The following is a 72,089-nucleotide window of genomic DNA, read 5'->3' on the forward strand; positions in this document are numbered from 1 at the left end:
CTTGACGTGATGCAATGATAGATACCATTGCTCATGGGTGTAACCATCACATATTACGCGCATGAGACAATCTCCTTGGTCCGAGACTTCCCCGCTCCTCTCTCCTCTACCGATCTTATACCAAAAGAAAGAGGGTATATAAGTTCCTAAGCACCGAGGTGTGACACCTCTCCCTGTTCCGAGCTTCTCTTTCATGGAAGCTATCGTGGCATGATCTGTGCACTTTGGAACGTTCAGTTTATGACAAGATATAATTATCAGTCAAACAGCGGAGTTAAACATGAACACTCGTCTTCAAAATGGAGTTTGAACGAGACCGAGTGGGTAATCTTTTATCTGGCCAGTTCCGAATAGTACGTGATCATGATCACCTGACTTTGACTTGATGACGTCATCAGAGCCCCACGCGTCCACAGGTGTTTGGCAATGAGCATGCGTTTAGGCCCCGTATTTGGTACTCCCCCTCCAATAGTACAATGGTGTACCATTCACAGAATGATTCGATTCAAGTGACTGTAATTATCCTATCATAATGCATTACATCCATGGTTTATCCACCCGTTCTTTATCAAAACTCGGTCTTACCATGTTACGTCATTTCTATCTCGGGAAATGCAATGATTATTTAACTTCTTTAGAGGGAAATAGTTTTCGACTGTTTTTTGTTTTTGTTTTTGTTTTGTTTTTTTGTTTTGTTTTTTTGCTGCTGCAACCGGGCTAGAAGAGGGTTCCATTTGATACCAAGGATCCTGAATTTTGAGCATAAGAATGACATCAATCTATCTATAATAGATGCGGGCCTGATTTAGGGGTATATGTACTATAATGATAATTATCAATTATATATATATATGTATATATGAAAGCATGAGTTTATTCTACTCAATGGCGTCCTACGCCTTCTTCAGTAGTCTCGACAAAAAAGAAGAAGGCGTATAGGACGTCGAAAATTTGATTCGGATATACTCACGCTTCATTGGCTAAAAATTAATTACCAGTAGTGAGTTTGTTTCTTCATTTCTTTGTGGAGCCAATACGTGAAATCTCTCTCTCTCTCTCTCTCTCTCTCTCTCTCTCTATATATATATATATATATATATATATATATATATATATATATATATATTACAGAGAGAGAAAGAGAGTATATGAATTATGTTTATCCAAATGTCTTAAGAATGTGCGTTTGGAAGACAATTATTTGAACATGCATAAAACTAGATCGGAGCTAAATTAGCCACGAGGGAAAGAGTATATTAATCATCATCTATAACCAGGTGGAGGTGTTATATAGGTTCTGTCTCATCTTCCAGACACGCACACCCATGCCACGCAAAAATCTACCCAAACTTTTCCGAGTCTCTCCTCCCTTCTCTCCCTCTCTCCCGCCTCCTCCTTCTCTCTCCATTCCTCCCTCTATCTCTGTCTCTCTGCATTAGTATTTTTCATTGAATCAATCCCCCCCCCCCTCCTTCCGCCAGAGGCTGATCGAAGTTCATTGTTCCATATGGAAAGCAAACTATCTCATTTCCCTAAAGAACTCAAATTGAATGCTGGAAGTGTTTGTATACCTCCTTTGTCAGAATTCATCAAAAGAACGAAGGGTGGGCGACTGAAAAGCTCCCTAGCTAGAGCCGCGATCATTCATGCGCTGTATTTTCCGCTGAGTGTTCGGGGAAAAATACACACAAGAGAAAAAGTTTGCAGTGTGCTTGTCGGAAAAGTTGGGTACTTGGGAAGTAAATTTCAATCCTTTTGGGATAATAAGTGAACACGCGCGAGTGCGCATTTTTGAATAGTCATGATAAGCCAAGAGAGTGAACACGTTTCCACCAATGTCTAAGGAACTTCCACCATGTTCCGCAATTTCATGGAAAATTCTGATGAGATGTCAGTTTGGAGTTGGAACATTTGATATGATCGGCACGTGTTCTTTCGGTTCAGTTCTGTATGGGAATAGTCAAAGTCAACTCAAATCTCATCGCTACACCTTGCCGGTTTGCGGACATTCCTTTATAACACAGCCCACAGCTGACTCTTTATCGCATGCAGCAGGTAAGGCGAATCTACACGAATTCTCTAATTGATAGGGCTGATTATCGACGTCAAACGTTTATCGTATAGATGTATAGATACACCTGCGACTAGATGTATAACACATTAAATTTGATTGCTTGCGAGTTTGGTAACGTCAGTTGTACCGTATAGGCGCTCTTGCATGTAGTAGGCACAGTCATGTTCGGCTGGAACTCATGTTAGCACACGAGGACCGGGGTGACAACGTAACGTTTGCCTTGTGTGAAGAGGTACTTTTACAATCCAGTTTGCACTCCTTCTAAGAGTGCGTTACAATATGATACAGAAAGTACAAGATAATCATAAGTCAGTATAACTAAACATTATGTCGAGTTTTTTTATCTCTCTCTTTCTTCTGTTCACAAAATCGTGCCAAATGATTGGTTGTTCAATTTCTCTCACAATAGCGAGTCATTTTCTGCGAACTTGTTGCCAAGCAAACAGTGTTTGGTCCATGCGCGGAGGAAAGAAAACACAAAAAACCAAACTTGATGCCAAACATTGCCGAATAACAGACAAGTTCTACAGCACGTTAGAATGTTGGCCGTGTTGATAAGTGCATCGACCCTACCTGTCAGTCCTCTGGAGTCATTCATGATGCAGATAAGGGCAACACAGATTCCATTCTAAACTTGCAATTTTGAGAATGGCGCCATAACGGGACGGGAGCCACAAGGTCGTCTGCCTGGTCGGGATTAGCAAGGGGCCATAGTGTCTCCATGATATTTTGGGCGCCAACCAACTTTTGTACCTGGGGAAAGCGAGTAGACAGTCGTCTGCAGATTGGCGCGCTAGAAGTGTTATTGTTTTTGCATTTGAATTAAAATGCAAAAACTCGGTACTGACCAACTTAGCAGTACTCAGAGCGAATAATAGGAGTACTTACGTCATTTTTTTTTTTAATTGGAAGTACAAATGTTGGTTCAGGAATGCTCCAAAGTATTGTAACATGCAGCAATCCATTGGTTACAACAGATGACGGCGGTCAGCATCCGGATGAGGGATGAGATGAGAACTGCGCACGCGCGCTTCTAAAGATTCAGCGAATGAGAACAGCGCGTTATATCAAGCTTAACGAACGCAAGGAATAACGTTTAGATGTGATTTGTATGGTTTAGAGATTATGGAATTTAAAAGTAATAATTACACCATTATACTGGTGGTAAATACAATTTGCTGTTACTGCTATGATAAAGAGTGAGCGCTGAAGGTTTCATTCAGGAATGTGCTGGGTATTTTGAGTAAAGCGTTTCAGAAACGGTATACGGAGGAACAATCCCAATCATTGTCTGAAGCGTGAAGTTCATATCTAGGAAAGAACTAAACCCTATACACACTTGTGTATGGTGGGATTAGAGGAAAATCCGTTTAGTAAGCAAGTCAACACGGACTCGAAAAAGACACTCGCTCACAGAGACCAGAGAATTATAGAGTCACCTCATCTAATTAACATAATAATAGATGGTGAGGACCGAAATTGCTGCTTTGAGATAACATAAAAACCGGACTACATGTATGTCATAACGTTCTTATTATTGTTCAGAATGAATACATGCATACACGGTTCTGTATGTTTGACTTTCATTTTTCTGTCAAGGAAAGTCGAGTATTGAGTGGAGTTTGTTTCCCTTTAAACTCCGTTTGGCTGTCAAAAAACTCTCCAAAAGAATCGGCTGGCACTGCGCAACAGTGGACTAGTTTGACTTGTTCGGAGGCGCCAGTGTAAGGACATGCAGGCGGTGCTGTCATAGTACATGTCCAAAAAGGCATTCATGATGATTGGCAAATTTGCGAGTGAAAGAAAGATCGAGTATATTAGGTAGAGATTTGCAAGCCTGGCGAAGAAAAAAACAACAAGTCAAGAAGAGAAAAGTGAACGAGGCGACAATAGCTAGGAAAAGTTAGGAAAACAAACTTGTCAGGTTCCCGCGCGACCAGTTAAAATGCAAAACTTGATAGTCCAAAATATTGTTGAATGGACAATAAAGTTATCTTTAAGATGTTTGGTTGGCGTTACAAAACTTTTTGGATGGTTCACTAAATGTCAGTGGTTGCATATGTGACCATGTCAAAAAGTTTTGTCAGAAATGTCTATGTATTATTTCGTTCATATCAGCTTTCTTGGAAAAAATAATGAAAACGTTTCAGATGCCTGACCTTTACAGGAATATTATATAAAAGCACATTCTAACCACGCATTAAGCTTTAAAGGAGGTGATATGTTTGAAAAGAATGAAAGCACTTCAATTTCACGAACACTACCAGTGTAGACTTAACTACTCAATCGGGCTCATTGTTTGCTAAAAAACTCCTTCCAAAATGAATTAATTGGTTACTTTATTTTCTCAATATTTCGCAGAGTGTTTTTAATCTTGACACATGTAGGAACTTAGTACATCATCGGCCACTCATTATACGATCATTTCATCTACTATAAATATCTAATTAATGTTGGAGAGATGAAAGAACAAGTAATCACTGTGATCATTTTTGGAGGAAATGATACGTGATTTTGTTAGTTCTCCCATGCACTCACTCAAACACACGCACGTTGTACACATAGAACAACCGAGTTTCAGTCATACTTGAAATGAATGAAATTCATTTCTTTTAATTCACCTTGAATATCGAGAGTATCTGACATTGAATTGTCTGATTCACAGAAAAAGCCAACATTTCGAAACTTGTTTTACACAAGAATTCGCAATATTCTCCTACATCTCCATGACACAGAAGTGACAAGCTACGAGCTTTGTAGTACAAAGTTTGTAACTGATTCGGTAACATTATACTTGTACACAGAAAGTGCAGTTTGAACTTCACATTCCGTCATATCCGGTAATCCCATACGCCACAGTGAGCCTGAGGCTGTGATCTTACTGGATATCAATGACGCAACATTGCGCATGTGACACACTCGACGCAACGTATAGTGTATAGTTATCAAAGAGCCAGAGAAATATACATACTCACTGTAATGTATAAATATTTCTGTGCTCAGAGCTAGCAGGCCCAATTTGTGCGCTTTTACCTCTTTGGTTTAACCATGGAGCTCTGTAGCTCTTTGACTATAGATCTACTGACTAATAGACTTTCGACGAAATCGAACCACTCCACTTTGAAGTACGAGATCCGCCGCCACCTGATTATGCGCATCGTATACTGAGTAGGCCTATATTCAGATGTCTCGAAAATGACGATTGCGTAATAATGCATCGTCACTGAGAAAATAACGGTTATTGTTTCCCTTATTCCGGTCTTATATTCTAGGGCTGATTCGCCTTTTCAGACAGAAACGTCTTGTATAAACGCCATTGATGAGAAGCAGCATACTTCGAGCGTGCATAATTTCGTATCTTTTGACTGGAAGTTACCGATTCGCTCTCTGTCGTTCACACATGTGACCTTGTCTATAAGACATACATATCCGCTTCCGTGTAGGCCTATTTTGTCTCTTTTTACTGTGGAAAAATGTGCGGAAAATGTGGAAATACAATATCACAACTGCACATGTGCTTTGCCCCGGCTTTTTTGGCGGCGGTGATCGTATTAAAGGTCAAGGCAGCGAAGAATGTTTAAATGTTGGTTTTTTTTTTGTGATACTCTTGACATAGAGAAAGGCATGCATTGTGTAGTAGGCCTATGTTCAGCTTGAGCTCGGAGTTTTCGAACAACGACAGGACATGCATAGTAGGGCTAGATCAGGCGAGCAACCACGTTCTGATCATTAGAATGTCAGCCATCTGCCGATTGGAATCATTGGATATCGCTATTCTCCCGTTGATCCATGCCAAATTTACATCTATATCGTGTAGAGACTTTCTCACGAAGCGCACATTGTGGCCGATCTTCCCCGTCCGAAACTCTCTGGCCAATGTTCGAGAATGTAGATCAGCTTATAATAATGATACTTTGTATAGTTAGATGTGTGTATCGGACAGTATGCATTCAAGATGGTGTTTTCGCTTCCTGACGCACCCGTAACGCACTCCTCTAATAACCGATGCTGCTGCAGTGTGAAGATCAGCGAACACCTATAATGTTAACCATGGTCAGAGGAAATATTACATAGCGCTAGTACGAGCACATGAGATACCGTTACATTCAGGGTGCATGAAAATAAGCTTGCTCCATTCGCGAAACATGAGATATTGTTCTCAGATAATTTACAGGAACATATTGGTTAAAATAAATAACAGATCTTTAAAAAGATTGAACAGAAACTTATGACAGGTCGAATGTCACCTGGATATAAATTATGAAAGGGCTCCCGTCTGAACGTAACTATTAGTTACGTTCAGACGGGAGCCCTTAACCTCGAAGTTAGGAAACTTCGAGGTTAGAGCTTGTAGTTAGGGACCGTGAAGACGCACTCGTAGTTAGCAAACCTCGAGGTTTGCTCGATGTTTCGAGCCACGAGAAATCTTATGGTTAGCGCTCTAACCACGAGCCGCGGGGGGTCCCCACTCGTAGTTAAGCACCGTGTGGACACAAAAAACAACGAACTCGAAGTTAAGAGTGACCTCGCCGTAAACTCCAGCCCCCACAATTTCCCTCTGCTTCCGGGTCAACCTCCCAAACGTACACCACAAATACACTACACGTGAAAACCCTATGACGCACGACACAACAACATCATCTTTTCTTCCCATGCTCTTGATCTCTGAAACTGAAAGCGTCGAACTCGCTACTGTATTCTATATTCTTCGACGCTAAAAAAAAAAAAAAAAATGTTTTCGACGAATATCTTCATAAAGGCATAAAGTCATCAGTGCAGTGCTATCTCTGCAGTGTAAGCGAGTCCGACAGGGTTGGACTAAAGAATAAATAGACGCTTTGTTAGATGTGTGGGCTGAAACTTCCGGTTTTGTGGTTTTAACATCGAGTGGGACCCACTCGTAGTTACGGGGGGCAGAAGCTAAACCTCGAGGTTTCGTAACCTCGAGGTTAAGATTCGTCGTGTGGACACACGTCGTAGTTAGGGGCCAAGAGCTAAACCTCGAGGTTTCCTAACCTCGAGGTTAGGACCTGCCGTCTGAACGTAACTTATGTCTCACAATCAGAACTTCAAAGTACTTATCAAGTGACAGGGCCATCTTAATCGGGGATATCAACACTAACTTGCAGACTCAGAAATACCATGTCATATCAAGGAGGTATACTGATAGGCAAACTTAGTACCTCCTTGGTCATATCAACTTCAGTGAAGAATACAACTCCCTGTTTCATGAATACAACTCCCTGTGTCATGAATACAACTCCCTGTGTCATGAATACAACTCCCTGTTTCATGAATACAATCCCTGTGTCATGAATAAAAATCCATGTGTCATGAAAACAACTCCATGTGTCATGAATACAACTCCCTGTGTCATGAATACAACCTCCTGTGTCATGAATACAACCTCCTGTGTCATGAATACAACCTCCTGTGTCATGAATACAACTCCCTGTGTCATGAATACAACTCCCTGTGTCATGAATATGCATGTCTCAGTCAGACCTACGTTCAGTTTGCATATCTTCCTATAAGATGAGATAAAAGTTGACAGTTTACCCACGTAGCACGTGAAGGGAATGCTTTTGCAAAGATGACGTCACAATCGTGTGACATACAACGAGTTTTTCTACGTGTCATCAGATCCCCATGCAGATATCTCCCCAGTACACACTGTATTGGGTTGTGACAATCTCTCCTACCCCTATCTTACTACCTAGCGCATTTCATTATTTGCGTGTATGATATTGCGTATCTTTTTATTTCTTTTTTATTTCATGAAGTGCACATTAAAAAAAAAAGCTGCTGATAACTGCTTATCCAATAGTAGCGAGCCAAGAGCGTAGATTGGAGTCAGAAGGACCTTGCTTGGGCGTCCGACGTTATCAGAATCTTTGTCAGAGGCAAAAATGACAAACATCAAAGGTCTCTGACGAAGCTTCTGCTAGGATCAAATGCTCTACATGGCCCATGGAGGGTTCACCTCCCTGATTCTATTCATGAAGTTTTACATGTCAAAATTGCCAAGAATCAGTAAAGTACCAAATGTCATTTACTATCAGAGATCGCTTTTACTGTGTAAAATACCCGGTGTCACAACTGAATGACAAAGTGCATTTTATCGACGTAAATATGCACAGATTATTCAGGGGCGTCACCAGCTTTTTTTCAAGGGGGGTGCGTTTTGACCCTAATGTAACGAGATTTTTTTTTTTTTTTTTTTTTTTTGGACAGACATTTGGAATATGGGAAGCTCTCAATCCCAGACTTTTACAGTTGTTGAGGGAAACCAAGCGGGGAAAGGGCACCGGCGTAGCTAGGATTTCATCTTTTACAGTCCAAAAACTACCATTTGGAGCTATATTTTTTTCGCTTTGGAAATAAAGGGGGGAGGGCGCACCGGGCGCAGCTGCCTGCAATTACTGGCAGCAACATAAGGAGAAAGGCATAACAATTAAATGCGAGCGAGCGCAGAGAGCGAGGTTGAATATTTTGACATTTTACAGTAAAAAAAAAAACCCTGCCGTTTGTTGCTATATTTTTTTGCTTTGGAAATAAAGGGAGGGGGCGCACCGGGCGGAACTGCTGGCAATTACTGGCAGCAACATCTGGTGAATTGCATAACGATTAAATGCCAGCGAGCTTGAAAATTTTACATTTTACAGTCCAAAAGCTGCCGTTCTTAGCCATATTTTTTCGCTTTGGAAATCAAGGGAGGGGGTCGCACCGGGCGGAACTGCTGGCAATTACTGGCAGCAACATCAGGTGAATTGCATAACGATTAAATGCGAGCGATCGAAGAGAGCGAGCTTGAAAATTTTACATTTTAAAGTCCAAAAACTGCCGTTCTTAACCATATTTTCTCGCTTTGGAAATTAAGGGAGGGGGGTGCACCGGGCGGAACTGCTGGCAATTACTGGCAGCAACATCAGGTGAATTGCATAACGATTAAATGCCAGCGAGCTTGAAAATTTTACATTTTACAGTCCAAAAACTGCCGTTCTTAGCCATATTTTTTCGCTTTGGAAATTAAGGGGGGGGTGGAGCGCATGCCACCGGGCGCAACTGCATGCTGGCAATTACTGGCAGGAACATCAGGTGAATTGCATAACGATTCAATGCGAGCGAGCGAAGAGAGCGAGCTTGAAAATTTTGACATTTTACAGTAGAAAAACTGCCGTTTGTAGCTATATTTTTCGCTTTGGAAATTAAGGGGGGGGGGCGCACCGGGCGCAACTGGACGATTACTGGCAGTATACATCAGGGGAATTGCATAAAGATTAAATGCGACCGAGCTTGAAAATTTTGACATTTTACAGTCCCCAAACTGCCGTTTGATGCTATATCTTTTTTTGCTTTCGAAATTGAGGGGGCGCACCGGGCGCAACTGCTGGCAATCACTGGCAGCAATATTAGGAGAATTTAAATGCGAGCGAGCGGAGCGAGCGAGCTTGAAAATTGTGACATTTTACAGTAGAAAAACTGCCGTTAGTAGCTATATTTTTTCGCTTTGGAAATTAAGGGGGGGGGTGCGCCGGGCGCAACTGCAGACAATTACTGGCAGTAACATCAGGGGAATTGCATAAAGATTAAATGCGAGCGAGGGAAGAGGCAATTACTGGCACTGGCAGCAACATCAGGTGATTTGCATAACGATTCAATGCGAGCGAGCGAAGAGAGCGAGCGAAGACAGCGAGCTTGACAATTTTGACATTTTACAGTAGAAAACTGCCGTTTGTAGCTATATTTTTTCGCATTCGAAATTAAGGGGGGGGGGCGCACCGGGCGGAACTGCTGGCAATTACTGGCAGCAACATCAGGTGAATTGCATAACGATTAAATGCGAGCGAGCTTGAAAATTTTACATTTTACAGTCCAAAAACTGCCGTTCTTAGCCATATTTTTTCGCTTTGGAAATTAAGGGGGGGGGGTGGAGCGCATGCCACCGGGCGCAACTGCATGCTGGCACATGCTGGCAATTACTGGCAGCAACATCAGGTGAATTGCATAACGATTCAATGCGAGCGAGCGAAGAGAGCGAGCTTGAAAATTTAGACATTTTACAGTAGAAAAACTGCCGTTTGTAGCTATATTTTTTCGCTTTGGAAATTAAGGGAAGGGGCGCACCGGGCGGAACTGCTGGCAATTACTGGCAGCAACATCAGGTGAATTGCATAACGATTAAATGCGAGCGAGCTTGACAATTTTGACATTTTACAGTCCAAAAACTGCCGTTCTTAGCCATATTTTCTCGCTTTGGAAATTAAGGGGGGGGGGTGGAGCGCATGCCACCGGGCGCAACTGCTGGCAATTACTGGCACTGGCAGCAACATCAGGTGATTTGCATAACGATTCAATGCGAGCGAGCGAAGAGAGCGAGCGAAGAGAGCGAGCTTGAAAATTTTGCCATTTTACAGTAGAAAAACTGCCGTTTGTAGCTATATTTTTTCGCTTTCGAAATTAAGGGGGGCGCACCGGGCGCAACTGCAGACAATTACTGGCAGTAACATCAGGCGAATTGCATAAAGATTAAATGCGAGCGAGCGAAGAGAGCGAGCTTGAAAATTTAACATTTTACAGTCCAAAAACTGCCGTTCTTAGCCATAGTTTTTTCGCTTTGGAAATTAAGGGATGGGGCGCACCGGGCGGAACTGCTGGCAATTATTGGAAGCAATATCAGGTGAATTGCATAACGATTAAATGCGAGCGAGCTTTACAGATTTTACAGTCCCAAAACTGCCGTTCCTAGCCATATCTTTTCGCTTTGGAAATTAAGGAGGGGGGTGGAGCGCATGCCACCGGGCGCAACTGCTGTCAATTACTGGCAGCAACATCAGGTGAATTGCATAACGATTCAATGCGAGCGAGCGAAGAGAGCGAGCTTGAAAATTTTGACATTTTACACTAGAAAAACTGCTATTTGTAGCTATATTTTTTCGCTTTGGAAATTAAGGGGGGGGGGGGGTACCGGGCGCAACTGGACGATTACTGGCAGTATACATCAGGGGAATTGCATAAAGATTAAGTGCGACCGAGCTTGAAAATTTTGACATTTTACAGTCCCCAAACTGCCGTTTGATGCTATATCTTTTTTTTGCTTTCGAAATTGAGGGGGCGCACCGGGCGCAACTGCTGGCAATCACTGGCAGCAATATTAGGAGAATTTAAATGCGAGCGAGCGGAGCGAGCGAGCTTGAAAATTGTGACATTTTACAGTCCCCCAACTGTCGTTTGTAGCTATATTTGTCGCAGTAAGGGGGGGGGGGGGGCGCACCGGGTGGAACTGCCGGCAATTACTGGCAGCAACTTCAGGAGAATGACATTACGACTAAATGCCAGCGAGCGAGCTTGAAAATTTTGACATTTTACAGTCCAAAAACTGCCGTTTGTAGCTATACTTTTTCGCTTTGGAAATTAAGAGGGGGCGGGGGGGGGGGGGACGCCCGGTGCGCCCCTCCCCCTGGATCCGCCACTGGTAGTCAAGGGTGTCGGTTTATGTTCATGACTGGGGGAGGTATGACCAGCGAGGTGGCGTCGAAGTGACCAAGTATGGGAAGGATGTCCAAAATCTATTTATATAGTCAACACTGTATAGAATACACTTGCACTAGTAGATAATTATGTATAAAATCAGTGCTGCCAGAACCAGGGGTGCGAATTGCTTTTGCCCACGATTTTTTTTTTGTCCCCGATGCAAAATTTCAAAAAAATAAATAAATAGATAAAAAATACAGTGTAATAATCATTTAGTGTCCGGCGTTGAGGTCGCTCGCAGACTGAAGGTTTTTTTTTCTTTTTTTCTTTTTTTTTTTTTTAGGGTCTGAAGGGGGGTGCGTTCGCACCCAACGCACCCCCCCTGGTGACGCCCATGTTATTCAGTGTTTTAGTTCATAGTAGCCATGACAGAAATTGTGGGCGTACACACTTGGCATACATAATTAGTACCATGTTGGACTCGAACCAACCAATCTCTTGATTACTAGACAGGCGTCGCATCCAGAGTGACTACTTAGCTTCCGCCCGACAATTAGTGCTGGCTCTTATCCTCCATTTAGCAGCAGGTATATACTACGTATGAATTCTTGGATCGAAATCATGCATTTGTAATTAAAATAGCGGGAGGCAAGAATTCATGAATCTGAATGCTGGATGTACATTTAGCGCATAATGCTACTAATAGTGGAAATCAGTTCAGCGGCAGAAAATGATGGCACCCAACCCGCTATTCGATGTGGGGAATTCATGTCAATTTAATCCCAATCTCAATGGTCAGTAAACATGATTAGTTGGGATTTTGCTGAGAGTCCTTGCCAAAAGTTTGAATATTGCAACTGATTGACAAAGTGCCCTTCATCGACGTTAAATAAACACGGAAGATTCAGTGCTAGCCATTACAAAAAGTTTCCATATTGATGGCGTAGTTTCAGTTTATTTCCCCGCCAATAAATTCCTCGTTTCATTTTAATGCAGCTCAGTCGTCGCTGTTTTGGTTTCTGCATGGGTTTATCAGGCATCGCGTGTATGCATGTATGTGCGGGGTTTTTTTTCCTTCCTTATGTCTTTTCTTACTTTTTTGTGGGTCGAATTCTTTTAGCCCTGACACGTCTCAAGTATAATGATCACAAAGCGTGAAGCGTAATGCCTGGTGCCAAACAATGAACATTTTGTCAAGATCTATGGCCTTTATTGACTCAATCAAGGTGGGTGGAGGGTAGAGAAGTCAGAGATTTGAATTGAAGTAATTTTTGATCGATCTTAACACCAGTCATCCGTGACTACTACCCCATCGACTGTTACGCATATGATGTGCAGGCGAAATGATGCTATAGTATTTGAAGTGTATTATGCTGATCTGTCTGAGTGTTCTTGAGAAGAATCTATGAATAGAATATGACCGTGTTTTGTTTTGTTTGGTTTGTTTATTTGTTTTTTATTTCTCTTGCTGGAGACTTTTTAATTACCTTTGCTTCTCCTATCTTCTGTTATTCTCTTCGAGTTCTACTCTGATTTCTGTCTTCATTGTGTACATCCTCCTATCTTTCTATCTGTCTCTTGCAATAACAAAACCACTTATGTATGTAGGCTGCTTCTGATCAATTGAGTGATAAGCAGAATGAATGATGTAGTGGCACATGGGCGTAAGTCCGAGAGGAACATGGGAATATCTCCAACTCCGTGACGCCGTGAAATAAACGTCAATAGTGAAACATTCAAGTGCATGTATGTGTTCTGTTCAAGCCCTACACAAAGGCTTATCCATAGGGTCGGTTGGAGCAAGTATAGCTCCATGGTTTCGAGCATGTACTGTATATAGGTAGGGGAGGCTAAACTGTTTGAATGGACGGTTTTATCGAATAAGCGGTAATTTGACCAATTGAATTACCTATTATCTTGTTACAAACCGTAACGAGCGCTGGAGCCAGTATACCCAGTGCACCTTTGCCAATTTTGGCAGCGGGTCAAACTGGAGATTCAGGATTTGAGCTTTATGCTTTGCCATCTGTTGTACATAGTGGCGAATTGGCCAGAACAAATTATAATATGGGGCACTGTAAATTATATATGGAGTGTGATATTTGCCGAATAAGATGCAGACGTAGCTGATAGTCAGAAATGATAAACTGAAGGAAAAATAAAAAAAAAATGTACGAGAACTTTCTAAGTTTGTAGTTTAATCCGGGATACGGCAAATTCATCAAACTAATATTGATCAAAATGAGTGATGAGCGAAACACCGCAGGATCTTTTATTTCGCCAATCTACCTTTATTGTTTATACTTTTTATATTTATACCGCAAGTTACATACAAAATGACTTACAGCTAATTACAATCAGCTTCATTGGTTATCTGTCTTTACGTACAGTGACAATTCCATTTCTCGATTCCAGTCTCGCACACAAGCTGTGGTATGGATGGACGGAATCAATGGCTACAAACCTTTCATTCTTTCGATATTCATTTTACGTTGAAAGTGAGAGCGACAGATTATTGAAGGAAGTGGACTTTTGATGCCTTATTTCTTTTCGTAACAGTTTGTGTTGGTGTTGACCACGATAGCGTTTTCCTCTCTTCTGGTCCCGGTCTTTTACCATTGTCGAGAAATTGTTTGGAAGTGATGATAAACAAGCCGAACCGAAAATGATACGGCAGTTCGGTTACTGTCGATTAGTATTTATGTGTTTGCTTTAAAATACTGTACTGGTATGAGATGTACATTTCCTCATTATTCAGAGGACGCTCGAAATCACAAAACGATGAATTTGCTGTAACCACTTCAGCACCGTTTCTTTACAGAAGACGTGATATTACAAAAGCGTTTCCCCAAGCCTGTCTTTTTTATTTTATGCTTTCTATTAGACTATAGATCAGTTTTGCACTAACAACAACAGCAAAAAAAAAAAAACGTTTCTTTGACTTTCTTATTTCCTTTGAATTGTAAAATAGAGATGTTCCATGTACATTGAATAAAAATATCCCTTTTCATGAAAATTCTGCGTAAAGACTGACATTTTCAAAACGCTAAATGTATTGCCGTATAGCAGTTACGTGACTTACCGCAGCTCTCCCATGACTAGTTCGTAGCAAGCGTCACTTTCTTTTCAAAGGAAAATATTCCCTTGCACTGGAGTTATGACGTTATTGTATCTCAACCGGCTTTGTAGAGAGAGAAAAATCAACGCATTTAACATATGAAACTAAGAAAAATGTGATCATTAGTATTGGTCGCTGTATCGCACTTGTTTTACGAAGAATATGAAGAGTTTTTATGAATCAGAAGTTCCAAATTCATTTTCGACATCTATGGGCTGATAAAAAAACCACATAAATGATCACGTAAACAAAGACAGTTTTTCTTCTAGCGACTATTAGGACACCATCCAAAGTTATGTATAATGACATTTTAACAATTTTAGGATTTTAACGATTTGTCTGATCTCTATTGCTTTGTCGATCTACTTTGAACTCAAAATAAACACGACTTTACTTTGAATACATGCATGGTAATTGATACACGACACCACTTAGTTATCTTGATTTTGAGTTTTCAAGGAGTATTAATAAATCATTTTACACGTGGCCGCTTATGAAGCAGTGCCATGTTTGTAGACAAGCAACCACAGGACCAACAGCCTCAAGTCCCCCCTACCCCTCCCCACCCTATCCCGAATGACTTGGCTATGATGATAAAGAACCTTTAATTGCGTAGGAGTACAATCGCTTCTGGAAGGGGGTATAGGTTCGAACCAAGGGTCTCACGATTGAGAAGATAAAATCTGGCCTTATCCACTGAGCTACAACAGAGAATACCTGGACCACAACGGAAGGAAATTCATACAAAATCTTACTTGTTTGCTGGGAAAAAGAATCACGGTTAAGAGGTAAACGAATGGTGGGCATTGTCATTGTCCCTAATTTCTTAACCTGGGGACCAATGCTGACTTCATGTATAGGCCTACCTGCGTGATTTCACTCCACGTCACAAATGCCATCTTCGCGTCGACGAAAAGTTGTTAGTACTCTTCCGCCTTTATACTAGTTCGAATCATCAAAGTCGCCGGATTATACCATAGCAATGTCGGAGATGTCAAATTAATTTATTCAATCATCCATTCATTCATTCATTCATTTTATTTTCATTTTCATTTCCAAACGATAAACATGTATTGCAAACAACGAAATAATAATTTATTTCATGTATGATAACATGATATCATAATTTATTATATAGAAGCATACCTTGTTTCATAAAAGACTGGAAGTGAAAATTTAGGGGTAAAATTAATGTTTAGTTGAATTAACCCATTGTGATGACTGGAAATAATATTAATGACAGGATCTCAGATTTTAAAATATAACGGCAACGGGGAAACAGCAAATGCACGCATACTTGACCCAAATTTCACGCCAAATGGGAAAGGATTTTGTTTTGTTTGTTTTGTTTTTCATTTTAAATGGTAAGGAATTTTTAAGGAACTGATTGAAAAAAGAATGCAGTTCCCAATGGTCCACATGTACTTCCGGTCGAATACCATGACTCTGTACTTTCAAATAGTTGTATAACAATAAAACGACAATGGTATAAACAATTAAACAATACGTTTTCGTGACGTCACAACGTAAACAATGCAGTGACAACCTTATGTTGACACCGACGCCAACAAGGAAGGTAAACACAGCATAACACATGGATCGCACGTATCTCTGACACGCTCTACCGATCAATTGACGTCAGTGTATTCATCGCACTATCCAGGTCACAAGTCACGTGACCGATTATCTCTTTGTGTCGGCGAAGTTTCCAGGGTCTTCTCGTCGTTTCGTTCAACAAGTGTTGATTTGTTGAGCTTGCCATTGCTATGGAGCGTCGGCGGACCGACTGAACCTTCTATATTTGGTTATTCGATCTTGCTCCAAAATTGGAGAATACGGGTTATTCGCTCGTGACATTATTATCATGCATTCATAGACATTATGCACTCCACTCGACAAAAAAAAAAAAGCACAACTGTTTAATGTGACTATATGCAACTCTCGAATGTTTTGTGTTTAGCCAATGCAACGATTTCTGTTCCGCACGTCCATGAATAGAATATGTCGTAATGTAGCTGAAAATTTACTATGACCCTAATCTCAATTTTTAAATGTCAAGATTACGGTAATAATCAGAAGGTGCTTCCATTCTTCTGAGTTCCCCAACAGTGTAAGTACGCAGTTTAATGAGGGGTCATGCCCATCTAAATGTTGCGATGCATGGTACGTCCTGGAAAGCTCCTGCCTAGGCAAACTAAGGGAAAGCTTGTTGTACCTCCTTTGGCAAAAACACCTACTCCCTACATAATATTATTGAAATGGTAACATTACATAAAATTCGCAAATAGTAATGTGCGCTGGTGAAGGAGTTCAAGTGTATAAAACGCTATAAAGTGATTGTGATGAATTACCGCCTATCTAACTAAAGTAAAACAAAAAATGCACAGATATATGGAACATATATACATGAAGGAGATAAACCTCTAGACAGTGATATCATTAAATGCACTCTCGATGTGACTAGAATACATAAAATACTGCACTGCATACGTCAAACCAATGAGTGCGTAACACCTCCTTTTTTAAACTTTGTATGCTGGACAGCGTATATGGCTATGTTCAGTACATGATCCCTTTTGTTTACAAACGCTATACAAACACTCCTGGCGCCACAAATTTCCGTGTACAAGGTATACGGTACAGGGTTCACTATCAGCAGAACGACCCGGAAGTTGCGGTAACCACAAACAAGCTATCCCTCTCAATCTTTTGTTTGACGTCCCAGAAGTTGTGATATCCTTCCGTTTTTTAGTCCGTCCACTCCTGATACTACCACAAGTGGTTTTTACTGGTTGTCCATGACCCGAAAACATCGAGATCTGTTGCATGTCGTTAGAAGTGGTTTGTTTTTTGTTTTGTTTTGTTTTTGGGGTGGGGTTTATATCAACTCATTTATTGGCAGCTAAACCCTACAGCTTGCAGACAAGTTCGACATTATGAAGTTGGCTACGTAATGTGACAAGAGCAGTTTCTTTCTCATTGTTTATTTTATTCCATTTATTGATTCTCCGCAAATTACATTCTCTACATGCACTGATTTTCATACACATCAAACAAAAGTAGCAATAATCAAGAAAATCCTATGAATACATAACAGAATGAACCTTGAATCGCATAATACGTCACCTTGCAACCACAGGAAAATATTTAATCAATCCAATACAGTATGTCATGTTCATATTTAGAATTGCAGTTGTGGTTCCCCCAAACACTAATTGTGTGGGGGAACCTATAGAAAAACAAATGCTTGTTGGAGTGGGTCCCCAGAAAATAAGACATTTGAGACACATCTAACCATGCAAACGCACTCAGCTGCACGCACGCAAGTACGCAAAGACCAATACAAATCAGGGGAAAAAAAAAAGAAAAGGAAAGAAGAGAATTAAGAACACCGACAAGACCTTACGTAAATAACATGAAATTAGAAAGGGAAAGTTATATCATGGACCTACAGCTCCATGTCTATACTATGTAGCCAAGAGGAATTTTATTTCCGCATTTTTTTTAGATCATTATCATCAACCTTGTCAAGAGCTCTCTAGCTTTCGTGGTCGCAATGTATCAAGGTACTTTTCGTTGCTATCTTGCTGTTATTACATTGTTATCATTTTCATAGTAACTACAGTTGTACCATGATGATTTTAGCACTAAATTGCTAATATCTTCAGCAGCGATATTTTTTTGGACAACCACTGTCACACACGAAATAACAGACTTACTTCTCCCTGTTTCTTCTGCATCCCTGACACTGATATTACTCCACAAAATCTACTCTGTAACTATCCACACTCTTCGTCAACATAACAGTCACTCAGGTTCATTAGTCTCACAATATCAGCCTTGTTACAGCCTTCGTTTTGAGTCTTTTCATCAAAGTACCGAACAAACAAACATGAATAAACATGTCGTTTGTCAACTCGTTCATCACAATTTGACATAAAAAGCTACAATTGAAGCTGTAATGGGTGTCATATATCCTTATTTAGTGAAACGTTTAATTTGTCGAGAACTCTACATTGCATTATACCTTCCTTTTTCCAAGGACCAACTTCAGAAATATCCGTTATTGATGGCATGAACATACCCAACAGTGGATGAAAATATTATGAAATTCATGAATCAACTCTTAAATAATAGCTCTTTTTTTCTTTTTCATTCACTGTGACTGAGCGTCCGAAACGGTTTCATGAGAGCCTCAGACGAGATGTCAACATAACTGTGCTAGAAGTGATGTCATTGGTTTTGATTGAGTTTTGGGTTTGCTTTCGTTGTTATTTGATTCTTCTCAACGTCATTGCTGGGGTTCAAATTACGATCTCATTCACGGCACATGACAGATGGCACAATAATGTGAACTTACTACTTACAAACAAAACAAAACAAAACTAAACCAAAACAAAACCACATGGGAATCTTTATGTCATTCGTCCAAGATGCATCTCTCTCAATGAGATCCAGAAAACGCCACTAGTTATCGGAATATACAAATAAAATCATTTGTTCAGAATATTAACCCTTTCTGCACTATAGGGACTTATGGACAGTGTGTACAATGCTACGTGCCCATCAGCACCCAAAGCAACAAAAGGGTTAAACACGAAACTGGCACCTGAGGATTGAATCATACCCTAAAGTCACTAAGGTATAATTACTGGGTTTTTTTTAGCTTAAGAAACTCAAAAAACAGTATAATTATTACTTTGAAGTCATTCATGTGGTAGAATGGGAAAGTCATGTAATTGTTAAATTCTGTATTTGTATTTCCACAACAAAGATATCGGTCACGATCATAATTTATACATGCAAATTTGACGACGTAATGTTATCATCTCCTCTCAAATCGTTTCCACATCCATCTTTATTAAATCTCCTCCCCAACACGATTTCAACGAGAAGAAACTACAAATAATTTCCTCCGGATACTGTCAGACTGTTCTCGTGTTGCAACGGTTAAGCAACTGTGACTCTGTAAAGAAGAGAAGTATACTGACTGAATTGGTATAAAGATATTTCATTTGAATGATATTCTATTCACAAGCCAAACTAATGCAGTGATGACATCATGGCCTTATCTAATTTGCATAATTTATGTGATTCTGATTGATATTCCTATTTCGCTATTTTACAATACACTTCTAACCTGCATGTTATTATCTGGTGTTTTCAATCCTCTTTATGTCTGCAAACATTACAATAATCACACTCTGTCACGTGTGTGCATGGGTTATAAGAATATAAGAATATAAGGATATAAGAATATAAGTATATAAGTATATAAGAATATAAGAATTATAAGAATATAAGAATACAAGAATACAAGAATATAAGAATATAAGAATTATAAGTATATAAGAATATAAGAAATATACGAATATCAAATAACTAAGAGGAGGGGGTAAGGCAGCCAAAAGGGTAATGAGTTAATTCTGTCGGATTCTACTTAACATTTATTGTTCTGTCAGTTAAACTTCTGCAAGTTGGAGATATTCATTTACAGACACTGGGAAAGTGCTATGTTATGAGCGTTTTTTCTTAATAATGACTCAGCAGAAATTCCCTAAGCGTAACGATAAAGACAACACAAGACATTCCTAGCAAGTTTGGCATACCAACGACAAGTGTCAAGGGTATTCCCTTTGTACAGAACAGAGTATCATCCTTGATATTACTCAACGCTTAACACCACACCCTCTTGGCAGTTGTTCTATGACCCCTCCCCCTTTTATAGTAGTTTCTATTCGGTAAGTCCGTGTTGTTGTTTCAGTTGTTTGACAACAAACCCGCGTGGCGGCGGTGACGTCCCACGCGAGGTCACGTGCTTTCTTCGTAACCGACTCTACCAGCTGGAGTAGGGCGGTACCATGCTCCCCCAGCGCGAGGCACAATGTCAATTATTCAAGTGAACTATCGATTAGTTCATTGTTACTCGTTCTTATAACAATAAAGCTCGAAAGAAAAGACTTCATTTTCGGCTTCCTTCTTCGCTGATTTCTGACTGATGAAATATTTCCCCCAGTCTCGGGCCGGAAGTTGTTCTTTTGAAATGCGGATGGTATAAAACCACCAGTGCTTGCTGGATATTATAGTAGTTACTGAACAGTTGTTACCGCGAGAAGATCAAAACGAATTCTGTCTGTGTCGGATCCTAGACTGGAAAATTTATTTTTTCCCACATTGATCCATCCGTCCATTCCACGAAGAATAGTGAGTAAATATGATATTCTCTCACTTTCTCCCAGTAACTTGGCGCCATAATTTTTTAAAATTAAGGAAAATATTACATTGTGTTTGAGCACATTATTAGTGACAATCATTACACGTACTGTTTTATGTTCAGCGCAGTAATTAACATATCAGAAAAAAAAATATCAATGATAATTGTTTGCATTTAAAATGATCTTGAGAGTGTTTTCTACAAATTATGAATCAAAAGTTATATTTCATAAAGACTTAACCCCATAAACAAAACAAGCTCCATATTGCTCCATATACAATATGACTGATTATATTACAATTTATGCAAATCATATTACTGTCTATTGTCCCGTCGTCTTCCGGTAAAGGCAGTTTTGTAAATAATTATCTCGATAGTGAATGTATCGGTTCTCTTCGCCATTTCTATGACAAGATATACCATTTTATGCGAAATATGGAATAAAAAATCCATTCATAACAAAACACGATAAGCGAATTAATCAAGTGTAGTAAATAAACGCCTATTACGTAGACTGTGTTGTAGAAACGAGCCATCAACAAAAGACCGGCGAAAACGTCACGCGTTTGGATATATTGACCTTCGGTCACCATACGAAATTCCTAATTGTGACGTCAAACAATCGACGAGGAGCGAGATTATTGTGTTTACCCTGCGAGTTGTCCGTAGTAACATGCATATTCATGAAATTCTATCTGGAATGTTCCATTTCGAAGTAGCGACCACGGAGGTGCCTTTCGTAATACATAATTCAATATTGTCGCGTAATATTCATGTGGTAATGCGATTGCCTATTGGTCCATGGGTTGATTATGACGATGATGGGTACGATGTGCAGTGTGCACAGGACCAGCATACATTATCGACATCGGATATAGCGATTGCAGTCATCACTAAATCGAGCGAGTGGTCCATCGCTGCAACGCTACGCTGCAGCGCGGTGTAGTGGTTCTCCTGCCTCGATATGCAAATGCGTCACAATCTAAAAATAGCTGCCCCATCTTTTGCTCAGTGTAGTAACTGAGTGTGCGTCGCAGCGCAGGGATGTATATAACGCGAGCTGTGTACGGAAACACCCCATAGCCATCGCTTACACTGAGGGTGACTCATAGACTAGTCACCAACTACGCGACTCAAAGAGAATTCCCTCTTCACTGCGAGGATTCGTCACCAAGGAAGTTGATTTTCTATATCTCATTCAATTCAGAGTTCACCTGACGCAAGAAACGAAGTATTTGCGGAGTTTGATAACGCACCCATCGAGAATTTTAAGGCCGAAATCTGTGATGTACCCAACTGTGACTATGCCTGCCGAAGACGGTATTCAGGACGTACTGACAACCATGTCGTCTGGTGCTATACCAGCCACCAGTGAGGTGAGTCTCTTCTGTCATGCTGGTGGAAATAAAGATGGTGGCATCTTGGCCTTGGCGGGTTGAGAGGATGCGGCTCCGATGGATGTTGGGAGCATCCCCCCTTCCCACAATCCTTCGCATCTCCATCTCACGCTCTCTATCACGTGACGAGTATATTAATGTCCTGTTTCGGTCTGTTATACAAAAATAATCATAAAGATAATATATTCATTTTTGATGCGTCATCATTATTTTCATTTTGTTTGGAGGAAAACTGTTAAACGGTTTCATGAGAACTTCAGCTAAAGGAAATTAGGGCGTCTTCCGTATCCATGTATCAGTGATGGTGTGGACTTGACTTGTCAGTGCGTCTGATGTAATGGGGTTTTTAATAGTCTTGATACTTAATTGCTAACTTTAACCACCTGATATCATATTTTACAAATAATGTTTATGAAAACTTTGATTATCGGCAAAAGTTTCTGGAAAGACATGTGGGTGATATGTTACACTCTGTGTGTGTATGCGAAATGAGATTAATCGTTCCTCGAGTCACGCAGCAGGTTTGTACAGCGTTATGTATTACATCTCGTGGGGGTGGTGGTGTTTACTGCATACCGCTACCCTGTATGAGACTACAGGGGAAGCTGGCATGCTCCCAGGGCCCCAGGTACACGCTGGAGTGATCCGGTCATGCTGCGGCGTAGACAGCCTTGTTGCAGAGTTGTACAACAGGTGCACGATAGACGAGCATCGGCGAGCCTTACCAGCCGCCTTTTTTTCCCCTCACAATAGGGGCGAGGGTCGACCTTGCGACAATACCCTGTGAACCTTTATATTCGTTTCGTGCCATGCATACTAGTATTCAATCGCACAAACAACCGAGAGACCCAAAACACTATAAAGTCCTTTTTGCTCCAATAGCACAGTGCACACACACTGCGTTGATTTTTTTGTCTCTCTTTTAGTGGTGACAGCGGAGAAAAAAGCAAACACTGATTTGAATGATATAATACGCAATTCAGCAGGAAGATCGCAGGAGGAAATGGTTAACAAGTGCAGTACACTGCTTTTCAGTTTACCCGGGAATATGTACCAGGAAATAATTATCCGTTGATAAAGTACTTTACGTAGATAATTGGGCTCCGATTATTGGGTCACAGTAATGCAGAAATAAGTTCATAACAACGTTAATGTTAGTAAACCTCATGTATTTGCATAGTTCAAAAGTATGTATATATATACACATATCACGTACAACATTATTCAAGTGGAATTTTTTGGACGCCTTGTTGTAGAGCTAGAGTTGCTGAAGGTGTGTGACTGTGTGTGTGTGTGTGTGTGTGTGTGTGTGTGTGTGAAACATTGTAAGAAGCACGTTTAACGAGCATTTCTCATTGATTTACATTGTATATTATATTGGCAAATGTTGAGGCCAAAAACAAGAATAAAAGCTCTTTCCTTGCAAGACTTGGATCGGAAAGAATGACTAAGTGGAATAGTTGAATTCCAAAGTTTCCTTTTCTTGCCCACTGGCGTCACCCATGACAGACCCAGGGACCCGTTACTGGCACGCACTTCCTTCTCCCATACTCGGCTTTCCCCCATCGCGTGAAGGGGGTAACAGGGCCAGGTAGACTAGAATATTCCAGACTTATGAAGTCAGAAACTAAACAGTTTGGTCCTAAAGGAAAAAGAAGCGGAGTCGCTATTGTCACGTCATATCAAACAACCGACTTACTGGGAAAACCTTGCCCGACAGTGCGCCACCCTTGCCACGTAAGCCTTAATTGAAGACATCCGTCAGGTGGGAGCAGGTGGCGCTATCCCATGTAGGACTGAATTTGTAGACTAACAAAAAGTATGAGTGAATAAAATCCTCTGCGCTTCACAAATTGTCTCAGTATCTTCTGAGGTCTTCTGCGAGAGACAAGCGCTGTGGGATCACCCCCTATTTCCCTGAAACCGCTGAGGAGTTTTCCAATCCACGCTTGACTCTCCGCTGTAACTTCCATTCAAATTCTGATCCGGACGGGGTCCAGGGATATTACGGATTTATTACTTGTGGTTTAACCCCCTCTATTTTTCATCCGGTGCCGATTTTGGTTTAGGTGAGCTAAATGTATCACCGGGCTATTATGTACCCAGCGGCGAAGATCGTCAAGGTGGAAGCAGTGAGTGTTTGACAGAAACTAGGCACGCATGCATTCCCCAAGCTCAACAAGTTGTCATTCCTGCTTTGTGAGACACAGCGATGTCTGCCAGAATTTGAAAAGAAATGACAATACGCACACAAAATAAACTCGGAAAGTTATGCGGATGCATGACACTATAAGGGATTAACACCCTGTCCATCAGACTTTACCATATAATCATAATTTGTGTTTCCACATTTATTGTTTCTGCAGGATTATACCGCCTCAGAAGACATCATGGATATCTCCAGCTACGCACCCAGTATCAGCTCTCATGTGACGTGTATGCCAAATGCAATTCCCACTTCCGTCATCACCCCGACCACATCGTTGACGGCCGGGGCGTGGCTCGAACACCAGGGCAACATCCACGGCGGCGGCTTCATCCCACCGGCTGTTTCATCCCACAACGGCTACGCCTCGGCGGTGGTTCGATCCGTGGGAGGGGGCGCAGCGGGTCTAGGAGCGCAGCACCACCACCACCCCCATCAACGTCTACCAAGGGACCGGTCTGACATGGACCTCTACCGCATGTCTCCATCAGCACCACGCCGAAGAATAAGGGATGATGATGTGAGTTTGTCCCCCTGGTTGCCCTTATCTAGTCTTTAGCCCCTATTATTTCAAACTTTTGCCATGTACGTGCATGTTGATTTTGCTCCTACACTTGATTGGGCATCTTACATCTGTTCATGGGTCTGGTCGATATATTTCGTGCACATTGAGATTCCACAGCAAAAAAGCTGGATTCTGTCCTAATGCAAGACAAAGCTATCAATGTGCAATCACATTACTTATCGCGAAAACCACATTTCATGCCTGACGCTGCTAAGCAGCCCTCGTTGTCGCCTGGAAGCGAGAAAATTGCCCGCCCGTATTGGTTCTGCTTCACTTGTTTTATTCACTTCCATTCACCCATCAAAAAAGCCAAAGCTTTCTCGCCGTTCTGTACCCAGAAAGTCCTTGTTCCCTCGTTTTTCACAAAGATACTTTTTATGTGATTTAGCAAATGCTGCTATTGTTACCTTGTGGGCATTTTATACCTTTTGTCTGATGGAAAACAATTTGACCTTTAGACTTTTTCCGAATGGAGATGTACATATCCATTTACCCCGAGATATAGTGTTTGTGGCCCCCAACAATAATGGAAAGCCACTAAGATGATAGCAACCCTGTATAGGCGCCGGTCTGTTTTATTGTTCAATCTCGTTCCCAAACACGTTCGTTAAGGATCTTAAAAATGCCGCGGTAATCAACATTTCGCGTCATACCGCAAAGTGGTTGTTTGTTGTGGAGGTTAAGGTTCCGCCATGGTTTCTGAAGCCAGCCAACAATAACAGCGATGAAGTGCTTTGTAAATTTATTGAAGAGTTTATCGCCCCGTACAATGTATTGTTCGTTCTTGCTACAAAATTCAAGGACGTTTCTAGAAAAGTTTAGGCTTGTTTGCAGACGCGACGAAGTGGTTTGAGTAACGTGTTATACGGCGCGGACTTCCCCATATGTTTTCCGAATAACCGTAGATATTTTATAAGAAATTAACTCATGTTGTTGCGTGTAATCCACCAAATCAAACATGAACGCCAGGAGGATGTAGGAGATCAGTCACAGACTTTGCTCGCCATGTTAAGACATCTCTCGCTGCCATGGCCCGGGTGTCAGTGACATGATGAGTCGGTCGGAAATACGAACTTGATACATGGAAATCTGTGTCTAAATCATATTTCCTTGCCAGAGACAGAATTCTCGCAATCAAAAAACACATAATACCTTCATAAAATCTGACGTCATATGTGACGAATGAAGTAAGGGTTTAAAGGATCTCTCGTGAGGACAGAACTGCCTGTGCTTTCTAACGGACTGATCTGTAGGGTAGTCATGCGTATATTGTTTTTGGCACTTGCATGTAGGCCTATGTCCTCAAGAAAATGGAAAAACGAGGAAACTTCCGCCAAGAAAAGTTGCCCGAGAGAATGGTTTGAATGACTCATAGCAGCTCCTTTTTGCCAGGGCAGCGAGTAGGGGGCAGAGAAAAGGAAAAGAAAAATGGCGAGGACTTGGTCCCGTAGTTGGCGATGACTCCTCCCCTCCTGACTCCGGGGTAATTGGGCAATTCTTATGCTAACCCCACAGGTGGCCAAATCAGCGCTTTCCTGTGAGAACGCGTCATGCTCTGCTCATTCACCTTTAGCAGGTTGTACCCCGGCAGCTTCCCCGCTGATGGGATACTGGGAACGTGCTGCCCTTACGTGATTTCAAGCTTCTAAAAACAAGATTAATGTATTTTCTTGACATCGAAACTCCGTCGGAAGGAAGAGTAGTTTGTCTCTTTCAATCGTGCTTTCAGAGACCTCACGTTTGCAGCTGGCATAATTCCAGCTGCACTACACGCAAATGATTGTGGATTTGCAGTAGATGACTGCGGTTTGGATATTTGACTTGGGTTGGATGAAGGGTCGCGCATGGGTTGGCACAGACAGAAGTTTAAAATTCCCGCAGTCCTGTCCATTCTTCCATTTCACACCACTATAACAGTAATGAATGGAACCAGCAGAACCAATATGGGTGTATTCCCCGTGATTCACTTAAAACAAAACCAACTATACCACTATTGAATGGAACCAGCAGAACCAATATGGGTGTATTCCCCGTGATTCACTTAGAACAAAACCAACATCTATGAAGGTCCCCAGTTCGTATTCATTTACCGTATAACAAATTATTAAGGACGATTCAGAACAAGAACAAAAAGGAGCATGTTATCCCTCATTCCACTTAAAAGGCCTGCGGTTTTTGTACTTAGAAAGAAGTTCCCTTGCTCCGTGGAAACGCGGGCCATGTTTAACTTGGCCTATCGGGTTGTAACGTGTGTACTTAACAATTACTTGTGTGTACATGAGATTACTCTGTCAATCATTAACCAAAATATGACACGACCAAAAGTCGTGTAGTTTAGACTACGTAAATGGCTCCATATCCAGTTCATACCTGAAAAAGTAGATCACGTCATATGGTCAAAGTATAACTTTATGATGACATGTATAGCCTACATTTATAAGTGCATGAGTGAAGGAAAATTTGAATGACTTCGAGCTTTACTGCACAATAAAATAATGACAGCTTCAAAATTTACACTGACACAAGACATGATAAAGTCTGTAACAAAATATTGCCTTCAAGAAACGAAGTAACTAGGCACCAAATATAATTGTCTTTGTTTGTTCTGTCTCATTTTTTAATAGTTGACGCCTGACGAGAGAGAAAAGAGACGGGTGAGGAGAGAGAGGAACAAACTTGCTGCCGCCAAATGCAGACAGAGGAGAGTAGACCACACCAACACTCTTATTACCGTAAGTATTTTACTGTCATCAAGGAGGTGTGATACCTTCCTTTGATCTTATACAAACTAGATAAGTACAGTCGGGAAATCATCCAGAGAAATGAACATGATCAAGGCCAAAGCGTGTATGTTATTATGTGATTTTGAGTCAAATGACTGCAGAAAACGTTGGTATCACAATTTCCCATCTGACTTTCTTATGCTCATGATCTCAATCTCAGTCTTTAATTCAATGATAACTGTTGAAAGCAGAGTCGGCAAAAGAATCGTTAATCTCAGTGGTTTTAGTCGAAAAAAAGATGTTTGTAAAAACATTAGTGAAGGGGACTCCATTATTCACTCCAATGTTCATTGTTTATTTCACAGGAGACGGAAGATTGGGAGGAGAAGAACGCCACCCTGGAGCAAGAGATCACCAAGCTCCAGCAACAGAAGGAGCAGCTAGAGTTCATCCTGGAGGCCCACAAGGCCATGTGCCGCAAGAACAAGGCTAACAAGGAGACTACCACCACCGCCTCCACCACCACCTGCACCAACACCTCCACCAGCCTGGACACGCCCACCACCGAGGTGGTGACGCCCACTCGCCTCTTCAACTTTGGCGGGCTGTCGGACGGCATGGACATCGCCCATTCGACATCGGGCTCCTCCTCGACGTCGTGTGGCCGGGAAGCTATGTCGATTAAGACGGAGAGTAGCAGCGGCAGTGACATGTCAAGCCCCGAGACCGCTCGGCCGACTTTAATCCAGCTTTAATGACCCCTCTGTGAACATCTCAAAGAAGAACTCACCAATATACCAACAAATCGACGAAAATCAGCCATTGTCAACCTCTTTCATGACGGGTTAAATCCCATCCAGTGTGTCTAAAATATTATTTCGTAACTAAACAGAATGGAATAAGTCTCTTTGGCTCTGAAATGAAAAAAAAGAAGATATTTATAGATATAGTATATCATACATTTGAAGAGAAAGCAACATGTTTTCCACACTTAATGAGGAAATCACTGGATTCAAAACTATTTCTGAAATATAATCTCTCAACACACTGGTACCTTTCGATATTCATTGAATTTTGTGAGTACATAAGGGACAAAATAACGAAAAAAAAAATCATTGATTCTTTTAACTGCTTGTAATGGGTTTACTGACACGTTCAGACATGTACATCCACAACCATGTCACGAAATACAAACCCGCTGTTTTGATGTACAGTCTCTTAATAGTTTGGCATTATCATTACACGTTTTTTGTAACGATATTACAAAGCAGCTAATCCGACGGAACGAGGCCTTTTTTTCTGAAAATATACTTGCTCTATAATTTCGTAACATTTTAATACAGTGACATATGAAATCCCGCGAGTAGAATCGCTCAGAAAATGTATGTTCTTCCTTTGTTTGCTTTCTTAGAAGTTGATTCTATCTCAATTTCGAATACGCTCACAATGCTTCCAGTTGTCATTTTTGTATTTTTTCTTAAAACTTGAAAAATGAAATGTATTCATCTTCAGGCGTATTTAAAGTTGTTATTTATTATGAATTGTGGACGAACTTTTTGTAATCAGGGTCTTGATAGTTTATATACATGTATTCATATGATTTGGTTGCTAGAACATTGTTGAATGCGTCAAACACATCGCCGACATATTATGCACTGTTTTGCGTTATTATACAGTGAATCACGATGTGACGTTTTTCAAGAATTTTTACATTCATGTGCAATATAGTCGTATTTTCTAAATGATTGAATCATTTTGTTGTTGTTTTTTCTTGTAAGTGATGTGATGGCAATACAAAGTTTAAAGGTTATGCATCAACAATATTCACAACAAATATGATATAGTGCGTAAGAGATCGGAGAGAATACACTCGCCGTTATTGTGATGATTATAACATTGGGCACGTAATTTGTGGATGGCTTCACGCGAGTGTATGGGAAGGGATGTCAGAGTGTATTTTTAGCACGAGGAGTATGAGTCAGGACTTACTCATATATTCTTCATTGTGCTCGCCTACGCAAGACAAATTTCTTCTACACCTGAACATAGCAGCCCCCTATCTCTCTGCGAGTATGTGCCTCCACTCCTATGTTTACTTCGTGCGGAAGATAACCCAACAGTTATATAAGAAAGCCATAGGTCTGGGCCCAACCTATACGTATGACCACGCCCATCTGGTTGCTATGTATCTTAACAGAAACAAACCTGCCTGATTCCGATTCAACGGAGCGGATGAGACTAATGTATTTCTATTATGCCTGAAGGAGATTCGAGTGAGTGCACTGGATGCATTTTTATATCGTAACCTTGTCAGTAATAAGTATAAACCGAGGGACATGTTTTAGAAAGTTGTAATTGCAGTTGTCCAGTTCCACCTCCATCATTTTCCCTAAGAACTTGCCATCACTACAAATAATACCGATTGCCAATCTCAACTTTGATTTGACTGACATTTTAAGATATTCTTTTCATGTACAAACTGCATTGTGTAATTGATACTGTAACATTGTGTACATTTACGCGTATGGCATACATACTTCGTATTATTTATTTTCAGAGATATTTTATTTATTTATACTAGTATGAAAGGAATTTAGTACAAAGGCTGCTACAATTGTTGTACAATGTATTTCGTTTTACTCAGTATTCCAGAACGTCACAATATGAGACATGTTATCAGCCGATGTTCTGTCTCTTCGGTTTTTTGCAATAACAGTGTACGAAAGATTTTGCTGTGTAAGTAACGCTCAATTCGTATCGGTATCAAGAGCTGTTATTTTTAATCCTCCCGGAATTAATTTGTAAGATGTCTTGACGCATAATGCTAAGCCTGTCTCGTGCTCAAAGAACAAATTTTATTCCAAACTGTGGGAGACTTTGAATCTGAACGATCTGTAGATATTCAATGATAAAATTGTCGTGATATGTATCGACTAGTTTTGAACGTGCGTGACAGATGCATTTGTCTGTGTGTGAACGAAGGAGCACTGCCAACTTTGAAAATGTTTATCGATGTCAGAATAAACAATGCCGTCTGATTTTTATATTAATTATGGTCTGAAAAGTCTCGTATGTATTTTGCTTGTTACTTATGCAAAAAAAAAAGGAAAGAAAAAGAATATCTCAATGAGAAAACTAGCAACATTATCTTAGGATGTTTGCTAGAGAAGATGGAACTGAAATCGCCTTTTCGATGTTAAAAGTGATTTTTCTTAATGTGTAAATTAAGTCGGTGTTTTTCGTGGAAAGAATTCTGTAACGGTATGAGCGTTTCCTGTAGTTTGTACAGTAATGGTCAGTTGGATGTGATCGCTGTAGTCTGTGTATTGTGGTGATAGATAACATCGTTTGTAGTTCTTGCTCGACGCGGTATGCATACATAGGCCTACACTGTCGACTCATTTCTTCGCAATTTCGGGCACGTTTTCTTCCAGTTAGTGTTATTAGATCCACTCAGACTCATCGATCATGGATCAGGACATTGTTAATCTCTCATGTCTTTTTCTGTTTAAATCGTAACGAATCGTGTCTTTTGATATAATAGATAACGGATTGAAAACATTTTCAACGAATTTTCAGGACTCAACTTTATTGAAGCTGTTCTTTAAAAATATGAATGCATGTACACTTGTCATTGTTTCAGATTGTGTTGAAACAATCTTGCAATCAAGAATAAAGTTTTGTGCATGGTACAAACAGATAAATATGTATGTGTGTTGTATTCCTTGCGTTGCCGGTGTTCAGAACAACAACAGCAACAACAACAAAGATAAAATAAATGTTCACAACTCTTGTGCGCAAGTGCAAACGAGCTGTAGTAATTTATTCTGCACTGGCGGCAATGGTTCCAAAATCCAGAAAACAAAACAAAAATCCGTTTCACTACGTTTTGGATCTAACCTCATTTACGTCTGAGTATGAGTTACCTCCCCCCCCCCCCTCCCCTCTCTCTCTTTCTCTTTGTGTATGTATCTTTATGAATTTGTTTTCGATATGTTCATGAGGGCATCACCCGCAAAACGTGTACAGATGCTAAAGTATACAGCTACTGTATCTCTTGCCGTGACTACTAACCCGCTTTTTTTCATATCATCGTCTATGAGAGGGATTATGACGCAATATTTTGTTCTGATTTCGCTCTCTGATAGTGCATAGATGTTTACAGTCATGAAAACGTAAAGTAAATACAAGTACAATGTAATCATAAGGGAATTGAAATGGATACACGTGGACTTGAATGACTGTTGAATCTCACATGAACGAGGCATAATGTATAGATAAAAATTAAAACAAAATAATACAGATGAAGAGTATAAGGCCTACACCTGTAATTCACCTTGCGGCTTTTAGGCGGTGAGTCATCGCATCTCAGCGAGTGTCATGGGGGCACACCCCTGCATCGAGGCGCGCTGGAATACTCTAGCAGTACAAACAATCCCAGTGTTGTGCGGACCGGTGAGATACGAGAAGACAAAAAAACAAAACAAAACAAAACAAAACAAAACAAAACAAACAAAAAACAAAGCTGCTATGCCTACAGATATATTATACAGCATGTAGCGTTTATAGACTTAAATGGAATATCTATTCTGACATACAGTATTCCCTCCCTTCTTGCTAAATACTCACCTACCCGTATCTCTCAACGGTTGCTTCTATCATCTTTCCGTAATTCAACCACGTTTATATAATGCCAGTCATTATTCGTATTTGATAGGTAAATTCTTCATTTCCAGCGCTAAGTTAAAAACTGCAAACAATACAAAGACAATCGCTTGGTAATTTTCATCCCACTAGAATGTTAGAATGAATTTTATTCGGAGCAAAGCAAGTGATGTTGGAGACCACACTGCCCTAAGCAGAGCTTAGATATAGGACTCCTATATACTATGTAAAGATCATATTGATCACAAACAATGTATTGCCGCCAAATATTAAGGATGGAAAGAAAAGATGGAATTATGGATATCATACTAGTTTGACAGATACTCATGCAAAACTGTGAAGAACAAGTTAGATTGTGCAACTGGCATTTTTGAAATTTGGCCTAATGTTCAATTTGACTCATTAAGTCAAATAGCATTGACAGTTTCATCGACACTTGATTAAAAGTAGGAAAGTTGTAGATGTTCTAAAAAAAAGAGAGAGAGAAAAAAAAATCACATTGGCCTATTTCTCCAAACGGTTATCTACATGATATATAGCAGATAATGATTCGGTAACGTTAACGTTAGCTTCCAACATATCCAAAGTATTGGTAAATGATTGTCTGATGATATTAATCACTATTTTTAGAAGATGACATCATTGCCTCATATAACTTACATAACATTGATTAAGACTGATGTCACTTTTCCAGGAAACCTGTAAGGCATCATGAAAAAAGATAAGATTCATATTATTTCACTGTCATCGTTCTGTTGCTGTGATTCTAGTCTCCTATCAAATTCAACCTGAGCAATGTCTGAGGTCCCAATTTTTCTTTTCAATCGGTCTTTTCGCCTGATTATCATCCATGTCATAGATTTTTTTGACTACACGAGACGTTTCATCTCGGTATTGAATCGGTTTTGATTTAATTTTAACAAAATACGGGTAAATATTCAAATCGTCATCACGGTTATTAAAGTTATATCTACTCTTTTCCTCTCCCTCTAAAAACAGAAAACGAAAAAGGAAAAGGAAAAGAAGGAGAAGAAGAAGAAGAAGAAGAAGAAAAAGAAAAAGAAAAAGAAGGAGGAGGAGGAGGAGGAGGAGGAGGAGGAGAAAATATGCCACCTGAATGTAGCGCATTGAGCCTCCATTAAAGGCATTATTTACCTTTGCAGATAAAACAAAAACCCAGCTTTACTTCTTCAAAATAGTTCTACAATGTGAGTTAGGGATAGAAACAACCAGTGTAAAAAAGTTAATAAATATAGTCAATGTTAAGTATTGTTAATTTATACAAAATGTGAACAAAGTTGTGATAAAACTGTTTCTTGACTAAACGGTCTACAGTTATGGTTAAGTGGAAAAAATAATATCTCCTCATATTTTAGGCTTTATTGCAAAATTTTTATTTGGTGGGATGTTTTGTGATACAACCGACGTAGATACGCATATGCATCAAAAAATGTGATAACTCGAACATTTTTAAAATCACTGCTCCCAATGGTAAACAGTGGCTTTAACAACATTCTCTGCGAAGGAACAATGGTGAAATAAATTTCAACTCTGGATTGTTTCGAGACAAAGTGATTCATCCGTGCAGCATGGCAGGGCATTTCATTAACAGCAAGCTAAAGCTATGAACGGAACATGCGCAAGTCGCAGTAACTTGAAAGCAAGGGCGGATGTTGCTTATTTAAACTGAGTCAAACTGGCGACAAGGGGCTTTAAAAGGCAAGAAGGCGAGTACTTCATTCCCGTCCCATCACCAAACGTTTTATTCCCTTCCCAACTATGTTTTTTTTTTCTATGAACTATAGGTTCCTTAAGGCATCATTCTATTCCTCTGCCCTCTCCTCGCCTATCAATACGCTTTGTCATTGCAGGCACTCATACTCAGGTATGATTATTTCTGCAGAGTTATATTGTCATTACCACTCTTAGAAAACGTCTTTGGAGCTTATTTCATGAGCGAAAACAAAATTTTCTGATTTCAAGCAAAACTCAGGTATGAGTTTTTCGCTTCTCACATTATTTCTGCAGAATTATCTTGCCATGATACCACTCTTTGAAAACGTCTTTGGAGCTTATATTTCTTAACGAAAACACATTTTTATTTCAAGAAAACCTCAGGTATGAGTTTCTCGCTTCTCACATTATTTCTGCAGAATTATCTTGCTATTACCACTCTTTGAAAACGTCTTTGGAGCGTATTTCTTAACAAAAACAAAGCTTTCTGATTTCAAGAAGTTGATACCCAAGAGTGCGATGTTTGTGAAAGCGATCCAGTCCCATGCATAATGCGGGACATAATGTTCTCCATCGTGCTTTCATATAATGAATAAGGCCAGTACCAGTTCTTTTTTGCCCCGATAAACCACATGATTACCAGGTGAGCAAACAAACTCGGGTGCTATAGACTTAGACATTTTCAACATTTTTAAGGAAAGTCATACCTTCACCTTATTAAGTCGACTGGTAAAACACGATCTAAATAATGTATTACACAGCAATGTTTGTATATCTTTATAATATGACAGTTTTCCCCATAGTACACTGCCTATTACATTCCTTATTACTGGTATTGCTTTTCTTACATTTTGTTTAATCACCTTTTGGTAGATATTTATAGTTACATAATATTTGATGGTGTATTAACCACTGACCGCTGCACTCAAAATCTGACCACTGAAAAAAGAGAAAGTGTTTGTGTGCTTTTTGCACTCAAAATTATTTCTATATAAAGGTATCAGTTTATTTTTTTCAAACTTCGAAATTTAAAACAAATATAAAGTAGAATTAAGGCTACAAAATGATTTCATTTATTAGAATTTGAGTTTGAAATAAGAAAAGACGTCTCGTGATACGAAGGCTCCCGTTCTCAAAAAATGGCTCCCGGATTTGTAGGTTCTGTATTGACAAATGTCTATAGAGGGCAGCATACCAATATTAAACTTGCAAATATTGCACACGTACAAGTCGGGCAAGCATAATTCATATAGATACTGTACTTAGTACATGACGCGCTCTTTCTGTGTATAGATCATTGATATATCGATGGCGTAGACCAGTTCGTAATTCCACTTTGCCTATGAGCAGAAAAAAGGTCATTTGCACCAACAGGCATGTTGGTTTGTTAAAGGACAAGTTCACCTTCATAAACATAAGGATTGAGAGAATGTAGCAATATTAGTAGAACACATCATTGAAAGTTTGAGGAAAATCAGACAATCCGTTCAAAAGTTATGAATTTTTGAAGTTTTTGTGCAGTACCCGCTGGATGAGAAGACTACTGCAGTGTATGAATAACTTAGATGTCACATGCGTACAACAATATAAGGAAAATATAAAGAGAATTTCACAAAATTCCATCTTTTGAAAAAAGTACACATTCCCCTGACTCGTTACCGACAAATGTTATGGGTAATATTATTCCCCCTGCCTTTAGAAAGAGGCAAGTCAATTGCTCTTTTATTATGCGAAAAAAGTGAAAATATGTTGAATTTTCTTTTACATTTTCTTTATACTGTTGTACGCATATGACTCACAAGCTGTAGTAGTCTCCTCATCCAGCGGTTCCAACGCAAAAATTTAAAAAATTCATAACTTTTGCATCGATTGTCCAATTTTCCTCAAACTTTCACTGATGTGTTCTACTAATATTGTTGCATTTTCTCAATCCTTATGTTTATGAAGGTGAACTTGTCCTTTAATTCACTGAGATAAGTATCTGTGATGTGATGATTATTCATGTGATCCTTATCTAAGTGATGTTTGCCAGCGCATCCATCTGACGGTAAGCCTGGTATTTGGCAATATAAAAAAAAACCGGTTGTTATTTCATCGGTACAAAACAATGAAATAGATGCCTACTAAAATGTCAACTGTCGGACTATTCTGGTCACCTGGTCTAAACGCAAGTTCATTCTTTCTTCGCGAATTCCATAAATTGTTACGTCGGGCAAGCTTTAATGCATTATGCCGCTTTGAAAACGAATTAGACACCCGTCCAACCAGTGAGCAAAAAGAAAGGTCTTTTAATTTTGTACCAATGTGTACACGAGCTAATTAGGAACTGGCTTATTCAGTCATTAAAAGTATGTGATCATGATCTTGGAATGGAATGGAAGTGAAATTGTCAAGGAAAAAGAGCTACAAGGACAAAATTATGCGTTAGATTTGCGCATAAATATCTTCAAAGTATCTTATACGCGTCAGACTCTGGCAGTCAAAAATCCTGAGTGTGGATCCAACCAGGAAGGTGAGAGCTCCCTGATCCAACTCCGCGAGTGCTAGGCAGACAATGGCCTTAAGCTTAAACGACAGAAATTGCAGAATGAATGTAAACGCAAGTCGAGGATTGTGCATTGTTGAAATCCATTTCGGCGTGTCAGCTGACCTCGAAAAGACTCTGTTGCTTCTGTCATTTTATTTATCAATGTGCGCTCACGTGAAGTCTGCAGCGAACTGAGAGTATGGTATACCTGTTCACCACGTTAAAGAAGTACAGCTTTTAATTGATAATTATGGCAGAACCAAGCTAGGGCAGTGCACAGCACCGTCATACACTGCGCTCAGTAAAATTCAGTTTGTCCGGCTAATATACCGGGTTTGTGATCAGCGGTCGACGTACACGAGAGACTCACACCGTCCTCATGGCAGAACTAGGCCTTCCTAGCGATCCCACCGCTGTCGACGCCGAGTGGAAGAGAATCCAACAAAATACTTTCACGCGATGGTGCAACGAGCACTTAAAAACTGTCGATGATCTGGGGCTATTTATTTACAATCTCGAGACGGATCTTTGCGACGGTCTTCTGCTTCTTACCCTGCTGGAGGTGCTTGCTAAGAAGGAGATCAGTCGGTTTAACAAGTCACCGACGTTCCGTCCGCAAAAGATCGAGAACTGTGCAATAGCCCTCAAGTTCATAGAAGATCAAAAAATCAAGCTTGTCAACATAGGTAATCTAACCAGTAGTATACCTTTTTTCCTTGTAGACTTCATTAACTTACTTTACTTGGATTTACTTGGAAGTAGAGACATAAAGCGTTGCTCATCTCCCCCCCCCCCCTCCCTTCCCAGTCTCACCATTCCTCTGATATGCAGATGGATGGGGTTTTACTTTATAGGGAATGGCTGTTCTCGAGGATAGTTTTGAACTGATTTACACTTATGCTCTATATCATGCTGTCTGGCAAGGGGTTTCAGTTGCTGCAACTGCGAACAGAGAAAGACTTGTGGCGATAGCATAGTATACCTGGATCTAGGTTTTCTCACTTTCATGCTGTTTTGATACTATAAATCCGTATAAACAGGTAAATAATATCTATTAGTGCATCCTTTAGTATAACTATTGCTCTCCGATGTACTGGCACACCGCTCGGGAAGATAAAGTACTGACACCGACATACGGTATTATCGTTGTGATCTTTGAGATCATCTCTCTCTTCGTGTGTCTGTACAAACACACACATATTACGCACACACATACACACAGATACACGCAAACACTAACACTAACACAAACACATCCTCTCTCCCTCGTTATCGCTTTGTCTTATCAACAGACGCTTCAGATATCCTCAAAGGCAACCTCAAGTTGATACTGGGATTGATATGGACCCTCATCCTGAAGTATCAGATCTCCCTTCCGATGATGGGCGATAGTGGAGAGGACAAAGGTATCACACCCAAGGTTGCGTTACTCAACTGGGTTAAGAGTAAGATATCCAGCAAACCTCTCCAGAACTTTCACAAAGACTGGAACAACGGACTGGCCCTTGGAGCCTTGGTGGATGCTGTGGCACCCGGTAAGAGAGAAGTGTATCGGGTAAAGAGTATACAAAACCGTACCAAAATCACGTGATCTAATCTACTGTTTCCACAAGGGGGTGACGATAACAATGAAAAATAATGATGATGATGATGATGATGATGATGATGATGATGATGACGATGATAATGATAACAATAATAAAAATAATTAAATACGATGTAATAGTATTAATACTAATACTACTAATACTAATACTTCTACTACTACGAATGATGATAATGACAATATTGATAATAATAATGGAGTATTTGTAATGCACCTGAACCGGCTCTGTCTGAGTGCTCAAAAGGGACGAAAAATTCATCAGCATGAAGAGAGAAAGAAAGAAAACAAAAAGAAAATGGAGTAATATCCTAAATTGAACAGTTGGGTTTTTTTTAGTACGGTCTTAAAAGAATCAACTGAGGAGATAATGCTGATAATATATAAAGGAAACTTGTTCCATAGAGAGGATCCGGTGTAAACAAAAGTCCTGTCACCTAACATGGTTTTTGTTTTGGGAACAATGAAGAGACATGTGTTATACAAGAACAAAGTAATCTTGAAGTGTGCTGCGGAAATGAAGAAGTAATGCACTTGGAAGCAGATCTATTGAAGCAATGTAAAACAAGAAGTAGCAGTTTAAATTGAATGCAGTATTGAACAGGTAACCAGTGGAGTGACTTACGTACAGGAGTAATATGGGAGTATTTTGGTGTAAGAGTAATAGTTCTAGTTGCGGGATTTTGGACCTTTTGCAGTTGTGACAGCTGCCTGTGAGGCAGAAGGGCGTTGTCGAAATCTCAGCAAGATGAGATCAAACATTGAACATGTACAATCTTTTCCATAACAGATCGAGTGAAGTAATTACGAATAAAACCTATATCACGAGGCTGATATCCAACAGATTTACAGATGCTGTTTATTTGAGCAGACATAGACAGATAGATTATGTTGGAATCAAACATCACCCAAAATGTCTGGATGATGTGTTTCGTGAACGTGGAAGAATTCTCAAAGGACATTGAGTAGCTTTTTCTTCTTTTTTGTTTTAATCGTGAAAATCCGTATATGCTGGTTAGCTTGGTGTAGTCCTAGAGCCCCATTCAGTATGTCTCTGTATGCAAATATATAGACCTGGCTTGTGTCATGAAAAGGTCCATGCTTGTGTGAACACTTTTGTCGTGTATCGTATAGGGGGAAATATTCTAACAGAACCAGGAGAATGCTGTAAGGTTAAAGCACAATCAAGTAATTGCGTTTCATTTTGTGAAATTTTCTGGGGTTTTTGTTTCTCTTTCATTTTAGCTTAGGCTTATAGTCAGAATCTATAAATCAAGTTCTGACATAAGATGTCTTCTTCAAAAGTAGTTTGGACAAACTGAATAGCCTCGAGAGCTGCCTTTAAAAAATACAGTTTCATCTTGTTCAGCACCAACTCCAGTTCAAAGATCTCTTAGAACAAGAAAGTCGTTTGATAAAACGAACATTTATGCCTTCTTTGTTGACAAGAAATCAAACTTTAAAATGAAATTAAAAAAAAAAAAATTCCTGGGGGGGGGGGCTGGGTTACTTTTGCACGGTAAAGTGGTCTCTTTGATATCGTTCTGGGGGCACTTCATGAAGCGTTTTGTCCGACAAATTCGTCAGACAAAATTTTGCTCTCAGCCAATCAGATGCACGGGTTTCAGTAGCTTGTAACAGTTTGTCAGAAGAAAAAAAAAATGTGTTGATAATCAGTTTCGTGGTCCTTGTATGCATCTCTAGGTCTCTGCCCGGACTGGCAGAAGTGGGACCCAGGCAATAAGCTCCAAAATGCCACTGAGGCAATGAAACTGGCCGAGAGCTGGTTAGGTGTTCCGCAGGTACGTAAATCCATTATCCGTTAAGTTCTACACATCATAATGCTGTGATTTTATATGCTGTATGTTTTTACTGTAATTTTGTTTTTATATATTCTGTTTACTCCGTTTTGTGTTTTGTAGCATCGTAAGATAGAGTAATGATTATTATGATATAATCTTATCTACCCATGGTAGCCTATTCAGTGTTAACAAAGTTCCCCATATCAAAGGGCGCCCTGCCATTATTATACTTCCAGGGGGTGTTTCATAAAGCTGTTCGTAAAGTTACGAACGACTTACGAGCGACTGGTGATCAGTTCTTGTGCTGAATTATGGAAATTCTGATAAGTGTAGCACATCAGAACTGATCACCAGTCGCTCGTAAGTTGTTCGTAACTTTACGAACAGCTTTATGAAACAAGGCCCAGTATTGTCAGGTACCTGATACCCATTTTTGTATGTACATGGGTCGAGAGGGACGTTGTTTTATGCTGGAACCTCAGACCTGTCTTCTTGTCCACTATACCACGATATATTATTGGGACCCTTTGTTGTCCATATCTAATCGTTCTTTTTGGTCTCAAAATGTTCAAAAGCTTCTAAACTGATAAATCTATGACTGATTGCTATAGTACAACTAACTTACTATAACCGTTATATTATCTATGACATTACAAAGGTAATTACGCCTGAAGAAATAACAAACCCAAACGTGGATGAGCTGAGTGTGATGACCTACGTGTCATATTTTCCTGCAGCTGTTGTCAAGCCAGGTGCTCCCTGCCAGAAACCAGCCGACACTGGGTAAAATTTTATCCAGATTATTGACTATTTCTATATAATGTTTTTATCTATTTATCTAAGCAGTGTGACTTGTGATGGCGCGAGCTCAGTCTAAATCGCGGACCGACATATTCTCTGCCAGGATCGCGCCATCTTACGTTTTAACGCGTGTAGTGCGTGTCGCGCTGATGGATTCGTGTAATGTTCGTTGTTCCAAAGATTTGTTATTCTGAAACACACAAATTCCCTTTGCTTCGATGTTCGTTAATCCAAAAATGAAATAGGGTTATTTTTTTCCAACACTTGTTGCGTTATTCCGATGGCTCGTTTACCCGAAAATGAATAAGGTTCGTTATTTCGAAGGTTTGAATACAACGACAAAAAGAAAGTACTTAGGGGCCTATACAAGCGAGCATTCGGAATAACAAAGCTTTGGAATAACGCCACAAAATGTAATATTAATGGCAACTATATTAGATTACGTAGTGAGGTTGCAGCTTCACAACTTATCCGTTGAGCTGCACACAAATCTTTTCTCATTTACTTTTTTTGGACATAAAAATCAAACAGACAGCTTGCATCCTTCTTATCTTTTTTTTTTGTGTGTGCTGCAAAAGCCATGCATGTAATTTCTAAATCGTCAATCAAGAACATTATTCTTGTGACAGTTTAGTGCAAAAACCAGTGGAAAAGTTGCGAGTTCGTGACGTTATTACCTCTGCTACATAGAGTATTTGCGAAACATTAAAATTCCACAACTTTCCTGTTTCTACTGGTTTCATAAAAAGGTTTGAATATTTTGTTTGTATGATACTTCGCAATTCATTAAAGCCAAATACTGGGGAACTGCACTCCAACTTACAAATATTAAACAAGGGAGTTCAATTAGTGTTCAGTGTTTCTCTTCAACTGTATTTCAAGTCAGAATATGCTGACAAATCGAAATACACTTTCCAAAGAGTTTTATTCACATTAGCGTTCTATGTTTCTTCATTTCAGGAATGCACAGCCTGACGACGAATGAAAGCAAGTTCATCCGACGAAAAAAACCCCTGGATATTACTTTTATGAGAGATTAGTAAGAAGTGTCAGACCTCTTCTGTGTATCGTCTTAAAAAGTCAAATTAATCTCTTTCAAAGATTCTTGTGAATAGTATGACTCATGATTTTACATCAACTTCCGTTTTGTCACCGAAGTAACAGATGAAACCGCCTTCTTTAGGTGATATTATCCATGCCCTTCAAAGTCTAATGACCTTTTCTTCAAGTCCTGTGAAGTAACGAGAATCTTGGAATTACAATATAGGATAAAAACACAAGCACATTACATTTGCCTCACTTCTGTGCCCACTTTCTTTTTACACCACAGGAAGAAGCATTTTCTTTCTAAGAAGCTATAAGACAGGGTTTCTTCCTTCACTGCGTTTTAGTCTTTCAGCACCTTGACTTGGCGTCGTCGCCCCTCTCGAAAATTGATACCCAACCGACGGAATTATCCCTAGCTGAGTTTGTGGTTGTGCATGTGAGAAAGGGCAGGCAGAGACTCCAACTCTCCCGTTTTCGACGGGAGATCTCCCGCCGAAAACCCATTTTTGCAAAATCTCCCGTTCTCCCGCTGGAGATTTGATTTCTCCCGCCCTGGCTCTGTGTCTCCCGGTGGAAAGGATTTCTTACTTATTGCTATCGTATGTTGAAAAAATAAGCCTTAGATAGCACCAGAGAACATCTAGAACCCTAGGAACTTCGCGCTTCGCACACATCAACTTGGAGTCTCCCGTTTGCTTGGGGTTTCGGGCGGGAGAATCTCCAGATCAGAAGGTGCTTGGGGTTGGAGTCTCTGGGCAGGTTTTACGTCAATAAAATCATATTATGGACATTACATTATGTATATTGTGACAATATTTGGGAAAGAAGGAAATCAGTGTTTAAAAGTGGTGTGCGGATGTTCTAAATTGCGATAGCGATATTACGTTAAAGATAAAAAAAATATCACTATGCCTAGAATTTCTGATATTCAGAATTCTCGAAAAGTCTACAAAATAGATACTTACAGATGAAATTTACTGAATATTAATAATTTATGACATTCAGACATTTACGCTTACATCCTCCAGTATAGATTTATTGCCTTTTTTCACCAACAGATGTACATACACAGACACAAGAACACCCACAAACAGCCTCGCACAAATACACACACACACACACACACACACACACACACACGCTCACTTCATGAGTTGAATCGGTTAGGCGAGCTGGCATTTGTTGGCACACCGATCAATTTAATAAGTTAAGTGAGGTTACATTATCAGAGTATACAACCTCTTCGGTAAGGACAGAAAAATGTATCACCCAATATTGACGCGAGAAATAAACTACTGGAGCGCCATCTCTTGTCAAGGTGATGACGAGTGGGTCGCAAAAGATATTGCTCGTAGGTCTGGATTCTTATTTTACTGGCAGGTGACTTTATAGACTGAGAAATCATGATTTTATTCTTGGCTCTCCATTTTTGCAGGGATGATGATATATTCCCTAATACTCTGGGGATAAGTTGATTAAAACCTAGGGATAAAGATTATTTCATTTATCAAACTATTTAGGCCTATATTTCAGGTTGTTAGAAACTCGACATAGGTATGATAGGATAATGTGAATCATTATTTTGTTCACATTCATGAAGGATGAGGGTAAGGTGTCAGGGGTAGTACTCGTGGTTGGGTCAAGGTTCAAAATCAAGGGCCAACCCCTCCCTCTTCCCAAAAATTAGGGTTTTGCACAAGTTCAAATCCTGGCAATGACCACTGTTACTCTAGCACAGTATCTTGTATCGATAACACTTGAGGTAGACATTATTTATTTTACTATATACTGTCTTGCAGACTGTACCGTACATCACTTTATGGGAATTCCTCGCAGCTAGGAAAGTCCTTGAGTACTAACACTTGCTTCAAGTTCGGCGAAGTATTTTGTAGCAATGCAGTATTGAGCTTTCTATGCCATATATATCGTATATTATATAAGCGTATATTAAACCCATAATCTATCTGATTTTAATCTGTTTTTGTATAGAATTTGTAAAATGATACGGACTAAACTAATCTGAATGTTCATGATATAAATTTAGTAATCAAGTTGAATAATCGAACCTGCTTGGGTCTCTGCGACACTAGTTGCGGGAATAAGCGAAATAATCCGCGTGTTTATGTCTTATACTTATAATAACTTATGTACTTTAATGATTTTCTTTGGTATTTGTTTTAATCTATTTTGGGATGTCTTTTTTTACATTCTTGTGTCACAAACTATTCATCGATTGAATTTTGACAATCAAGCTTGGTATTATGTTTCGTCAATAAAAAGAATTCATATTGGTGGAACATCGCATTATTTCTCTCTGCTATCTCTTATTATGAAAATATCCATGTGGAACTCGGGACAGAGACCAATGACTACACAATAGTACACATCGATCCATGCTGCCAAGTATCGGATTCTGATGAGTCAGAAGGCCCATCTTAATTCGTGTGGCACTTATGATAATCGTCCTTACAAGTTGTTTCTGCTTTTTAACTTTTTGTTTTGGCCTGTCCTATTGAGATGACCACCAAGAAGATACTTTTTTTCTCAGCTTGGAGCCTGAAATATCTAGATAAGCACGAAACGGAAAGACTATGATATGTACTTATTTTCGAAGTGTTGCAGAGATATGGCACTGCTTTTCGAGTGGGTTCTGCCTGCTTGTGACTACTCCCCCCCCCCCCCCCTCCTCCCACGATATTGTCAGATTCATATTTGATCACTTTGATAAAGAGAGACATTGTGAGCACATCATGTCTTGTCTGGCTAAGATATCTTACCCATAGCTGTGGCTGATCCAGACTCAGGGGGGCGCATCGGGCGCGCGCCCCCTCTTTATTTATTTATTATTTTTTTTAATTAAAACAAAAAAAAAAGAATTTAAAAAATGGGGTGTGTGTGCCCCCTTTAATTTTTGTAAAGCCGCCCCCCCCCCCCCTTTACGGAATTCCTGGATCCGCCCCTGTTACCCATGAAGGATACTCGCAGCATGTAGAGATCGAACACGGTGCTTTCTGTCCAATATCCCTTTCACGCTAGTCATTTGGACCCGGGAGATTTCACACTGAGTCAAACGGGGAATAACAGCAAAACAAAATCATTTTCGTATTAGCGATTGAGCTTCCGATAAAACGATAACATATAACGCTGTCGACTTCAATATAAGGAATGTTTTTCTTATCAAACATAGTGTATGTACTGTGATTGTATGTAATGCATACATATTGAAGCCGGTTACATGCACTGGTGTTTGCTGTGTAAGGCGCATGCGTAAATATCAAGTTCGAATTGGTTAGAAACCATTCGGAAACCGTGAAGTTTCGAAAGAATTTCATCAATGAGCAGGAAAAAACGAGAGAGAAGCATCAATTCATGATAAAATGTCAGAAGCACGAGTAACCCCCCCCCCCCCCCACCCCCTCTAGAAACTCGTGCTGGACTTTGTCTTGACGTATTGGCCAACAGCATTACAGACTTGGAATGGTGGTTCAATTAAGTTCATTACAGTTACAATCGTGTATTTGGGATTTGAACAGACTAAAAAGCCACTTCTAAATGAAACAAACAAACAAGGGGAGGATAGAATATGTTACCTGGGATTTTGCTGCTTTCATGTTTGAGATGATTTTAATTTTTGTCCAAATCTTAGGGATAGATGAAGCATCGAAGACTTAATAATCGAGACATCAAAATTGGATGCTTAGAACTGGTCAATGTTTGCCCTATTGAAAGTTCTAATCAGTTGCCCCTGTCGGTGATTTCCCCGTCACGCCCTTTAAAAAAATGTCGAGATGTGATTGGTCGTAGGAAAGAAATCGGAAGCAGCCAATCAGCCAATCACAGCAGCGCATTTCACATCATAAACAGTTTCTACTGTTTACATTTCCACTGACTCACTTTGAACTTCCCCAATGCTGTCTTCCAACCATTTTTATGAACTTGATTGGACCCTAGGAGATTGGATCAGCCAGGGGCAAATTTCAAAACTTTTCCACGCTTTTTTTTCCCCAATGTTTGAGGGGCTCAGCTTCGAGATCTCACTGTCCTTGAGAATGAATCTCTCATTTAAGGAACAGTCTTACTTTGTAATGCGAACTATAGCCCTTTCATTTTCATGAATCTGATTTTCTGAAAGTTACGGACCCATAACGCTTTGCACAACGTGGACGTACCCGGTAGTGTGCTCTTTCCGGAAGTGACGTCACTCGCCTGAGCAATTCTAGTAGCCCAACAGGTGCCCTACTGACGTGGGAATACAGTCACCCCTACTCTCCACTAGCCAAAATATGGGAGAGTCAAAGTAGAGAGCAACGTGAGATAAAACACTCTTTACCTAAACAAATATGACGTCAGTAATGTGGTAAATAGTTTGACAGGTGACGAACCGATTATGATATATTCTTTCATTCCGTCTGCATACATTATGGTCCAAAGTCCGTGGATCTTGCTCTCACTCAACATCCACGGGTTATCATCCGTGTGCGTGGAAAACTACGCAAACGATCGGCTGAAGTCTGCAGTGACACCACCTCCCTGCACAGACGGAATGTACCTCCACTGCACGTAGGTCAGCTCAGCTGAAGAGCTGTAGAAATAAAGGCAGATATGTGACACTTAGGTGTGACAAGTTCTTTTCACGTGACCAATACTTGAGCACACCTATGGAGGAAGAACAGGCATAGGAATTTAGGCTAATCCGTGCTGTCAGGCTCGAAGACTTTGTACAGGGAGATCTCATTCCACCTCCCTACTATAAATAATGTTGCATCGATGCAAATGCAAATGATTGGTTCACATGCAGAAACGCCACTTTGCACGTACCTACCAATCAAAAGCCTTTTGCAGGACAAGCACGAATAAAGCTTGATGGACTCTTGGACATGTTACTTAACTCTGACTGATCAATCTTTCCTGTAATGATAATTTCATGGAATATCGAATGTTTATTTTTAGTTATCGCAGTTGTATAATGATATAATAGTATGGTCTTCTATATAGCCAGGGTAGCCTCGTTAGTGTTACAACTGCTCTTTAATACCAGAGGGCTCTGTCGTTATGATAAACAAGCAGTGGATAAAACATCTTGTATACAAGGACATAGGCACTTAACACAATTCGAACCCCGGACCCTCGCTGAATTGCACGCACTCATCAAACAACAACGCGATTATGCTAAATTGATCTTTTTTTTTTCTAAGAATGATTAACAATAGCAAACAAATCAAATTTATTTTTGACACGGCACGATATTTGATATTACAAGCTCCAAAATTTAAAGTGATATTACTTAAGGCTTAAGATGCAAGGAATAGATTTTTTTTTTAATGTAAATAGATGAATTAATCTAAAGTAGGCCTAATTAATGTGGCGTTGCCAGAGGATTGTAAAAATGAATATTATGAACACATAACACTTTGAGCACGTCACCCTTAATGTAAACGGTAATATTGTAGTTATGGTTATTATAATTATAATTTTCATTATTGTTGTTGTTAACTGTTATTACTGTTATCATCATTCTTCATGATTATCCTTATCATAGTATTAACAACAGTGAAATCATTGTAGTAACAATAATAACTTAAGTCTTTTGTCGTCATTATTATCAAGATGCAGTGGCAGTCACATGACAGTGTCAGTCACATGATAGTATCAGTCACGTGACAGCGTCACTTGTCATCACAAAACTCTCTTGACACTGTCATGACTGTAGACAGATATGAATGAGTACGAAATCGATCAATAAAATGCAGATAAAAATGTCGACATAAAAGTCACCTGGCAATCACACTTCAGGCATCTGTCGCATTTTTATGAAAAATTGAGAGTGTTCATTTTATTTTTTAAATCTTAAATTTCCCGGCTGATGTCTATAACAGTTTAGAACAAGTAAAAGAAAACACATTACTTGTTAATTTTCAATACAGAGAAGATTGTGTAACGATGATTGAGGGTAACTCGGAACAGAGGAAGTATCTTTATTTTGCGCGCCAAGAAATGGATATTAACGTTTTTATCGTCTGGTTCTGGTTGCGTTTTTGCTTCTGAGAATTGACCATTTCTGGCCGCTCCCTTACTAATGAACGATTGGTAACTGCACATCCTACAGTGAGGAAAGAATGAGTCAAAGTTTGGCAAGAACTGCATACATTCGACATACTTCCTCATTTCCGAAAATCGTGAACGTAATTATGACGAGTGTATGGTGCAGTCCATAAAGAAATATAAAGACTTTACACATGGAATTTATTTCTCATCCGCCCCTCCCCCCGCTCCTCCCCCCCTCCCCCCCCCCCCCCCGGCCACTTGAGACGCGCACGTTGCTTTGCTTTGTAGTGCAAACGTTGGACGAGATAAGCCCTGTTATCGCAATTTTGATGTAGTTATGACAGAACAAACAATCTCCATTTTACGTCAAACTTTGCGAGAGACCACACGCGTTTGCGCCCTCCGAATGAACGGCAATATTTCGAATACTCCAACCTTCACGTAGTTTATACATTCGTTATTTTAACCTTAGTTATGAAGCTTTCATATTTCCGGTCAGAGCGAGTGAAGACATATTATTAGACTACATAAGAAACGGTTGGTTTTCAATATTTCATATTCCAGACAATGGGGGCGCGACATCTTCTTGAGAGTTTTAAACTAGCTCGATATCAGATACACGTACCAAGTAATTCATGTTCAACGGGAAATTCTGGGCCGGGAAAGGAAAAGTTAGTCTGATAAAAAGAGTAAAATTCTATGAGCACAACCGCAAAAGTATGATCAAAATCGGATAGAAATCAAGGAAGTTATACTATGAAAATGAAGTTTAGCTAATTTTTACAAAACACTTCTTGAACAGTCAATATGATATTCTGCATATGAGTTAGTTGATGTCGTCATCTCCTCAAACCTTGCAATATAGCTTGTACACAAGATCCTGGAATTTCTCATGTTTTGCTCAAACGCAATTATGCTCCAGTCTAAAGTCTTAATCAATCCAACTTATCATTATTTCGAAGTTATTCAGCCAGAAACAAGATTTTGTTGTACACTTTTATAGCAGTAAATAGCTTTTTTTCGTCAGTTTTTTATTTGTACACGAACAATGGAACATTGTGTAGTGATGACGTCGTCAGCTCATTCAGTTGAATATTCATACTGTTCGAGAACTGTTTTGCAACAATGAGCAAAACTGAAAACACAATTTAATAACTTCCCTAATCTTTATCCGATGATTTTGATCAAATTTTCACTGTTGTCCTCATAAGATTGTACTCTTTCTTTTCAGACTTACATTTAACCGGTCCGGAATTATCCTTTAAACCAAAAGGGATAGTGGCTAAGTCAATAAAGAGTGGATTGTTCTGGTACTTTTGAGAGTCACTCTGATTTTTTTTTTTATAGATTCTAATAAAACATGAAATAAGAATATTGTTGGTGTGGTGCGGTTTTCATTCCTTAGATTTCTTTTCCTGTGGCTACGGTCTCAAACTGGTACAATGTAAAACATTTTAATGACACTCTCTAATAACTCTCTTTCCTCTTTTTTTTTCTTGTTTCGTTTTTCATAGTTTTGAAATGAGGAAGGAAAGCCAAGCGAGCATAAGAGGAAATGAGATTTGTATCCTATTTCTAAACTAACAATCTTCACACTGACAGGTTTTGTATTGGACAATAAGATACCATACTCATAACTCCAAAGGAAAAAAAAATCCCAACAAATGGACAAGTGGCAGACGAAAACCTCGAGATGACATTAGCTTGTATTTCACAACCTCTCTTCATTGTCTGTGCGATATAATACAAGAAATATTTCTAATGTACACTTTCACAACCGTGAGAAAACCTTTAAACAACATGGAAACTTTGCTCTATAAACAATAAAGGCCAAAGTTGTATGTAGACGAAAGCAATATAATGTGACAGATTGAATACAATGGGTCATGCTTCCTCATCCGAAGACTTGAGCTGATGTAAACTTTGCAATTATCTTGTATTATTTGGATATGGAAACAAATAAATGAAGTGAAATGAAATGTGATTGGTACGTCACTTTGACTAGGACTAGGGGTACAAAAATTTTTTAATCATCACATCAAACTAAACTCAGCACATAGGTCCTGCATGAATTATATAAGGCTGCCTTTTCTACAGTCACCTCGCGAATGCGTTGTTGGCATATGACCAAGTTACCGTGCAAATCCTAGTCGCATTCAAGTTGACTTAACTCGATCGACGGCCTTACAAGTTTCCTATTGCATTTCACACAAACCTTGGAAAAATCCCCCTTTCTGTCGAGGGCTCAAATTCAAAGAAATTCCAACTTTTCCATGGAACCATTCCAGTATCGAAAAACATTTCGCAATGGTGACTTTTAAAGGGGTAGTTATAGCTGTTACGGTGATGATAGCTATGTGATCTATATCACTAGAAACGTGTACGATTTTGAATTTCATAACTTTCTTTTATATCACACGATTTGAAGAAATGCTCGTCTTTCTCTACTTCATCCAATTTTGCTTAGATGGAGCGGAATTCGCCTGCAGTACATATCTATATATAACACATCTCTACCTTATCCCACTTCCCCCTTTTTAAATCTTGTATAGAGTACACTATACCATTCTTCCTGCTGTTACACAGACTATTTTCGTCATTTCCAAAATGGAGTTTAGTATGTTATACAGTTACCAGCATGAGTGTATCAATAATGTCATTACTGGACAAGTTTCAGCATTCTTCGTTAATCCACAGAGTAGATTTCATTATCATAATCTTGAAAATGAAACAAGTCATTGCGATTCCGGCATTGAAGAAATCCTCACTCTTTGATGCTTGACAAAGACATTTTCACGAATTACAGATAGTTTCCAATTTCGCATCCAATTCCTCCAATAAATGGATGACTCTCAACTTTATGAGCCTCTTCTGTCTGCAGATAAAAGTGACCATAGCTGCGAAACAGCCCTTCTAAAGATCAAGATAATGCTGATAACGAGGATGATGATAAGGATGATGATGATGAGGATGATGATGATGATGATAATAATGATAACACTAATAATAGAAATGATAACAATTACAATAACAATAATGAAAATAATACGGTCGTCTTTGTCCAGGGTAGCCTATTAAGTGTTGCCACTGCTCTAACAGAGGGCCCTGTCATATTATTATTACCCCATCGATGCCAGGTACCCATTTATACACCTGGGTCGAGAGAGACGTGATGGGTAAAATCATCTTGTCCAAGGACGTAAGCACTGGACGGGATTCGAAGTCGGGTCCTCCGATTGAAAGTTCAACGTCTTATCTACAATGTCACAGTTCCTCAAAGGACGATATCCTGTGCAGCATTGACAAGCAAGAAGGCATGATTATAGTAAAACCAATTAGGTACTAGTCGGTTAGATACTAGTTGCTATACCTCATCGGTCATACTCGATCTGTCTGAAGACTTTGATACTATTGATCATCAAATTCTGGATCGAAGGCCGAATGAGATTCTATACCCTTGTCAATATTCAAAGCTCAGCACTGATGTACGCTGGACAATTTCATTTCTCACAAACCACTGAATGCTTGTCTGCGTGTCTGTAGTCATCTGCTTGATTCGTGTTTACTGAAACATGGACATTCCATTCCAGTGATCTTCGATCGGGCAAGACGGGATCTCGAATCTCACCTTCTCGCATTTTTCGGACTCAAGAAGACGAGATGACGAAATCTCGTCTCCATGGACACAAAAAGGTTGAGAAGAAAAGATCAAACATTTTCTTTCCCGCCTTCTCGACCCCCAAATCTCGAGTTGACGAGATCTCACATCATTTCTTGCCTTGTCGCCTCTTCGCACCCATTGGCCCGAATTCACGAAGGTGGTACAAATGAAACCATGGTTTAAACCAAGGACAAAAACCATGGAGCGCCACGTGTCGCACGGAATATTTCGTTACGAAATTGGTCATTTCGTCGACAAAATGACCGTTTCGTTAACGAAATTATCATTTCGTGGACGAAATGTTCATTTAGTTACAAAATTTTGTCATTTCGTTACAAAATAATCATTTCATCGACGAAATGACTGATTTCGTAACGAAATATTCCATGCGACATTTAGCGCTCCGTGGTTTTTGTCCATGGTTTAAACCATGGTTTCATTTGAACCACCTTCGTGAATTCGGGCCAATATGTCAAAATGACAAGATCCAAAATCCCGCCTGCTCACTTTCTCGCAACAAAGGATAGGAGAATATGCGATTTAAAAGATCGCCAACTTGGCCGGACTAAAAAGGTCGAGAAGGCGAGGACTATTAGCGCGACTTCTCGGCGACACTTATGCGGTTCCCTAAGTTCACATTCACCATCCACTACATAGCGGCTGGCGAAGGAAAGGATCTCATCCAACATGTTCAAACACGTCCAAAGTGGTCTACAAAGTGGTCTTACAGCAGAGCGCCAAAGTACAGCGAGGAGAGTCTACATGGTGTGTCATTCTTTACAAGGTACATTATACATTCATCTATAAATATATTGAACATTCGGGAAACTCTTCTCTTCTCCTCCCGCCAATTCAATCAAACAATTTTTCTCATTTTATGATTTTTTTTTCTCTCATTGTCGGGTATCTTTGGTTTGGTTCAGGCTCCATACACAAGTTTGATTTAGGATGATAAATCATATGAGTATTTTTGTTTGTAATTAGAGTTGGAGTAAAACTCGATTGTTTGGAAGAAACAGTATAACTTAAGTGAAGCCCTTCCCTCTGTGCGCTATGGGACAAGGAGTATTCGAGGGAGCTGTGCTCTCCTCCTCGACATTTTTTGATCATGGTGGTTCTCTTCGTCCATGATAAATAAATCATACACATATGATATATGAATATAAACATAGAATATATATATATATATATATATATATATATATATATATATATACATATATATATATATATATATATATGTGTGTGTGTGTGTGTGTAATGAATGGTTCTTGTCACAAGCTGTAGGCCTATATGATTCTTTTATCTTTTTCACAATGACTGATAAAGATTTGTAAATTTTGTGATTTTATGTGATTGTAAAACAATACAATATATGATAAAAACACTCCAACAATTAATTCAGTTTGAAGACATAGGCATTTTTAAAACTCTGTGATCTTACAGAAATTTCTTTGTCTCCGCCTAATAATTTGTACAATACACCACGTTGACTCTGATGCTGACGGAAATTAGGCCTACATCTCTGTGCGCTTTGTGTCAGGCGGAAAGGAGAATATAACGAAATGATATCAAAGGGTAAAAAGCTATTCCCTCCCCCCCCCCTTCAAAGTAAGGCGTCCCTTAAGTTATTTAGCACTAAAACAATTCAGTGACAGAGAACATGGAGAAGTATAGGTTCACCACAGCAGTCAGGCTTTACAACATTGAACATTGACAGGTGTAAGCATGACCGTACTTTATAAGGATACATCATGCTTGAATAACATACACAAATGAGCATTATGTCAGTTTATCTAGAGTGTGTTGACTGAGCTCGTTGATAACAAAACAAGAACAGTATCACCAAGGTTAAACAATTTATGATTCTGACGTGCATTGTTTACATACATGACTCGATATCATAAGAACACGTGCTTACCGCCTTTACTCTCCTTTTGATCCGATGTGATGCACATGTTGTGTTACACATAAGGTCATAACCGTGTACATGTATAGGCATACGCACGCATGTAATCGAGATCGTACAATTTGGTCAAGTGTAGATAAAGACAAGAGGTACCCTTCTTTCCATTAGTGCTCCCCTCGCAAAACGAATCTGCATCCGATCTCTTCAAATACTGGATATACACGAAACGGACCTTGATCTTCTGTGTAGTAAATAAATAGATTTTTAAAAAGACCAACAACACATAGACCGTAACGCCGAGAATCTCGTTTGGTTGTATTTTACATTGTCTTATACATCGGTATACTAATGCTGGCTTTCTTTGTTGTTGCTGGGTGTTTTTTTTTTTTCCTTTATAATATCCCCGATGCTTGTCTCGACGTACACACACACACAAAAAAATTCTTCTGCAGGCAAACTGGATTGTATTGCTGTAAAAATATAATAATAAACTATACCTTGATACTTTAGGCCCTTATTTAATAGAAAAACATGTCCCACAATCCATTCCACCGCACCGCCACAACCACGTGACTGTTATATGCAAATCAGAGGGATTGATATCTTCACCTCATAAATTTTACATTGACCTGTACGCACGTCTCCGCTGAATTTCCTTTCATAAATTTGAAGATATACGTAGTCGTCGTCAAATCGTTGACCAAAATTACTATGGTTATAACGTTTTCTTGTAGAGTGTAGAGTTGATAGCTAATGGCATGGTCACCTAACGTACACTCTATTATATCGTTGTAAATCACTATCACCTTTTCTCGAAAACATGGGATATTTGGATATTCCAGAACTCTCTTTTTCTTTGTCGTTTTTGTCTGGTCTTGTTTGGTTTGATGATGCTTCTATCACAGGGGCGGATCCAGGAATTCTCTAAAGGGGGGGGGGGGGGGGGGGGGGTGACTAATATTTCTGGTGCCACTTCCGGGTTTCATTTCATTTTTTTCTTTTTATTTCTTTTGTTTTTAACAAAAAATAAAGGGGGGGGGGCGTGCGACGGTTGCGCCCCCCTCTGGATCCGCCACTGTATCATTTCGTGCGTTTGATTTTACTGTGCTCACTAAAAACACCAATGGAATGAACAGGATTAAGCGACAAGTATATAACGTTGAGAAATGACATCGTTGCCATACCATTAGTTTTCATTCTTAATATAATATAACATAATATGATATAACATAATATGATATAATATGATCTAATATAAAAAAATACAATATACTATAATGTGATATAAGATATTATATAACATAATTCATATATAAGAAATACTTTACGCACGTTTATTCTTCTCTTTATATGACTTGTACACACACGCACACATACACACCCATTTATAAGACTCGTTTTGAGAATGACTTTTGTGTGTGTGTTTGGCACATGCAGACATAATTATACAGGAAGAAGAAGAAAAAAATAATTACAAAGTACTAGTAAGCAATCAGACAAAGTAGTTACTAACCTTCGATATCACAACCCAGCAGATAATCAACGACAATGCGCAACCAACAAATCGGAAACTAAATGAAAAAAATGATAATGATTATGGATATCCTCATAATGGGAAACTGCCATATTACGCATAACTCCGAAATCGGCTTTCGTATGACAGTGTGAGTAATCACATCCTTTTGGGGTAAAGCTCTTCGTCGGATTACTCAGTCTGTTTGTTTGTTTATGTGTCAATGCTCCTTGAACATTGATGAAATAACATAGGAAATTCATATACATTGTATGCATACTCCTTCTTATAATCATGATTCAAATACACCCCCCCCCCCGCCCGTTTGCATCAATTTTAATTGTCATCCAGTTTGTCAAAAAAGAAAGAAGCAATTTTCAGGTGGTTTTTTTCGGTCTCTGTGAATATTACATTCCTCATGCAAGAAAAATGAAATAACACGTCAATCCAAAATAATAGTTTTAAAGACACTTCGCAAAACAACATCCATAAAATTAGCACCATGCATGCCTTATAAAAACATGTGCTCGTGTCATGATCATGAAATGGAGAAAATAGGCCAATCGGACATTTACTTGTGAAGGGTCATTTTCCACACACACACACACACACACACACACACACACACACACACTTTTTTATTTTTCAATGATATCTTCTTGATTTCATTCAAATCATTCATAAATCAACCCATTCTGGAATGTACCATGAACCACACACACACATACACACACACACACACACACACACACACACACACACACACACACACACACACACACACACACACGCAAACAAACAAATACACAAACATACGCACACATTCAACCATATACTCCCTCGCTGATGATGTGGTTTCATTGACTTGTGATGTTGACTGGTGATTAACTTGTGATGTTTGTTAGCGCCGGTTTGAAGGACCATCAGGCCTAAAGAAACACCTACACACAATGCGGTAAGTCTCGAAACCGTTTATTGCCCGAGAATATCAGATCGGAGCTGGGAGATAGTTTGGATCAATTCCACAGTGCTAATCATATAAGCTATTTGATTCTCGTGATCGAAACGTCTTGCAAAAATAAAATATCCAGCGTCCCGCCAACACCAATTAGCCAGAGATGTTAAAGACCTGCCCGCCTGCCCTGTCTGCGTGGTCTACGCTCCACACGCTGTAAAGTTCCTGTTTTAACGCGTCGGGTGCGTCTGTTGTTTTCGTTTTTCGTTGGCGTTCCTGGCGACCATCGTGATGATTCTGTCTACACCCAGGTTAGCTGACACATATGTTTACATCTGATTCAGAAACAAATTTTAGCATCTTTTACTCACTTTGAGTGTGACTCGTAAAAGCACATCACCTCACCACTCAAAAACACCACCGCGGTGGTGTTTTTGAGTGGTGAGGTGATGTGCTTTTACGAGTCACACTCACCGGTCACATCGTCACATCTCACCGCCGGATGCACCGGTGAGATGGAGCGTCATGCAAACGTTGTTTTGCTGCTCACTAATGAATTAATTGCTTTTCTGGTTCTATCATCTATGTACGTATGAATTAATGCATGGATGTATCTATATATATATATCTCATAATGATAAATAATATAGTATGTAGGGAATATACATTCATATATACATGAGATTATGTGGTTTCTTGCTTGGTTTAAGTTTGGAAGCCCATGCATAGAATTATCGTTGAATGATGTATGCGATTGTGAATGTGTGTGTCCATGTGCGTAATGGCCTTCATCTATATTCCGCTTTCTCCTATTTTCTTTCTGTCTGTTAATTTCAATCCCTCCAGAGAATTATTCATAAGAAATCATCAGCAATTTAATTAGTTCTTCTTAGCAACAACACCAAAAAACCAAATCTTCAATTCTTGTTTGATAACATAGACACATCGTCGTGCACCTTCCACATCTTGTGTCAGTTCTTATACATTATATACGTGTATAGGTTCACATTACGAATGCTACTCTTCATTGCCAATATATTTTCCTTTTGTTTGAAACTGCGTTACATGCATTTCTAAACTTGCTCTAAATTTCAATACTATATATTCAGTACGTCTCTCGTATGTAAAATAAGTCGAAAAGGAAATCATAATCACATCGCATACAACCAGCAGAATTTATGTTACTTTCCGCAGCAGCAGTGCGGTTTTCCAAATCGCTTAATTTGACGCTTGACATTCACAAATCACTCTTGTATATGACAATGTTCTGAAGCTTTGAGAAATTGATAATACAGTAAGAATATCCAGCAATTAATTATCAATGGCCGATCACTGTTATCGCGACATCATTTTTGTGACGCACTATGAAGAGCCAATGTTGTTCGGTATGCCAGAGTTCCAATATCATTATCACTAAAATGTTCTTTGTCATCATCAAAACAATGTTATCATTCACGTCAAAGTTATTGCACTGAATAAGATATTACTTGATAGAAAATGCTACATAGGCCTAGTATATTTTCATTACTTTATTGGCAAAAAAACTTATGTGTATTCAATTGATAACAACTCATGTATATGTGATTGATGTCAAGTGACTGATAAAAAACTAATAGAAACGAAACGCAGTTTCAGTTTTTCAGTTCCAGTTTGATTTTATTTCTGCATTTTTTCATGGAATTCATACATGAAAATGACAACTCGTGTATCTGAAAAACAAAACAGGAGAAGAAAAAAAAATCAGTACTACATTCATAGTATATTAATCACCACAATCTTTAAAGCTTAAACATAACGACAATGAGATCAATGAGACAACGATATACTTGTTTCCAGGCAAAGAGGAAAAAATGCAAGAGCCTGCTTCTATAAAGAAGAGAGTTTCAAACCAAACGTCATTATCCAAAAATTCCACAAAGTGGAGAAAACATGAACGCCTAATGAGCTGGTAAATATGTTGTATATATAAAAAGGTGTTGGGTTGATTTGTAAATTATATGAAAATGATATGTAAATGATATGTAAATTATAATAGAAATAAAACAAAAGGAAAAGAGATAACGAGATGATAATAGTTATGTACAATTACATTATCAGCACTCACTGAAGGTGTTATAAATTTCTTCGGCATATAGTCACAGTTTTTCCTCCATTCCGTCTGTTATTTCCTGCTGAAAATTATGATTTTCAGCCCGTACTACTCTTTCTATTTTCTATTGTTTTTCTTTTTCTTATATACTTCTCCTTTCTTTCCTTCTTTCTTTATCATTTACACGTTTAAGGAGATTAAGAGAATTAGCATGCTTCAGTTTCAGTTTCAGTTTGATGTCATTTCTGCATTTTTTCCATGAAAATCATACGTAACGGTACATAGTAGTGTATTTTGAACAAAAATGTTCACAATGAATTCACAGTTTAATGATCACGATAATCTTAACAAATGCGATGAAATCAAAGAAATCAGCAATGCACTTAATTTCAGTTGTAGAGAGAGAAAAAAATGCAGGAGTCTGCCATCTTAAGCAGGTGCTTGATAGTGATGGCAGACATGCACAGAAGAAGAAAAAAGACAAAAAGAAACATATACATGTACTTGAAACTTGAATTGTATACTATAACTCAATAAATTCAACATGCATGTCATTGAGTGCGGTCGCTGGATTGGAGAAATGACGTAACCTTGTATCACTGCTAAGGAATTCTCAAACACAGAAGAATTGTGCATTTTTTCTTTATCATGTATACAGATAATATTCTGAATTGGCATAATGACTGATACGGCTGAATAGAAAAGACTGTCTTCGCATCAGTGAGTTTCTGCCACAAAGCTTTGTGATCAATCCTCGTGATATGGAGTAACCAGCATCATACATAAAAGTAGCCGTTCCGTCATAATGATAATATTTCCATGTAACATATACTAACATGCTCATCAGTTTAATTGGCAGGGATTCAGAACCTTAATGTTATTTCTAATAAAACAACAACAACAACAACATACAAACAAAATTCAATTTCAAATAGTGCTATGTGTGTGGTTCGTATCTGTAACTAGGTAGGTACGTAAATCCGTTAACTTTTTTTTTTGTTATAAAATATAACGTAAAAAATGATATGACTTAACTAAACATGAGAATGATATAATAAACCATGATAACTATGTTAAAAATTAGCAGGTTTAATAAATTGCGTGAAATGCCACGTACTGTGACTACGAAGAAAGAAAGTGAAAGATTAGAAAAATAAATAATTCAATAAAACTTTGTAAACATTTGATTATAAGCCATGATAATCATATAAAAATAGACAGTTATGTTAGAAAGCTTCAAAAGCATACCAGGACACGTAGGTCAATACTGTAATTAACTACCCCGCAGAGCGCGAAAAATTAGTCGCGCGAAAATATCCACTTTTACAGTACACTACGTTTAACATAATTTCGACATACTAAATTGAGGAATAAGCGGTATTTTTTCTTGACACCACAATATATCAATGAATGAGCATTAACATAATACAATAAGAGTAGTGTCTACTTCTATTGTTGGACCGATCAGAATTAGAGGAATAGATTGGCTGTAAAATAGACCGAGTTCGGCCGCAAAGACTATATACCTTGCAACCCTGGTCGCGGCAGTCAGCTGAAATACGTGCAGTATAATGAAACACTGAGTTGGGAGTTATTCTTCCCTTTTCTAGATGGAAAAGCGCATTAACATTAACAAAGAAATCCATCCCGGAAATAGATAAACTCCATTTAAAGAAAGAGAAAAAATTCCCTACAGAACATTGAAAACGACAAAAATCGGATAAGACAATAAGGAAGATATGACATATTGACATTTCACATGTTTTCGAAAAAAAAACATTTCTTCACCAGTTCTTATAAATATTCAAATGATCGAGATGATGACATCACGCCCTTACAATCTTTCTATGTATGTTATATATGAATTTTGGAAAAATTGTTATTTTTAGCTAATACAGGCCAAAGCGTATTCCCATACCAAAATATATGAACGGTAACATTTGGTTCTTTTTCATTCTGGGTGGTTTTAAGGCAAGTTTGATATCTATACAGCTGAAATATGAGATTTTTGTCCGATTTTTTGTATATGAATTGAATAAGAGATTGTGAGAGCATGACGTCATAACTTGCTGATTTGAATATTCATAATGACTGGTCAAGGAGTGTTTCAGAAAAAGAAAATCAGAATGTTATATAACTTTCTTTCTTATCCAATTGTGATCATTTTTTTTTACATTGTCCTGCATGGATTTTTTCACTCTTTCTTATGATATCGAACAAATTTTGGAGTGGATTTCTACTTTCAAACGATGTGCACACTCACATACTATAGGTGGCCCGATCGGCCCTATCGGGCCAATAAACATGTTGTCTTACAAAGCGGTGCATGGCCCGACATCTATTTCTGGTGGCCCCGAGTCACCGGGCCAAGGCCAATGTCGATCCTTTATAATTATGTACAGTATGATTGTATAATAATGTGTGTGATTCATTATATTGTAAAAGAGCTATTGCGTTATCATTACCATATAGCCAGATTATTCAAAATGCACATGATTAGTATTATTGTTGTCATTCAGATTGTTATTGATATAGAAGTAAAATAGCATCATCATCATTATTTCTAGCATTATCACTGTTGCTTATTTACAGCACACACATAGGCCTACACATACACATACCATTATCAGCCGCGAGTAAACAACTACTCGAAAGACTTTGCCCAGCATCAGGTGTCAATCGAGGTCAAAATCTCATGTCTGGTTATTACTATCACAGTGCGTGCTTGGCATGTTCCAACTATTATCAACTGGGTTTCTGCTAAATCTTGCTGTTTCTATACCGATGTATAACAGCATCGGAAAACACTAACATTAGGAGCAGCGACGGATAAATAGCAAATTATGTAGCGTTAAACATCATGTCTATAATTCTAGAAATTGCTAGTATCAATGGAAATTGGATTGTCAGTCAATGGGAGAAGAATGTTGAATGGTGAAGCAGGTTGACCTGCCGCGAAGCACAGGGTTTGTGTACGCTTCACAGTCACGTAGGTAGTCACAATGCAATGACGTAAATGCTACGCCGATATTTACTCGTCGCTCATTGGCTGTCGATGTCGTAATCCCAACGTGCGTATGAAGTCAGAATTTTATCAATGAACCTTCGCTGTCCCAGGGTACTAGTATGGAGGTATATCCTATTACCGAACGATTTTTATTTAATTTCTCCAGACGGGCAACATTATGCTTCAAGTTAGCTAAAGATCTCCCAGAAGATAATTAAAATTCTGATAAATTTAGCTGTATCAGTATTATTTGAAAACTAAGCCACGCACTTTACAAAATCTGTATTTCAAATAACCCTTCCACAAAAACCGTGTCTTTTTACCGACGCAAATCGTATTGTATTTACCGAACATGCCCCCTCTGTATGGGGAAATTTAGGCATTGCATTTTCGGTCAATGTTATTAACGCAGAATAACAAACATCAACATTTCAGCGATTTTTACTAAAATTTTCTGTTTTTTTGCTGCAGTTTAGCAATTTTCTGCACCGGCCTCCCTTGGGAGATAACAGCGCGTGCGTAGTGCAATGGATGCGCGCGTATACGAGTTGTTTTAACGGGCTTCCATTGAAATACTATTCGAGTAGCACGCTAATAGATTCGTTACTACACGATCGGTATCGAAATAGTAATGGCACTTTAATGATGTCCTATAAATCTACTGATAGCTGCTGACCGTCTGTATGGCAACGGTGTAAACATTGTATTGTTTTAGGATGGTTTAAAGTTTAGTCTGGGGTGGAATGCGCGGTTCTTCTTTCACAGTCATCTTCAGTAGAATCAAGCAAATAAAGATCTAATGACACTTGAGATGACAGTTTCCCGTAAAATAATATCACGGCAGTAAACTATTGTCATAGAAAATATTTTGAGGGAAAAGCCAGTTTACTAATACTGAAGTAGTTTCGAATCTGTGGATTCCGGCCCAACCCCACCCACTCCTCCAGACCTGTTGTTAACGTTCTGACTGCACGAACTCAATCCTGTTGAATAAATTTCATTTCGTGGAATTCAGTTCGCAAGCAGTTTAGTTGTTGCCAAGTCTCGCAAGAATCTCAGGAAAACTCGTTTTTATTTTATTTCTTTTTACAAATAAAAACATGCGCATCATATTTGAACGAGGAATATTAAGACTCTCGCACTTTTTAGATATAGAAAATATAAAATAATTTCGCTCGACCCAAGATGAATGAATGTTAATTATACACGTACAATTTGTAGATGAGGTGTGCCTTTCAAGGGCTTAAACAAAAAGGTACAAGAGTTATTACTATCTTTCTTGAGTTAGAAAGAATAACCCTTACAGTTTAGAAGATGTTATCAATTTGCCCACTTTCCATGACTCACGTTCTCGTAGGTTTAGAAGGGTTGACAATCTTAGCATGGGGCGTTGATGAATGTAAAATGATATTGGTGAGTAATCCGGATTATGAATTGTGCAACGTGAAAAACAACATGTTGTTAATGGTTTCTCGCAGGTATACGTGAACGTCAGGAATCTGAAATATGAATGAGAATACACGAACACCGTACAGCTGCGTCACATTTTCAGCAAGTGCAAGTTTCAGCCCCAAATCTTTGATGAGACAATTCCGCATAAGAAAGAGAGAAAAAAAGTTTATTCATTCGTTTGTTCATTTATAAAAGCAGGACCAAATAAAAGCACTTTCCTCCGTACACTGAATACTCCAGAATAAACGAGTATAAAGCAATTTACGTAAGGTAAAACAATGTAATACGTCAAGAATAATATTGAAACAAATGTCATGGTTTATCAATGTAGGATCTTCTTAGGGTCCAGTCTATAACATTATTATGGTATGTGTGTCTGGGGTTACTTTAACGTGCCACAAATGAAGTATTAAACACGTGATGTTCATGCGCAGCAAGCTACAATGCAAAGGACCGACAGCCAAAAGCCCGTGAAGGACAAGACAATATAAAGGATAAAATATACGTATACACTCAATTTCATTCATTCATTTATGTTTTCCATTTCTGACAGAAACATATAAGCATTTTACAGAACTAATTAAATACATAAATCACATCACAATACATAATAAAATATAAGTTTACAGAATAGTAAATGTAAGTTCACAGAATATATGTATAAATAAAAAGGGTGAATTACCATGACAAAGGGCACAATCGCTATGCTACCACAAAACTCAAACCATGGATTATCCACTTATCAAAACCTAGCATTTTGTTTCATTTGAAAAGAAACGTAGTAGTAGAGTCCATTATTAACAAAATGAATGCAGCACACTCCAATAAGGAGACGTCCACACTTTTAAATGGTACAGTGTAGCTGCGAGGATACACCGGATGAGTTGCATGGTGATAATAAAAACATGTATACAACAATACAGTTGTCTAAAATCTAAGACCTGTAAAAATTAACAGAAGAGGCAAGATTTTAAGGCAGCAACTAAAATGGCATTCGGGTTATAGCAGACGATTTACTCTATCCACATTATTTACCGGTCTCACTCCTACGTACGTACTGCGTGAGTATTACAATAGGAGCTCGAATGGAAGAATGACATCATCGTAGACATGACATCATCATCCCAGATTTATCATTGAGAGCACGCCCTCACTAGTAAATGTGCTGCCAGGGGACTTATTTTTCCCTCCCCTGCTCTGCGATTCCAGGTGACTTGTAGACCCGACTCGCGGCGTGCAAACATCCCGCAGCGCTCTCGTCCGCTACCTTGTAATCGTACATAGTAGCATTGGGATACGCACGTGTCATGCGTATGACAGACAAAAGCTCGGGACAAGCTTTGCAAACAACTTAAATTTATGGAGGAACGGGCGCAAATTTAACAATAGCCACCCCTCTCTCTTCATTTTCAGAATGATGTCAGATTAGAAGAGAAGCTTGTGCCAGTCAGGTCATACAGTTGTGTTCTCTCGCCCTCATATCAAACGATTTGAATTTCTGATACGATATTTATATAAAAATCGTAGTCAAGATGGGTCGCAACGCATAATACGCCAGCTATATGCGCTTGTATCGTAATAGCTGGCACTTCGGGATTTTGGAAACTATCTATGGTAATTCTTTTAGCATCGACTCCCACGTTTGAACAGCATCAGTATCATTTCCTAACAGCGTCTAACACGACGACCACACAAGACCAGCTTCACAATGGATTGTATACTAGCAGCAGACGACGCCAACTCAACTGCTTTCGTTCAGCTGAGTTGCATGTAAGCCCGCCGGGAAAAAAGCGCCAATCCCAGCCGACCAAATGGTCCAATCGACAACTGCCTGAACGCTTATTCTTGCCTTAAGCCTTTGCTTGCCTCAAGACGACCAAGACTGTCGTGTCAGATTGACCAGTTTCCTGTTACTTGAGCTGACGAATTGAAGCGAGAAAAGACGATACCTGCGTCCACTCACGAAACAACCTACCTTCTAGAGGGAAATTCCCGGTGCCAAAACCAAAACCAGGGTATACCAAACACGACAATCGTAGACGCGACAGGTCCTCACAGGAATAGGAAAAAGGCTGAAGGGAGATTGAAACCCGTAAGTAGTAAATCATGAAGGGGATATACACCTTGAATAAGAATTCCTAATCCTTTACTTCTCTAATAGTAAAGTACCCTTCGCAATCATTACTTTATCATACGATGTTTTGTTGACGAAAATAAAAATCATGTTGTGATAAACAACAACTTTGTTTCATCTTCTTAATTCGTTGATGTTTAATGAAGTCAGCTTGTTGTTGCTATGTATGGAGGTAATGTTGGAAATGCGATTAATTACATGAATATACATAAAACCGCCGAATACGTCACCTATTGTGTAGGCCAACTGTTATCATTTTTTGCCGTCGACTAGTGTGTGCTGTATGCGAACACTGGTTTGGGCGCCAGCCGTTTCGGCGGCATGACCACTTACTTTACGGTGCTGAGCGAGCCGAGTACGGAAAACAACGGTATCCTTCATTTCTGTGTTTCATATACCCATGGGTTGAATTGTCTTATTTGCAAGTCTGTAAGGCACATTTTAACTTAAAGCTTCGATGTCATCCTTACCTCATATTTGAACACTATAATCAGCAAGAAAAACTAGATTTTGTGTCGAAAAGGAGCCCTTGTTGAATCATTGATAATTGATGCGAATTCGGAACAGTTCATTTGGCTTTCGGTTCCACATTTTGACCGATCTCCCCTCGACTTTCCCTCCAAGAATTAGCATTGGACTGATAGGTGGAGTGTGGGTAACATCTCCTTTTGTTGGCAACTGTCACAGCAAACAAACACATTGATTTCCTCTTCTTCTGGCAGTGGTCTCATGTCACATAACAGGGGCGGATCCAGGAATTCCGTAAAGAGGGGGCGCGTTTACAAAATTAAAGGGGGGCGCACGCATCCCTACCCCATTTTCTTTCTTTTTATTTCTTTTGTTTCAACAAACAATAAAGGGGGGGGGGGGTGTGCGTGCGCCGGTTGCGGTCCTCCCTGGATCCGCCCCTGCATAACAGGGCATTCTTATTATGGTCCCTTTAGCAGAAGTATCTGAAAGCTGAACTCCACAAGAGGAAGAGCATAGCCTCATATGCTGATTATTGTCCAACAACATCGCGCCTGGACATCCATGACATCGTGGATAGCTATACGCCTGTTTAACACGTGTGTAACAGCCACGGTGTACCTTCACAGGTTCTCCCATACAGAAGCTTGTGTTATTGAATTTAGTAAGATAATTTTCTCTGAAAGTCTTCTTTCATAAGACGAATCAAGTAGAAAAAAAATATGTTACTTGTGTTTAACCTGCAGTGTATTTAACTCGTTAATATTCTTTGCAACTTATGAAACCCCCCAGGACATTTTTTTTTTTTAAATTAAGTTATTTTAAAATTATCAGTTTGTAAAGTAGACGCCAGTGGCAATGACACGCGAGTGTCATATTCCTTCAGTTTCGCTGATATTATACTAACAACCTCCTGGTGTTTGATATTTTGATACAACACTTAATTTTGCCACCATTTGCTACCAAGCAGTGGTCTTTTATTTGAGTTTCAATGGATATTTCCACGGAATAATTACCATAGAACTAGACTAGATATGACCTTGTAGTCTCGTCTAGTCATGTTTTCATTTCTATAACGGTTGCCGTTTATGGAGTAACATCTTTCGGCCATGTTCAAATTTATGATCTTCTATGAAAACAAGGCAAGGTACAGTTTAAACATTTTACTCGAATTTGCTGTTCATGTAACATGAAGAAGGCTATGCCGAGTACCACATAAACGGTAATGCCAATCAAATCAAATCAAATCAAATCAAAAATCAAATCAACGGTGGAGCTGTTTCTCCTAATTGTGTTGCTTACCATCACACTCTTCACGTTATCAAGTCTTACTTTTTGTTGCGTGAATGTTTAAATCAAACTACGTTGTCGTTTTGTATTTATCACATTTGCATTATCTGGTTGGATTTTTCTTGCAACACTATATAGGCTTTACAATTATGTGCTATTATTGTTATGTACGAAGGAAGGTAGGAAATGAAATATGTGAAAAAATGACTAGAAATGTGATAAGATTGATTAGAATGTTATGAAGACACGCACCAAACATCTTCAGATTGTGCAAAGATTGAAAAGCAAGGGAACATGGTTTCTTATGAATGCAGTCACTCCATGCATGGGAGAGGTCGATAAGGTCGCCGAGTCGCGGGCGCGACGGCCAAACCAAGATGGGCTGTTCCGTAGAATTGAGGGCACGATTATGGCTTCACCGTGCTATGGTGTCCCCAAAATGGTGACACGACATCTTGCTCCTGTGACAATTATTGTTCGAGTCTTATTTTCTCCAAGGACTTTTGGTTAGAGATAGGGTTTGATATGATTCTATAGGTTTAGTTTGATGTGAGGATTAGGATTAGGGTCACCTTTGTGGGTGGGTTTTAAGTTTGACTTAGCGTACGGATATTTCATGGGAGCGATTGTCGCAGGAGCAAATGTCATGGAACCACGTACCCAAAACAGACTTCCAACTCATGGAAAATCAAAATGTCCCGACCACTGGTTGTGTGTCGTAGCACTCCAGCAATTACTCTTGGTGCCAGTATTGTAATCACCTCGTGGTCATAAAATTAATTCATCATTTTCTCATAGAAACCTGAATACTATAGTAGGAAGAAGGCAGTACTTTCCAAAGCCTATTACCATCGAGGTATGATAGTAATTATAATGTCTAGTATTTGCAGTAGCATGATTTTCAGTACATTGAAATAGTCATTGGAGTCGCAGAAATAATACGGAGGCGATTTAGCATATTCTCTTTCCCTTGAAATCAATTACAGAGAAAATAAATAGGCCTATTATTTTTTTGTTGGTAGGGCCTACGTATTCATTCATTTCTTGTATTAAGTAAAGTTTATTTGTTACAAAAGTTTAAATGAATCAGACACTATTTTGGCCATCGACAATGAAGGAAAAGACGGAATATACATTACCAAATTAAAGTATACCGCATTCAAGTTTCTTAATCTGTAAAACGTTCTTTCTTTCTAAACTGTCGATTAGCAACTCTAAATGATTCTTACATAGCACCAATATCTAAGTTACTGCACACACACACATACATACACACACACACAAATAATGTCAACAAACCCCTGAAAAAAACAACAACAAGTGTGTTACTTTTACATTTCTAATTGTACATAATCGAAGGGGTCATTGAATTGTATTTTACTCAAACAGCAGTCGCAGTAGCTCACTGGCCAGTGAATCCGGGCCAGTGAATGAACTTTTATGAAAGCAGTACAAAATATTGGTTAATAGATTTTTAACAAGTGACCAAATAACCTCTTATTTGCACTTTTCTCACTTCTGTCATTCGATCTTAGAGGTGTTGTGCACTTGGGAAGATAAAAGAAAGTATCTTAATTCCTGCTCAGTTACTACTGCCACGATCCCATGCAAATGCATAGCTACGTACATCATGTCGTCAGGAATGAAATCATACGTTGCAAAATGTGCAAAATGGATCTATTATTCTTGTCCAAGTTTCAAAGTGAATTGAACTTCCATAGATATTACTCAATGTTGGGAAAATCATATACATATATATATTGTATATGTACCTATGTAATGATGTTAGAGATATATTTGATTTGATTTGATTTGATTTATTCCTATACATTATCGTTGCTTTATAATGCTTTTATTGTAACATTGTGCCACTCACTATAAGCCTTCTTAGGCCAACTGTCTTAATATGACGAGTGTGATATTCAATAAAAGAAATAGAATAAATTGATATACAAAATATTTTCATTAGAGATGAAATGATCGGAATATTGAATTGAACCATCAATGGGAGTACTCATTTTAATTGACTGTTCTCCTTAATTCTCGCAGACTTTCAAATTAATGATTAGGTAGATTTGAAGCAAATTTCATTCCGATGACCAAACAATAATTCAAAAAATTACCCTTTCTACATCTTATGCTAGAGTCTGCGAATCTCGCCAAACAGTATATAAAGTCGGTGATATTTTGTTTTGACAAACTCATCTTGAAGAATCGTTGATACTTTTTGTAATATTATTTCATTTCTACATAACTTTTTATGAATATTATGAAAAAATTAATCAAATCAAATCACATTTCTAAATATCAATTCATATGATTGTTACGGAAAAATATATAAAATCAAATCAAGAAAGTATCTCGCAAATCTCATTTGAAAACCGAACTCTCCTATTCGTGATAAAAGTGTTCTAGCGCTTATTCCTCAACGACATAGATTATGATCTCCTATTCTATCGAGACATGTTTTTTCCTAATAACTTTCCTGTCGTATTGAATTTATTGTTACGAGCGTTTATATACAAACATAACGAACTGACACACGTTGTAAATATTATAACTTGGATTTTTCGCTGGAGACTAAAAAGTAATTTTGGTGATTTTCAATTTTATCTTTTATGAAGTACATGTACCTAAATCAACAGATTAATTTTCAGTTGTGTCCTTAAAAGAATACGCTTTACTTTGCCATCCTTTCCAAATAATATCTCTTCATATCTAAGCGAATAAAACTTGTACCCGAATTCTAGTTAAGCACTTAGAATGACCAAGAAAAAGTCACGCTACTCTACAAGTTATGGTAGAATGTACACATCTCCTCAAAATCATATAAGAGTATATCCTGTAAAACTTTGTTTTCAAAAACTATAAGTCTGAATAACTATTATTCAGCAATACATACATGTCATTATATGCCATTTTGATATTTTCATCTTGACAATCAATGTGCATTAGACGTGAATGCAGTCAATGATATAAAGGGATTCAGATAATATCTTAAAGTTTAAAAGTTCAAAAATACTATTTGAAAAGACGTAACGAATCTAGACCTAAAGAAATAGACACGTTTGCTTAAATATTTTTTTTCTAATGGAAGTAGTCATACGTGCCCCGATCAATTGTCACGAATGTTTTGAAGGAGTAAAAACAACAACAACCAAAAAAAAAAAAACATATCGAATGAGTCATACATCAAAGAATATACATCTGTAATAGTGTTCAATTTGTTTCCCTGTATTGGATGAAAATGCAATTACATATCGCTGCTGGGGTGACAAGACCTCGTATCTAAAAGTTTGGTGAAAATGACCTTTTTTGGATTAATGGTCAGATAATCACTTAAGTAATGTTCTGTCCAAATTCTAACTGTCTTGTCCCAAAAATGCAGCCACCACGGCATGTCAAAGGAAAGACTCTCCCATTTGATGCAGTGCTTTGGCTGCCATGTTTTTTTCGCCCCAGCAACGATATATTTTTCCTAATATTTTTTTTCTGCTGAATTTTGATTGATTTTAAGTTTTTTCTTCATAAAATAGCACACGTTGTAAAAAATATGAAATGGGAATGGAGGCAACTTTGGCCCTTTCCAGTGTTTTCAATGTCGCTGCTGAGATATTTTTTGAGGAATATTAGTGTGGTCTTTATGGAACAAGCACACACACACACACGCGCGCGCACACACACACACACACACACACGCGCGCACACACACACACACACACACATACAAATTTGATTTCATTCCTCCTGTTAATATCACATAGGTAATTTTCTCTGTTTTACAACCAACTATATAGTATAATTTAGTGTCACAATATGACGCAACACTTATTGTACTGACTTCAGAAGTGTAGACCCAAAACCATGTTTCATGCATTGTGTTATAACTCACTGATATCACACCCACATTTAAAATTGCGACCATTATACCTTTCGGCACAGTAATTGCAAGTCATTTGCGAGTACTTGATTTCCTAATGATAATCGCTGTAATGTTTACCAAAATCTACTTTATTCTTAGATGTCTTATTAATCTGTCATTAATAAAGTCATTTGCTTCATGTCGATAATCATAAGGGTATCATTACTGTTGTTCGTTGAGTTTTTGTGTAAGGGGGGGGGGGGGCGGTGGAGTGAACTCACCTCCCTTCCCCTTCTTTCTTCTCTCCTGTTTATGATGAACTGAACTTTCGTTTTGTGAATTCTAATCGAGTAGAAACCTCTATAGTTTACTGTCAAAGGTTATACTCTTTGGTATTTCATAGCAGATCGACGAAACGAATACACTGTGCGGCGTCGATCAGCGCGGCAAGTATGGCTCTGTTCCTCCATGCACGACAGATATACGTGAGTCTGTTACTCACTACAACAATTATATGTTTTTAACGAGAAAACAAGCATTCAGATGTCGATCTATGAGAAGAGTACAAATTCAGATCTCTGTACGGGGTTGAATTTGATGTTGAGGGTCGGAGATTATGTTGTAGAGGCCTGTAATATCTATACACTAACACAACGATGAGAAAGAAAATGGTCTCGTTTGAAGTAGCGTCGATCCGGTGAAGATTGTTGCTAACAAAACTAGAAACATGCACAAGAAGTTAAAGTACCTGATGATTATTACCAACGTTTAATCACGTGTTACAATGACAGGTTCAATTTTGTATAGACCCACCAAGCTGTATTTCGACGATTTAATGTATTGCTAGGTCGGATCAATCACCACTCATAGTCATTTACAAATAACGATGTCTGATCAGCTTAGAGATAGGATTAAACTACTCATCCAGGAATCACTTGATAACCTGCTATGAATGCTTATTTTTAAAAAGATAAAAACTGTAGTCAAGCTGGAATACTTGAAAGCGAAAGTGGTAGCAGCAACATTTAATAAACCACTGAAAACTGGCTACGCCTATATATAGTAGAATTACTTGATTAATCATCGCTGCTGGCACCCATAAATCTGTTTTTCTTTATCGCTAAGAATTTCTGACAATCATACGACACAGGTCTACGTCATCGTCTTATCGAAATGTATGATGTGTTTTTATGGGTTAAATCTAAATCATCTTCCGGAGTGAGGAGAAGCAATTTCATTTCCATACTGTATTAATAGCAGTGTTTGATAACAATGGTGGTTTTAATTAAATTCTATTTCTCCATGGCGTTTTGTGTTGAGAATACTGTATGAACATGATACTTTAGCTCATAATTATGATAGGCCGCCTTGGCAGTACAATTAATTGTAAGTCCCGTATGTTTGGAAGAATGATTAGGCACCGCTCCTTTTGGAGTGAAACGACTGGATGATGTCTCTTTCAGACTAAATTTTTGGCTCTTTTCTGTACGAATTTAACTCTATGAAGAGTGAATTTAGCCCTTTCACAAGGTGAATTTTAGCTTTAAAATGAAGTCTCCTTAATCACATTCCAACATGGGCGGGAGATTATCTGCTTGAACTTTGAATAGTTTTTATTTCCGTACAGTCATTCAGTTATTTTCCATACACAGGGGTGGGATCCCAAAGTAGTATGAAACGAGACATCACTACAAGAGACAATGATTGGCAGATTCCTTTTTTTTAAAGAAGCTGTGTGAGAATGTAGAAAAGGC

At 38.9% G+C, this 72,089-nt stretch overlaps 2 protein-coding genes across 3 annotated transcripts; both read left to right on the forward strand.

Moving 5' to 3' along the window:
• The first annotated feature begins 1,915 nt into the window (after window positions 1-1,915).
• On the forward strand, window positions 1,916-31,463 carry LOC139740860 (uncharacterized). Of its 2 annotated transcripts, none has more exons than XM_071651444.1 (4): window positions 1,916-2,055; window positions 24,644-25,003; window positions 27,673-27,780; window positions 28,137-31,463. In XM_071651444.1, exons 1-4 carry the CDS (start codon window positions 2,047-2,049, stop codon window positions 28,524-28,526), a joined length of 867 nt encoding a protein of 288 aa, XP_071507545.1. In that variant the 5' UTR covers window positions 1,916-2,046; the 3' UTR covers window positions 28,527-31,463. The 2 variants fall into 2 exon arrangements, with proteins under 2 accessions (XP_071507545.1, XP_071507544.1); XM_071651443.1 differs by lacking the exon at window positions 1,916-2,055 and adding an exon at window positions 21,951-22,256.
• A 5,613-nt stretch (window positions 31,464-37,076) lies between these two features.
• LOC139740901 (filamin-A-like) lies at window positions 37,077-40,889 on the forward strand. The gene is made up of 4 exons (XM_071651486.1): window positions 37,077-37,383; window positions 37,990-38,232; window positions 40,005-40,102; window positions 40,761-40,889. The coding sequence occupies exons 1-4, from the start codon at window positions 37,077-37,079 to the stop codon at window positions 40,887-40,889; spliced, it is 777 nt and encodes a 258-aa protein (XP_071507587.1).
• The last annotated feature ends 31,200 nt before the right edge of the window (window positions 40,890-72,089 follow it).

The sequence above is a fragment of the Diadema antillarum genome, unplaced genomic scaffold, assembly GCF_040938485.1.
Source record: "Diadema antillarum isolate AM-2024a unplaced genomic scaffold, OU_Dant_1.0 seq00000889_RagTag, whole genome shotgun sequence".
Taxonomy (NCBI): domain Eukaryota; kingdom Metazoa; phylum Echinodermata; class Echinoidea; order Diadematoida; family Diadematidae; genus Diadema; species Diadema antillarum.

What these genes read in the sequence shown, in the direction of transcription:
- LOC139740860 (XM_071651443.1), top strand. Translation starts at nt 22,167, where the DNA reads ATGTACCCAACTGTGACTATGCCTGCCGAAGACGGTATTCAGGACGTA. An exon ending in CTATACCAGCCACCAGTGAG is followed by an intron (nt 22,257 to 24,643) that starts GTGAGTCTCTTC and finishes TTGTTTCTGCAG; the next exon opens with GATTATACCGCCTCAGAAGA. An exon ending in ACACCAACACTCTTATTACC is followed by an intron (nt 27,781 to 28,136) that starts GTAAGTATTTTA and finishes TTTATTTCACAG; the next exon opens with GAGACGGAAGATTGGGAGGA.
- LOC139740901 (XM_071651486.1), top strand. Translation starts at nt 37,077, where the DNA reads ATGGCAGAACTAGGCCTTCCTAGCGATCCCACCGCTGTCGACGCCGAG. An exon ending in AATCAAGCTTGTCAACATAG is followed by an intron (nt 37,384 to 37,989) that starts GTAATCTAACCA and finishes TCTTATCAACAG; the next exon opens with ACGCTTCAGATATCCTCAAA. An exon ending in GGTGGATGCTGTGGCACCCG is followed by an intron (nt 38,233 to 40,004) that starts GTAAGAGAGAAG and finishes ATGCATCTCTAG; the next exon opens with GTCTCTGCCCGGACTGGCAG.